Below are 72089 nucleotides of genomic sequence, written 5' to 3' on the forward strand. Positions count from 1 at the left end.
ATTCAACACAAGCAATACCCATGGCTTGAATCATGACGTTCCCATTGTAGAAAATGGACACTCGGGCATTCCAGTGCATATTTAAAGCAATTAGCAGATAGTTTACTTCCATAAGGAGTATTTCTTATTTCTTCCCATTGGTGGGGGCTGTGTGGGAAAAAGAGTGGATCGGCTTTGAAGCAGCCCTATCTCCCATAGAGATACTTTTCAGCAATCAAGGACTCGAGAAAGTCTCTCATAATGTTGTGGGTAAAATGTTTAGTGACGTATTTAGAGAGATTGGGGGTAAGACATTTTGTAAGAACAAGAGTATGACTTGGAGAGGTATTTACAGGTGGAGAACTGTCATGATTGTAGGGTATGTTATGTCTGTGACAGACAAGGTCCAGGAGTATCAGAGAATGCCCACTTCATTAGAGTTGTAGAGGTATGAGGTATGATTATTGCATGCAACATATTGTCATTATAGGCAATGTTTCTACTTAGCTTTTGGTGGGTGAAGTGGGAGCGTACTAGTGGATGTAGTAGGAAACATGTTCTGTTCCGTCTGTTGTCTGAGTTATTCTGCATATTGAGGTTGATTGTTTGTCTTTCTTCTCATTAACCAAGAAAAGGTCTGTGAATACTTTCAGGAAGCTGAACACTTAGTACATATTTTCCCATTGATTTTTTTTTTTTTCTTGAAAAAGATAAAATAAAGTAAGCACAAAATATAATAGGGTTACATTCAAACATAAGTATAAACGGTATTTAACTACATAACAAAAGAAGAAAGAAGTACCATATCATACTGCAGTCGTCTACAGATTATGCAATATTTGACTTATCTAGGATCTCGGAAAGATAGTTGGCCAAACTGAGAACAAAGCCTTCCCTTACTGGAGCCCATAGTTTTTCCAATTTTTGTCTTTTGGGATTGCAATGAATTGTAATTCAAAGCCACAGGTAAAAATAAACTCATGCAGGCCCTAGGATGAGGGGGTTTGCTCTGCAGCCATGCTCTAGCGATACTTAACCTAGCCACTGTGACTGTGTAAAAATAAATCCATGCCAGATTATGTGGAATGGAGGATGAATGGCCCAGCATAATAAGCTTTAGGTCATAATTAACTTCCCCTTGTAAGAGATTATTTAGCCAAGAAAATATTGAAACCCAAAATGAAGAGAGGGAAGGACATGTAGCAAAAATATGAGTAGTATCACCCCCTGGTGTTGAGCACCTAAAACAATCTATACGGGGTGTGGTATAAATTAAATAATGTCTTTAAAATGTGCTTTCAGTCGAGACACATTGAGTTTATCGTGAGCCAGCTGGACACTATTCCAGGTACTTCTTTCAGTCACAGGGACGACTAAATTCTTAGTCTACCTCAATGCTAGCTGTTTTATGTGTTGTATAGTGGAGCCCAAAGAGGTGAGGGTATTGTGAAAAAAGCTTATAGACGTAGTTTATGCAGCAGATAAAACTGCTCCAAAGATTAATTAGGGCCCATAGACATATCCGTAGCCTACAAGTGGGTGATAAAATCCCTGAGCTGAAGATATCTAAAAAAAGTCACTTTACAGTACTTCTTTGTGTGCGTCCTAGAAAAAGTCTGTTATCACTTCGTTTTGACTACAGGCTTGGTCGAAAGTCTCTTCTCTCTTTCCATTTGATAAGGCCCCTTGGCAGCTTGCTCTCCCACTATAGTATACCATTGCTTTCTACTAATTGAAAGCTAGTCGAAAGTCTGTTGTCTCCTTGTCTTTGTTCAGGCCTTTGTTTAGTTTCAGCCACACTGTAGTCTCTCTTTATTGCTCATCCAGTTGGGTCGTGAGGAAGAATTACATCAATGCAGCAAAATGTAGCAGCCATGGGTATGTGTTCTACCTATTAGTTCTCTGTTCCCCAACAGGAAGAGCCCTACTACATTATGTTGAACTCTGTCTCGCATTTAAATTGAGCATGAAAATGTTTATTGGAGAAAAGATAATAATAATAGGCTGTGAGTCACAGAGCATAGTGGCAGCCATACTGGCTATGAAGGAAAGTTTCCCAAGCGAAGGCAAGATACAGTTTTGTACTCTAATACAAAAGAATTGTAGTATTGATCACTTTACATAACTCTCACCAAGAATAGCTTAACACATGAGAGAGCTGGTAGATAGCCTTCATAACTAAGAGAAATGAAAACAATGTTGGCTGAGCAAAATAGTCTTCAAAATTCGCGGCCTGAGTGTCAAGGCCCGTCATGCCTTGCCTCGATGACGGGTAAGTCTGTTCAGAAGAGTTAGCAAGAGCCGAGAAACATGCCGCATACAGGTTCCTATAGACACATATTTTAAAAAGCTTAAGTCACTGATTGAAGGCATGGCTGAAAGTATCTCCTGTCTAAAGTATTCTATAGTGTTCTTGGAGCATGGCCGCAGGCCAGGTCCTCTGAATAGTATGGGAATGTGCACTTGGAAAAGGTCATCGTCATGTCATGGTCCTAGTACCTATATAGTCCAGCTATGCCGGCTATAAGGACTGGAACTATATAACTAATGTATTATTAAAACGCCCTTCTTGTCTTTCTTAAATAAACGATCAATCTTTGTAAGTATTTTGTATTCTCAATCTTGAACTAATAGGTAAGTACTTATTTTGGATTCCAGATCAAGGTCTCTGTTCACTTAATAAGTATGACTGCCTGTGAACAATTGCTTAATCTTACATCAATGCTTGCCATTAAACAAAAAAGATGAAACTATTCAACAGTATTATCAAAACATGTTTCAGGACTGATTACCAACTAGCCTTTCTCTAACAAAAATATGATTGTTTCCAAGACTTGCACCATTAGTGTTTAGTGGGATAGTGGGATGACTATCTGCCGCGCATACGTACCGTAAATAGGTGCAGCTTTATTCTAAATATTTCTGGTAATAAATGTTTATGGTAATAACTCAAAACAATTTAAAGGTTGAGAATTCTAGTTTTCTGTGTGTCTAATTTTCATTGTACATTATTTGTGATTTATGGTGAATTATATATTTGATGAAAACAATATAATTAGTTGTTCATGTTTTCAGGTTAAATTTATGAACATAAATAGAAGCCATCGGAAAGAGAAATGCCCCTTATTGCTGGGAGCAGACAAAAAGCGTTCCCTACTCTCCTACAAAGTGAAATACAGTGCAAGAAACCGTGAAAAGGCCTTCAATGCAACATTCTTTCAAAAGGCTACAGCACGGCCCAATGATCTAATATTAGTTGCATTTTTATGTTTAGGAAAATCGCAGAAAGTGTCTTTTTTAGCCTTTGTTGTTTCCATTCTTGTTATATAGATTCAGTGTCAGCGATGTAGTGGCAGCAAGCATTTTATCAAATTTTCTAAAAGTGCAGTTTTTAAACTGTAAAATCATATTTGATCTTTTGGCAGGGTTTTTTTTATTCTGCAAATGATGGAATAGCTGATACATCAGAATCCTTGTACAAAGATCAGAATTTATAGAGGAATCCTTCAGAAATGTAATGTAAATTGGAGTTACAGATCACTATGGAAAGTATATTGGTGCCGCGTGAATGACCTACTGCATGCCAGAACAGTTTGATACCAATTTTCAAAGCTGCCATGGCACAATTTCAAGTGCAACATCCTCATAAAGGCCTGACTTTTTTGGCCACTAGAACTTTGCAGGCCAGATTATTTTGAATCCACACAGTGCTAAAAGTGAATCCAAATGCAATGTGATGTTGGTTGGAAAGTCAAGATTGGATCAGATTTAGTTTGGGCTGCTTGGCAGTTAGGTATGAGACACAGTAGGAGAGACACTTACTTGGTGGCAATCAAAGAGTGCAGAAAAACACTTGAAAATATGTTGAACAACATGCAAGTGTTTGGTAATATTAAAAGTTCCACAAGTTCTCATTTGAAAAAAAGGGGCGGATACACCTGCAAGATATATTACATATAGGAGGGACTTGTTAAATGGCCCAGACAGGCATTACTTCCTTAACCAATATTTAAATATAGCAATGTGCTCATCCATGAATACCCCAGTACACAGAGAAGATAGACCCATTCAAAATACAGAGAGATTATGCTTAGCACAGTGCATATAAAGTCCATTGTATGCACTGCCAATTAGGTGAGCAGCAGTCCTCAATGTCGCGCCTCTAATTAAAAAATGCATGGTGTGCGTACACTGCAGCAAAAGCAAGTTGTATGGTAAACACTGGGAAAATACCGGTTTTAATCACTTTTTAAAGAAGGGAGATTAAATAATGACTTTAAAAGTGAGGAAAGCACTGGACTCCAAATAAGATTTTGAAGTAAGAGTATTTTACTATCTAATTTTGATACTTGGGAATCAAATGATTTCTAGGAGAGAAAATAAACAATTCTTATTCAAAATTAGCAGTATTTTTATTCAGGTACCAAATTTTAAATATAATTTTAATTGTAAACCATACGTATTTATTTTATGTAATACTTTCTTTTGTGGGTAGCTGAGAATTTACTTAAACGAAAAGCTATATATTCAGGGGCAGCAGATAACCTTTGAAAGTGGTGGGGTGAGCGGAGTGCCCCATTGGTTCCCAAATAACAAAAGCCAAAAATAAGACACCCCTTCCCTCCAGAAGCCAAAATAAAACACCCCTTACCTACAAAAGCAGATAATAAAACAACTCCTTCCTCCAAAAGCCCAAAATAATAAAGCAACAACACTAACATTTAAAATAAATAAAATAAAAGATACTTACCCACAGCTGCACATTCTCCTCGATGTTCTGTAACTACAGTCTGGTGTGAAGCTCCCCTAAACAATCCAAATGCCGCTCTCATGCTATTAACCCACATGAGAGAAGAGCCAGGATTGAATGGAGCTGGTTTGCAGAACGCTCCTTCAGGCTCTAGAGGCTTGTGCTTCTCTCCACCCACCTGTTTAAGACAGCTCGGAAAGGAGACCTTCAAAGTGTGCATGTCAAACTGGCCATTGCAAGACAGCTGACCACATGTGCACTTCAGAGTATGTAGCCAGCCACTGCTCCAGTCCTCCATGCTGCCATTCGGCAGCATAGGACACACCCTGTATGTCTCTCGGCTTGGGGGCACCGCAGCGTGCACATCACTGAAAAATAAAATGGTAATGAAATAATTTCTGTGTATCTGGTACTCGATTTTTTTCTATTTGGTGTATTTGCCTGATTATAGGAAATAAAAGAGGGCAGTGAGCCGGGAGACACACAAAGGGGGTTTAGCAGACCCACTGAATGTTTTTGCTATTGACCATGTGGTAATTATGATTTTCAGGACACAGAATAGTTCAATTTGCCCATGACAAGAACAGTGAATTTATAGTATCTTACAATATTTTATAGGAAGCAAATGTTTCTGTCAATGAGAGACAATTCAATCAAAAATGATGGCCCACATCAAACTTTTAAAACGTTTTTGCATTTTGCTTTCTTGAAAACAAAATCCAAAACTGGAATTTTGTTTTTAAAAAAGGCAAAAAGTAATGACCCTCTCACCATAGGAGTCATCTTCAATGGTGCAAGTGTCATTATTTATTTTTTACCTTCCGTCAACACCATATGTTGGACTTTTATGCTTATGTCGGGTCATCCCCAATCTTTTTGCCTCCTACCTCCTATTTTTTCTGACCTGTTGCTGTTGGCTTTTGAACTCTGAGCACTTTACCACTGCTAACCAGTGCTAAAGTGCATATGCTCTCTGTGTAAGATTGAATGTAATTGGTTTATCCATGATTGGCATATTTGATTTACAAGTAAGTCACTAGTAAAGTGCACTAGAGGTGCCAGGGCCTGGAAATTAAATGCTACTAGTGGGCCTGCAGCACTGGTTGTGCCACCCACATAAGTAGCTCGCTCTGTAATCATGTCTCAGACCTGCCACTGCAGTGTCTGTGTGTGCAGTTTTAACTGTATATTTGACTTGGCAAGTGTACCCACTTGCCAGGCCTAAACCTTCCCTTTTCTTACATGTAAGGCACCCCAAGGTAGGCCCTAGGTAGCCCCAAGGGCAGGGTACAGTGCATGGTTAAGATAGGACATATAGGGGGTCATTCCGACCCTGGCGGTCCATGACCGCCAGGGCCGGGGACCGCAGAAGCACCGCCAATAGGCTGGCGGTGCTTCCTGGGCCATTCTGACCGCGGCGGTAAAGCCGCGGTCAGAAAAGGGCAACCGGCGGTTTCCCGCCGGTTTCCCCCTGGCCCAAGGAATCCGCCATGGCGGCGCTGCTTGCAGCGCCGCCATGGGAATTCCGACCCCCTTCCCGCCATCCTGGTCCTGGCGGTAAATACCGCCAGGAACAGGATGGCGGGAACGGGTGTCGTGGGGCCCCTGGGGGCCCCTGCACTGCCCATGCCACTGGCATGGGCAGTGCAGGGGCCCCCTAACAGGGCCCCACAAAGATTTTCAGTGTCTGCTTTGCAGACACTGAAAATCGCGACGGGTGCCACTGCACCCGTCGCACCCCTTCAACTCCGCCGGCTCCATTCGGAGCCAGCTTCATTGTTGAAGGGGCTTTCCCGCTGGGCCGGTGGGCGACCTTCTGGCGGTCGCCCGCCGGCCCAGCGGGAAAGTCAGAATGACCGCCGCGGTCATTTGACCGCGGTACGGTCTTCTGGCGGTTCCCGCCAGGCGGGCGGCTTCCGCCACCCGCCGGGGTCGGAATGACCCCCATAGTGATGTGTTTTACATGTCCTGACAGTAAAATATTGCTAAATTCGTTTTTCACTGTTGCAAGGCCCGTCCCTCTCATAGGTTAATATAGGGGCTACCTTTAAATCTGATTAAAGTGTAGATTCCCTTTGAGAGCGGATGGACATGTGGAGTTTGGGGTCTCTGAGCTCGCAATTTAAAAATACATCTTTTAGTAAAGTTGATTTTAAGATTGTGTGTTTGAAAATGCCACTTTTAGAAAGTGAGCATTTTCTTGCTTATATCATTTCTGTGACTCTGCCTGTTTGTGGATTCCCTGTCTAGGTCAGTTTGACAGTTGGGCTGGTTGCACCTCACACTAGACAGTGACACAAAGGGAGCTGGGGTGTAGTCTGCATATCCTGATGAGCCATCTGTGCTAGGAGGGAGGGGAGAAGTGGTCACTTACACCTGAAAGGGCTGTGCCTGTCCTCACACAATGCAGTCTCCAACCCCCTGGTGAGTGTCTAGGGCCTGGCCTGGGCAAGGCAGGATTTCACATTCAAGAGAGACTTTGCTTTGAAGTATGCCTACTTCAAAGGAGAAATTGGGTATAAGAAGGGCACCCAAACCCACAGCCTTTAGAAACACTTCTGGAAACAAGAGGAACCTCAGCCTGGAGAAGTACTGAAGAGCTGAGGAAGAAGAGCTGCCCTGCCTGTGACTGTGCTTTGTGGAGCTATCCTGCAGTTGCGGCTTCTCCCAGAGTAAGAGGGCAAAGACTGGACTTTGTGTGCCTTCCATCTTGAGAAGAAATCTCCAAGGGCTTGATTTACAGCTTGCCTCTTGTTTGAAGTCTCAGGGACAGCAAAGAATTCTCTCTGCCAGCACCTGGAGTCTCTGGAGAGACTCCTACTGTGCCCTATGGTGCACATCCAGTTCCTGGGACCCTGAAAGGAGAAGCTGGCAGCCTAAGAGGAAGAAACCCACACACAGAGCGCTGTGCGGGAAAAAGATTGACGCGACTCCGATCTGCGGCTGTAGAAACAACACGCCGCTGGCTCCGCAGCTGAAAATCGACGCTCGCCGGAAATGCGACCGAAGAATTGACGAACGGAGCAGGAGAAACAATGCGCAGCATCGCTGACGGAGGCTGGAAGATCGCAACCCACGGCGGGGTTTTCGGATCATCGTGCAGCTGGATTTCTGACACGAACCATCGTTGTGCGTGCAAAAACAACGCAAGGCCTGCCTGGACCCGTGTGTACACCGAATCGCTGCATCGCTCTCCTGCGGAGAGAAGAACCGACGCACGCCGACTTGACAGAAGGGGGAAACGACGCAAGGTCTCGCTCATGAGTGATATTGATGCACCGCACACACTTTTTGACGCACACCCGCCCGTGCGGGGTTATTTTTGACGCGCACCAGGTAAATTTTCACGCTAGAAGCGCTAACGTGTGTTTAAAACTACTTAAAGACTCTTTTTGATTTTTTATTGATAACTTGACTTGTGTATTGTGGATTTTTGTAGTTTTAGTCTTGTTCTGTTTAGATAAATATTTCCTATTTTTCTAAACCTGTGTTGTGTCATTTTGTAGTGTTTTCATTAAGTTACTGTGTGTGTTTTGGTACAAATACTTTACACCTAGCACTCTGAAGTTAAGCCTACTGGCTCTGGCAAGCTACCAAGGGGGTAAGCAGGGGTTCGCTCAGGGTGATTCTCTTTTACCCTGACTAGAGTGAGGGTGCTTGCTTGAACAGGGGGTAACCTGACTGTCAACCAAAGACCCCATTTCTAACACCATGTTTTAAAGACAATCATTTCATTGCCATTTTATTTTTTTACGTGCGGCTTGCTGCGGGTGGTGGGGCGACACTCCCCCGACCTTGTGGAGAAACTGCAGCTGATGTTCACCTAAAAACTCCTTCAAGTTAGGTAGCAATACTAGTAGAGTTCTTTCCTGTGACACGTCACTGCTGACATTACTGACCTAGACACTTTACAAGGATACTGAGGGTGAAAGATTGGGGTCTGTGTATCTGTTACTCGATTTTTTCTATTTGGTGTATTTGCCTGATTAGAGAAACTAAAGAGGGCAGTGAGACGGGAGACACACAAAGGTGGTTTAGCAGACCAACTGAATGTTTTTGCTGTTGACCATGTGGTAATCATGATTTTCAGGACACAGAATAGTTCAATTTGCCCACGACAAGAACAGTGAATTTATAGCATCTTACAATATTTTATAAGAAGCAAATCTTCTACCATATTTCAGTTGACATGCAAAAGCATCTGACACTGCTCTGAAAAAACATATAGTTGGATCCATTCAAGGTCACAACAGCACTCTGCTCTTCATAAAACAAGGTACTACTCAATGACAAGACATAGCACACTTAACCAACACACACCCAACACCCCACAGCCAGTCTTGTTTAATGGACAGTGTGGAATCCTAACAAGACCCCACTATCAACTCGCTCAGGCACATGCTTCAAGCCAGGTAAAGCAGACACTAGTCTTTGAACTGGTAAAGACATCCAGTTACAGACACCAAACAGCACTAATCTTTACAACCCACCTACAGCTAAACATACACACCAAAGCACCAAGCTAATGGTGATCCATCGCAATCTATCAGAGAAAACACTCCAGCCTTTGGTGGATTGCTTGACAACAGGGTGTGAAAGTTGCCCAATGGAGCTCCGTAGCCACTTTAATGGCAATATAGCATTATACTCACCTCTCAGCCTAAGGCAGCACAGTTAAATACCACAAGTGTTTGTACTTCCACCACTGTAAGTTGAGTTCACTTGTCCGCAAGTTTCTTAAGCAGCTCTTCCATTGGGCACATATAAAAGTACTATAATATGCTATCCATTGAGGCAACTGCTGAGCGTGCCACATTAAACAATCACAAAGACAGACCATCACTTACTGGAGACATGTTTTCATGAACGAAGTGGAACAAACGAGGAGATAGGAAGGAGAGAAAGAAGTTAGTGAAAGAGTGCGAGAAGCTGTGTGGGCAGAGAGCTGTCAATTCTCCCCAGGAAGGAAATGCTAGCCACACACTCCCTCCTGATGCAGACTGCACAAAGCTGCCCTGTGAGCTGTACACTGTGAGGCTGTGAGGTGAGGGATGGGAGAGGCAGCCTGCACAGATGTGGGCACGGCGGGGGAGGGGCTGTCAGTGCAAACCCGGACTCTCACGGGGATTTAGGGGCGCTGCCATGCCCTCATCATTTTCTGCCACCAGAATGGAATAAACTTGATTAGGGTAAACACCTTGCCAGCAGCAGCAGAGAAGAATTGGCCTCCAAATCTACTCAGGTTTATTTAGCCTTCGGACACCTACAATTCTAACCTGTTTCAAAAACTCTTCAATGTAATCGCCGAGCATTTTCCCCTGGTATATTTCGGTAGGTTTGATCTGACAAAATTGACCAGGAGAAAATTGTGACGTGTATAACTCCTGGGAAATACCTCATGTGGAAAACTCTGCATAGGTCAGAATGTCAGTCCCTGTGGAGACAGATTTAAGCCTCAATCACCTTGGAATCGGGGCCTCAGTGAGTTTCAGCCTAGGTTCTACGTTCTTGTGGTTTGAAATGTTCTCTTTGTAAAAGTACTTAGAGTGAGGAAGAGCTGTAATAAATAAAATAAATTGTGAAAACTAAATTGAGTCACTGAGCAGGTAAAGTAAAAAAAAAAAAAAAAAAACATTCGCCAAGGAAAATAAGGTATTTAGGCCCGTATTTATACTTTTTATCGCCGCAATTGCGCCACTTTTTGACGCAAAAACATCGCACAGTTACAAAATGCAATGGTATTTTGTAAGTTTGCGCCGTTTTTGCATCAAAAAGCGGCGCAATTGCGGCGCTAAAAAAGTATAAATATGGGCCTTAATTTGAAGGAACTATTCTCAGGGGAGGAAGGAGCACAACACGCTAGGTACAATTACGTGTTTTATGAAAACTGTCAACAGTGGAAAACATGTATATTAGCCAGTGGCGGCTCCTCCATTATGGTGGGGGAAGGGCATTCGGGATGACGGTGACAAGGGGAGTGCACTGTGCACTTCCCTCAGTGCGCATGTGTGTTTGGCTGGCCAAACCCACATGCACATTGTGCTCTCTCCAGCCTAGCAATGCGTTGCCGGGCTGGATAGGGCAGGCACAGGGTCCCAGTCTGCCTGGGAGCTCCCTGGCTGGGCGCTCTCAGCCAATCCTGATGCTGCTCTGAGCAGTGTCACGATTGGCGCAGGGCATGCTGGGAGCCTGTGCCTGCCTTCTGAGGAGACGGAGGATCGGCGGCACGGTGTGCAGGTAAGTTTTTTTTCTATGTTTTTCTTTTGGGTATGAGCCATAATATGCAGATTCAGTGTTCACTGTATTGAATTTCATATATTTTGCCCTTTTCCAGTCCTTTTACCATTAACAAACTTTGACAAGGATAACCTCCCGAAATCTTTCAAAGGAATGCAGCAGGTGGCTAATAATTATCACCATTTTTATTTTGATCCTGTGGATCATGATGAGATCAAAAAATTACAGCCAGCATATTGCCTCTTTCAAACTGGCCCATCCGGCAGAACAGAGTACCAGACTGCCTGATCAGCTAGTTCAATTCTGCACAATTGAAAATCTAATCCCTGTGCAAACTCCTTTCTGGAAACAGATTAGAATTCAACCCCAGCTTGTAATCAGGGGAGTTTATGGAACAAATACTTACATATCTGCCAAGTGCCTCCATGTCATTTGTAACATCATTGATAGTCAGTCCTGGCTCTTATGCTGAAAGCAGTTGGTATACTAAACGTTTAAAGCAAAACTACGGGTCCCAGAATGCAATGTGCATTTGACTACAAAGAAATGACTGGTTGGAAGTTTCAGAGATGGAGCAGCATCACCAGGCAGCTAAGCACATACGCAAAGAAAACCCTTGATATGGAGTCTTCTGGTAACTGACAAACAGTCCGCCGAAGGACCCAAACAGAAAAGATGGCATGACCTTTTCCGCTTATGGACATTGGAAGCAGGGCTACAGGGTTCATGGACTGATGCTTCCCCTGCTAGGTGGCTGATGCACGTTAGCATGCATAGGCTCCGTCCAAATTACTTGTGCACTGAGGGAACCCCTCATTCCCTCATGCTATGAGAGAGGGAACATGTTTACGGACTCAGTGAAATTGCCTTCTCACTGACTTTCAATTGAATTTAAGGCCTCTCGGAGGCACGGAGTCAACATGGTTCAATATATGTGAAGAACTACTTAAAATCTGCGAGTAAAGCATACCCAGAGCCTGATCTAGAGTGTGGAGTATGATAATTATTCCATCAGGACATTAGACTACCATAACCTGTCACCCTCACAGAGTACCCATACTCCACGTTTAAAGATGTCCACTGGGCCTGCGGATACCTCTAGTCATTGGCAGGAACTGTCACCACAGTGGTTCCTGTCAATGAGTTAAGAGATTGAGAAACAATTCAATCAAAAATGACGGCCCCATCAAACTTTGGGGATTTTGTTTTTAAAAAAGCAAAAACTAATGACCTTCTAGGCGTCATCTTTAATGGTGCAAGAGTCATTATCTATTTTTTACCTTTCATCACCACCATGTTTTAAAGACAATATTTTGATTTTGCTTTTAATAAAGCAAAAACTAATGTCTCTCTAGGAGTCATCTTCAATGTTGAAAGTGTCATTATTATATTTTACCTTTCATCACCACCATGTTTTAAAGACAATGTTTGGATAGTGATCTGATGATGACTAGGAAAAGGTTTGAGTGAGTAGACTTGTGGGAGCATTGGCCATTTGCAGTGGGACAAGGTGTATCAGTAAGTTATGTGTTAAGCAAAACATATTTGAGTCCACAGGTGAGACTGTGTGATGACAATTTCAGAAATTCACTGAGCCACTGAGGGAGATAGACAGAAGACTCCTGCTTACCAGGCACAAATCATGAAAGTCCTGCCATGAATAGGTTTGTACAGGTGGGACATCTGAGGCCTGAGGGCTGGGATGTTAGTGCTGCACGGAGTCTAGGCATTCACGGATGCAGATGGGCTTGCCTTACCAAGAAATACCCTGTTACAAGCATCTGTACCTCTCAAGAACATAATTGTGCTCATGGTGGAATGTGGAGAATTAACAACTGTATACTTCTGCTGCAAAGACAAACAAAACTGTCCTAAACTGTTAGTAGTAATCTATTTCCATGGATTATCTGGCATGACGATGCTGTTAAGTGATGTTTTCTTAATTTGCCAGTGTATGTTAGACCACAAACATTCATGATTCATTTTGATGTGTTACTCCAACATACAATCAATCCCTGGCCACAAAAATGACTCCTAAAAATTGTCTCTGAATCAGTAATATCTAGATGTTCTTCATGAGCTGTTTTTATCAATGTGTACTTTAATGATTGGGGTGATACAAACAAACAACCCCTAAGAATAGAGGGCCGTATTATGAGTTTGGCGGCTGGGAACACTCGTCTGCCAAGTTCTAGACAGAGTGGTCGCCGCCATGCTGGTGACCTCCCCTCTGGCCCCATTAAGACTTTCTCACTGGGCTGACCGTCAGCCCAGCGGGAAAGTGTCAACAGCATTGTCCCTGGCTCATATTAGAGCCGGCTGCAATGCTGCTGCACGCAAGGGGCACCAGCACCCTCGAAATGTGCACTGTCTGCACAACAGACTGTGCTCATTTCAAGGGTGCTGGGCAGGGAGGCTCCTGCACTGCCCATACCACAAGCCTGGGCAGTTCTGGAGCCCCCCCGTGGACCCCTGTTCTCCACAAGCCTTTTCATGGCGGTGGTACCTCCATGAAAAGGCTAGTGAAGAACAAGGTTGTAATCAGCAGGGCGGCGCTGCGTTCAGCACTGCCTGGCTGATTAGAACCTGCACCCACCATCAGCCCATCGGGATCACAGATCCTGGAGAGGATGGCGGTAGGTTGTTGGGTCTGTCTGCCAACCTCGTAATTTGGTGGTCGGACCGCTGCAACCGCGGCGGTCTGACTGCCAGGACCGCCAATGTCGAAATCGAGCCCTAACTCTACGCTTACTTTGGAAGCTACTTCATGAAAACATATTAACATTCCTGACCTCCCTTTATAATTTCCTGACTGTTATGTATTCCTAACTTCAATCAACTCCTGATATTGCTTATGCCTCTGACATTCTTCCATCCAATACCCGGGTATATAACCTTAGAGTACACCTTAATGGAATCAATGCATCAACTACTCATTCATCAGGGAACATTTATTTGTCATTCTCATAGGTGAAATCACTAAATGGTAATCTTGAAAGAGAGTCTGCCCTGGCATTTACACTATTCGGAATTTACTCATTTTTAAAATCAAATTCCTTTAAGCAAGATATTACTTTAATTAATCTGGAGGAGGCCTTACCAACCCCTTTCTCCCATTAAAAAACACAAGTAGATTTTTGTCAGTGCAATATTTGATTTCTTTACCCCAGATATGTTTTCAACTGGTTGACAACCCAAACAGACACCAACACCTCTCTTTTGATTGTGTTGTAATTGACTTCTGCTCATTTTAGTATTCTAGACAGGAAAGCAATGGTCAATTCCCTCACCACTTATCCTTTGAAATAAAACTGCTCCCAATCCACTGGCACTCACATAAACAATTACTCTACATAAATACCCGCGAGCATGAGGTTTAAAAGTATCATCTTTGACAATCAACTCTTTAACTTCCTGGAAAGATCTAGTTTATTTACGCCCCACACAAATTTGTATTTTTTCCTCCATAATTTCCTTTAAAGTTTTTCTATCATATCAAAGCTGCAGAAGGAAGAAGGATAGTATTTGCTCAAACCCAGAAACCATCTCAATGTATATTTATCAAAGGTTTTAGGTACTTCGCTTATCACTTTTAATAAATATCCAGTTGGTTGAACACTTTGATCTACGATCGATTACCGAAGCAGTCCACTTCCTTGAATTTACAATTGTTCCTATGAACCATCATAAGAATGCAAAATACTAGATGTTAAATATTATTATGTTGGTCTGAACTTGGAGCAAGAAATTAAAATATTATCGTGATGTATTAAGATCCCTGTTATGTCCTTAGAATGTGTGTCCTATAACTTTGGAAAAGTGCTTGCAACCAGTGGAAGCCCAAAGGTAATCTAAGGTATTTGAATGCACCAATAGGACTTATAAAGGTAGTCATATGTTGTGGTGTTCAGTTAATTGTACCTGATGGTAGGCCACTTTTATGACAATAGCACTGAAAAATTTAGCATTCGTCTATTCTGCTAACATGTCCTGTATCTTCATCAGAGGGTGACAATCAGCATTCGGGGGAGCTCTTGATGGCAAACCCTGGTTTCAGGCAGAGGAGGTAAATGTCCAAGAGTTAAATTGGGGAGGAGTACGAAAGCAGCAACAAATGTGCTGCAATGGGTATGGACAGCCAGGATAACTGCTCCAAGGGATCCCTCCAGGAGTGAGAGAAGAGTAGTCTGTTTGTGCTGTGGTTACAGACAACAATGGTAAGTGGCCTTTTAAATTGAGCTTGTTTGTTTATTCTCTTTTTTGTCAATGTGTCCCAAATTATTTTTTAAACAAAGTGGTTGGAGTGGTTCTGTAGCGTCAGTCAGGGAAAAGTGTGTCTTTTTTTCCGGAATTTCACATGGTTAAATATCCTTCTTGTCTTTGCTGGGCGTTCCATCGTTTTTGCAGCTTATACAACGAATGAGGTTCCACCATTGTTGTATGTCTTGTAGGGGAAATGGATAGAGGAGGGGGTAGGGTAGGGTAGTATTTAGGGAACGCATCTGGCTACGAGATCCATTGAAGCACTGGAGAACTGGGGTGATGCATCCCCCTGGGTGAAGGTATAGTAGCTATATTGCTGTAGTGTTTTTGATTATTTGCAGTTTATGCAGTGGGAACAGCAGTGCACCTAGGTTCCCATCATTTGTATAGTCTAGAAACAACATGACAACAATGATAGTGTCTTATAGTTTGTGTGGATATCCTAGGTGTGGGAAGATGCCACAAGCTTTTCCAGTTGTGACTGGAGGAGAGCTGTGAAAGTTGGAAACAAGAAGATTTATATTACATCCACATACAAATAGTATGAGAAACCAAAGAGAGAGTTGATAAAATTAAGGGAGATGACAAAAGGGCCTAGGACAGAGCCTTATAAGACACCATCTGATAATGTAATGAGTGGGGATCGCTTGAACTGACAGTTGACAGAAAGTGATTGGTGAGACATCTAGAAGGAAAATCATTTGAGGGTTGACCTGGTGATATCAATGGTTATTATGGAGGATGTTAAGGCATAGTGACTGGCTGTGGGAAAAGCTGCACTTCAATTAGGGAGTGTAAGGTTCAACGAGAGATAGCTCTGGTGAGAAGATGTGATAAACTTATGCTACATGAAAGGTCTGTTTCTTTAGAGTGGTTAGCATTGAAACCAGATTGGAGGGCATTGAACAATGCAATACAATAAAACCCACTTTACTGGCATTTCAAGTCAGACACGTGTTGCAGAAGTAATCATGTGTAATAACCTAAATACTACACTCTGTCCAGTTGCTATAATTTTAGTTTACAGAGTGATTAGAAGTCCATGTGTTATGCAATGTGCGATTTTTAGTGACAAAGACATAATTCACTTCCCTAGCTGCAGTTTCTGACAGGTCTCCTAGGTTGATACTGAGGGCTTCATTCTCAAGAATCTGATGCATCGGGTCCCAAGCATCAGCTTTCTTGCGCTGCCTTACGGCCCCCTTACGATGCCATGGATGCACTGTAATTACAATACAGAAATTCTGATGCATCTGTGATGCTAAACTGACACATTGCTGGAGTAGCATCCAAAAAATAACGCTACTCCAGCAATGCAGATGGCCCCATTGAGAAAAGCCCTGCATCAGGTTTATGCCTGCTCTGAGCAGGCAGAAAAATTCTGATGCAGTGAAGTTGCAGAATGAGGAAGTGAAATGTTGTAAATTTCACTGCGTCAGTTCAATGTGGCTTTCCCCATGGGAATGCCTACCTTGGATACACTATACCTGGTGCAGATATAATGTGACGCAAGGCTTTGCAAACTGACGCATTGGGTCCAATGCGTCAGTTTGTAAATGTGGAGCAGTGTAGAGCACTGTTTGCACCACCGTCGTGTAAAAAAAAATGACGCAACTGTGGCGCAAAGGCCTTGTAAATGAGGCCCTGAGTGTTTCTTCTTCAGTCAAACAGCACATTTCTGAGTTAAGAAATAGGATAAGGCTCCTAAAACAAGACAGTACAATATTTTAGAGAAGAAAGGGAGACACTGGATGCGGTTAGAAAGAAAGGTGGGTGATATCTGGATTTCTTTAATAGTGGGAGAAACACTGGGGACTTCAAGCTTAAGAAGCAGGTAGGAAAGTGTAATGAATTATTAAATAGAGCAGCCCGGGAGGGGAAGGCAAGAGATGTAATGGCTCAAGGACATGAATGAACGGATGGAGCGTGTGTGGGATTAGCAGTCTTGACTAAGAGGAAGCCGTGTGTTTACTGCAGAAGTAAAATCTGAGGGTCTGTCAGAGTGAAATGATGTGGTCACGGGACAGCAAGAGGATGGAAATGCAGCAGAACGTGGTTTAGGAAAAGCTTGTTTTATTGCAGTGAATTTGCAAATTAATTAGGAAGCAAAGTCCACTGTTTAGAGAATAATGTGTTATGGTTGTTTCTGAGGGATAGAAATTTGTTTATGTTCTATGCTGGTCTTTGTGGGTGGGGTTGAAGTAAGGTAATGAGGTTTTGTTAGCAGACAGATTTGGCATTATCTCGGGCCGACGATAATACTTGCAGGGCTCTTTGTATTCTTGTAGTTGTTCAGTGGTTTTATTATTGTGCTGTTGGCGATGGCACAGGCACATCATTGTTTACTGGAAGCGAATGTGAGGCGTGATCCGGGGATGTGGGCATAAAGCTGTGGGAAGGGCAGGACAAAAAATAAAATAGAGTTAAAAGCCAGCCTCAGGATATGGCTTAACTGATCAGATGGTGAAGTAGGTTACGGAAGTGTGAAGTAGTCATAAACCTGGTGGGTGTGGTTGAATCTGTGAAAACTTCCTTTTAGACAAATGGGAGGGTGCAGGCGGGGGATGATGGATGGGACACTGGTGAGATTTGCATGATGGCCTGAATGAGAGGTAAGTCTGTGTCTCAGTCTGTTTGATGCCAGTATTAGGTCCAAGGGTTTACCCTGGTAGTACCTGGGTGTGGTGTACTTGCTAATCAGTGAGGCCTTCTGGGGAAGATGGAAGAATAAAGCGTACTAAAGGTGTTTATTGAGGTTTAAATTCGAATTTCAAAGAATGATGAGTGGAGGGCTGGCCTAGCAGTTAGAGGCCTATGGGGCAAATTTAGGTGCGTATACTTCATCGCAACGGCAACAGAATATACACACCGCTAACATGAAGATCCACCCTTATGATTTTGATGCAGGCATATATTCGGTTTGGCTACGGCGGTGACTACTCTGTCACTACCATAGCCAAACCTTTCTGATGGCCCGAGGGAGTAAGGGATGCTGGAAAAATGGCGAAATGTTCGCCCCCCCAAACTGGAGAAGCGAAAATTTAAAAAATAAAAGAAGCAAAATGGAGTACAAGTAAGTGGTGAAGACGGGGAGTATCTTACATGCTAAATTAAAAAAAAACACATATGATTTCAATACATAAAGATAATAAAAAAGGACAGTTCAAAACGAATAACCCACAATTAATTAAAACATAATAAAGTAGGATCACAATGTTAATTGCTTCAAATCTAAAAATATAAGTGATTAAAGATCTTGATAAAATTACTTGAAACTAGTTATCTTTATGCTTTAGACCATAGTCGTCTACCGCGGTTGGCCACATCACATAATGTGCAATGACTTTGATTTGAATGGCAGTGGTTTGATCTCCAGGTTAGTTGCTTCCAAGTACGTACAGGGTTTTCTGGAAGTTGCTATTAGTACTTTGAAGACGCTTGAATGACACCCCAACCAATGACTCCACTTTTCCACTTTTGTGTGGACACATAGATTTAAAATTGTTGTGTCTCTCTTTTCCTAAGTTGTTGCTCCTTCACTTCAGGGTGGAATGTACTGACGCCTCTACCATGGTGTCCGTGGGCCATGGTGAATTACGCCACCCCTGCTCCAAGTAGATGACACTGTGATTAGCATTTGGGTACTATTTGGGTAAAATCAAGGTGCTGGTCTCCGATCTCATCTGAGTGAACTAGTATTTTCTAATGGCTTCAAGGGTTGGTCTGCAGTCATTTCTGGGTAGACTCCATATCTGGCATTACTGCTGGCTCAACAGCACCTCTGTGGGCTGGACTTTTTTCACTACAGACTCTATATACTATATATTACTGTGACTTAGGAGAATCTGCAGTGTTTGGCGTTCTGTTGGTCGTGTCTCTTCTTCATACACTATATTACAGGAGGACTAAGAGTGCTTCCAAGGGTTGAGCTTCAGATGCTCCGAAATAGACTCTATACACTGTATTACTGGTGGGTCAATAGAACCACCATGAGCCAGGCGCCTGATGCTCCTGGGTGGACTTAATATACCATGTTTGGGTTACCAGTGCCTACATGGGTTGGGCTTGTGTCACTCCAGATTTGACCTCCATTAAACCTAAATCAGTGGGAGCTCCGTTTCTGACCAGGAACGCAAGCCTTGGATCATCCTATGACAAGAAATTAGGATCATTATTCTCCACATCCACTTTGGAATAGCAATGGAGACTTGACTGCTGGCTGGCTGACTCTGGGCTAAACTGACTCCCTTACTACAAGTCAAAATGAAGCCATCCTTCACACTTCTGTCACATTGTGCTCCATGCATATGACTCTGCTACATGTGCTTGCTCAAGACTGGAGCACACTTGTTCAACCCCTGCATGAGCACCAAAACAGTCTACTTATTGGTGATACTTCTACCAAATGTCTGTGACAATGCACAACAAGCGGAGTATCCACTTACAATATCAACAAGAAAGCGTTTTGGGGTGTGGAAAAGCCTTATAGAAATGCTACAGTACAGTTGGGTGCTCCACAGGCAAAAAGAAAGATTGTTTTAGGATGAAGGAAAATTTAACAAGAGGTGTGTTTGATGTTTAATCTTGGAGGATAGATGAGTTTTCTAATTGTAGATTTAACTGTTTGAGGGTGCATAGAAAGATGAGGCGAGGGAAGGTGGAGATGGGGTTCCAAGACAATATGTGGGAGTGTGTAGTGTGACCGGACATAAAGGCCTGAAGTTTGACCAAAAACAGCACCTTATGGCCAAGCCCCACCAGAGTATTCACATGGTGCCAGCACTGCAACATACGCATGCATCTTAAATGTTATTAATGCCTCTAAGCCAAAATAGCACACATTATGCCAGTACAATAGCACAAAAATTCAGCCAGCAAAATATCAAATAGAGACAACCGTCCTCAGAGCACAGACAGACAAGCAAAAACAGAGATCAAGCAGCCAGTCAGCATATAAGCATGAACTAGCATGCAGCAATTTAACACACACAGACAGCCACTACAATAGCACACACAGGAAAACTGCACCAGAAAACACAAATGAAACAGAATACACAGCCAGCCAACACCAGGGGATGCAAATGCAGTCCGGGCCTGGCATAGTCTCCAGGTCACCAGGATGTTTAAGGTGTCTCAAAGAGCTGCTTTTTTGCTTTTATTAAATATGCCCTAGGGCAACTATGCCAAGAGCACACCCGTTCTTCGGGGAGGGCAGGTGACTGAAGAGTAAATCCAGGGCAGTAGCTGCAGAGTTAGTGGGGCAGGGTAAGAACCCCGAATTGACAGTATCAGCCAGCACATTGCTTACTGCAGTGCAGAAGCAGTTGAGTATGCTGAGAGGGTGGGTGGGGTGTGGGATAGCTCCATTTATAGCTGAGTGCAAGGAACTCTGTCTGGAGAACTGGTAATACTGGTTTCTGCATCACTTAGGTCTGCTTAGTGATCTGGGCTCCAGGTGTTAGTGCAGATGCAGTGAGTTCGTCTGAGGGAACGGGCATCATCCCTGGCAATGCAGGCCAGCTGCTGGTTGACCCTTTATTACCATTCTCTCATCTGATAATGAAGAACCATGACTTCATCTACATACCTTCCTGCTCTCCACGAGCACAGTCATTACATACTTTAGGACCATGCCTGGCATACATGAGCTCTCTATGCACATTTGAGCATCATTTCTGGCACTTATGGGCCACCCAAACACACGTGAGCAGCATTCCAGGCTAATATGAGCTCCCTGGGCACTCTGGGAAGCCGTGTATGCTTGTTCATCACATCTAGCACATATTCAAAACAAAGCACACTTGAGCATCGGCCATGTGAGATATAGCCAGTACTTCCAAAGAGACAAAGTCCCTTTGTGATCAAGAATTAGGCTATAGTAACAATCATAGGTTTGAAATCAAAACATTGTAATAATATAAAAAATTATAGATGGTAACACTTCGGTGAGATTACCACTATGACTCTCCTCTAAGCCATGGCATTCTGCATCACATGCACATATTTAGATTCGTCCTGATGATGTTCCTACTATTCGCAAAGGATCGAAACGTTTGTTGACATGGCATGCAGACCCAATCTTGCATGCAAACTAAGGAAAATGCCCCGGTCTGTACTATAGTTACTTGGATTGCGAGACACTGATTGCACTTGTATGTCATGTGCATGGCTTTGTTTGCTTGATCACACGGCCACATCACTTTTGCCTCACTCCCCCCTGCGCTGGATACTAATGAAAAATGTATTTATAATTTCGGATATTAACACATTGTTTTGATTTCTAACCTAATATTGTTACTAAAGTCTCATTCTTGATAACATAGGGACCCCTGTCCCTTTTGAACACTATTCACCCCAGGTCCCTATGTAACCTACTCCCCTCCCCCCCCCCACACACACACTTAGTCGCTTCTTGAAACAGAACACGAGCAGTTCTGACATACTGGAGCAGCATCACTAGACAATTGAGCAACACTGACATATTTCAATAGCTCGACAATATACAGACAATTATTGACAGCATACCGGCACGCGATGGCATTGATTGGGATAATAGGTTTATGGTGAAATATTCGGACAGATATTATGGGAGGGTAGTGGGACTGCACGCAGGTCTGCTGTGTGACTTTTCACCGGCCCTGCTGGGCTGTCGGCGACAGAAGCCTGTTCGAAAACACCCCTGCTCGGCGAGCAGGATATAGTACTCCATCTGACTGTATTAGAGACCCTGGTTCATAATGAGACGTTTTTACAAAATCTGTCTAAAAACGTGTCTTGTTGAAAGGCACACTCTGGCGCATAAAACATCTTGAAGGGGCAACATCCCTCGAAATGGCCGAGCTTGGTTTGGGTAAAAGGAAGGGCTCGTCGCTGGGGCAACACTCGCGAGGCTGTGCTATGCATTAAATTCCCATCATGGCTTCTGTGAATGAAAGATCCCCCTCAGCCAAGCAAGGATGAGGAAGGATGCGGCTTCACCGTGAGCTCCGGTCCAGAGTAGCACCGGCACACCCAGGAGCAGGTCTGGAGGAGGAGTAAGGCGACCCCAACACCTGCTCCCGCCCCTAGCCTTCTGTGGGGCAGAGGCCGGTGGAGGAGCTTGCCTGTGGGCCTGTGACTGGAGTTGGGGTCTAGTGAATGGGTGGTACTGGTTGAGGGAGGGGGCTGTGCCTTGTGGAAGGGCTGAGGCCGGATGAGAAGGGAGCCCGTGGCACAGGAGGGGCAGTGCCAAGGGAGGGGCTCCAGAGAGGGCTCGGCTCTCACCATAGGCTGAGAAGCCTCGCTGAGGATGGCACGTCACAGGGGGCGGGGCTTCTGTGCGCCAGCTGAGGAGGTGACAGCTCTCGGCAGACTGCAGAGGAGGCTGGGGGAAGGACACGGTGAGGAGGCGCGAGGGGCCGTAGCAGAGACTGCAGAGGAGGAGGAGGAGGCGAAGAGCCCAGAGCACAGACTGCAGATGAAGGCCCCAGGCTGGAGGTGACCGCCGACTGCACAGAAGGAGGTGAGTCTCACCAGAGACTGCTCACCGGAGCTCTCGGCGCGGGCAGGCGGTGACCGCTCAGAGCTGACACCACGGCAGGAGTGGGGAGCGCGGGGACCTGATGTTGAGGTAATGGGTGTGAATAGAAGACCCCCACCCACGGAGAGGAACCTGTGAGCCCCAGAAAAGGCTCATTGTTTTTTATGTCAGTGAAAAATCCTCCTTTCACCGCGCGATATACCAGAGAAGAGGCGTTGTGAAAGGAGGTAGAGCCACATACCATCAGGCCGGAGCATCCTCGGTGCGGCCGTGAATCCGACAGGGAGGTGTGCTCCAGAGGGAGGCAGAGGCTTGTCAGTGGCCTGCCCTACATGCCGGCAGGTGTGGGGGCAACCGGAGGGAGGGGGTGTGATTCCATTTATCATTGCGGGACCTGCAAGGGCATTGTTTCGGGTCGCATCTGCAGGGGCAGTGAGCTGCAAGCGGCGGGATGTGGGTGGGAGAAAGCGAAGATGGGGTTGGAATAGCCGCTTTACATCTGCAGTGAGGAGATCTTCAGTGGAGCTGGCATCCTCTCCCACTGCACTAGCCCAGGATTGAATTATGGGCTTCTACCATTCGCCATTTCAGGAGCCATGCATTATTCCTTGGGGCCTAACTTCATTCACCTCTGCGGCAGTGAGAAAGGTCCTCTGGGATTGCCACTTTCTTTCCCTAGTCGAAAGCGTGGAATGTAAGATGGTCTGCCTCCATCCATCCCTCCAGGGACTCTGAAGTATGCAGTGGTCTGCTTCCATCCATCCTTGCAGCAAGAGTGAGTTATTCGCATGGACCTGTCTGTGTCCATCCTCACAGGAACAGAGAGGTGGGTCTGCCTCCATCCAGCCACACACGGGCATCGAGGTATGCAGGTGGGCCGGCCTCCATCCAGCCATCCATGAGCAGGCGGGCATGTCTCCTTCAACCCATCCCTCAATGAAAAGAGAGGTATGGAGGTGGGACCTGATTGACTCCACCTGCCGCCAACCCAAACCCCCAATGATCAGTAAGGTGTGTAGTGGTCTGTTTCCATACATCTTTGCAGCAACAGTGATGTAGCCAAATAGACTTGGGTGCACCCATCCCCGCGGGAACAGTGAGGTATGAGAGCGGCCTGTTTCTATCCAGCTCTGTTGAAGCTGTGATGTTTTCCTGTGGATGTGATGCAGTTTAGCACCCGCGCGCGACGCAAACATCCCTGTCAGCACACAGTAGGACAGTCCCGAGGCACATAGCCCCATGACACTGAAGCCCCAAACCTCAGGGAATCAGAAGACTGCCAGGGAAGCCGAGCCAGCCCCCTTCCGATCGCCACCCATCCGAAGGTACCTCCTGCATCCCAGCGCCTTTCACATAACCTCTGCCTGCCCTGCACCGGCCTCTCAAACCCTCTGGCGCTGTGCCCGAGCAGGCTTCCAGGAGCCGCAGCAGTGTGCAGTAACAGCATGCACACGCCGTACCTGAGTGCACGAAACCTGCTCACTGCTGGTAAACAATGCAAGCATCCTCTCCGTCTCTTATTGTGCTACGACTGAAGGGGGCGGGGGCAGGAAGGCAGATTACACGGTGGTTGGTCGGGGGACGGGACGCGAGTTCCTTTGTATTAAATAAAACTATATTCTGTCGGTAAAGGCGCGTGGTCTCTACTGGGCTGTTGTCTTTGATTCCACCATTTTGTTTAATTGCTTAGATGCTGTTGACTTTACAAAATATTTCATAATCCCTGCATTCGCCCTCGGCCTGACACTTCCCCACGGCCGCTCACCCTTTCTACCCACCCCCTACTCTATATTCAGAGAGCCCCCTAAAACAGAACATTACATGTCAACCTAAAAAGTCACACAGGAGGACAGCATGTCAGTCTGAAGGACGCAGTGTGCCGGGCTGTGCACCTGACGTGGTCAGCCTTAGATATTGCAACATGCCATGCTCGGATGTGTCAAATAATGAATCAGGGCAGCGACGGTGACTGCGTGCTTACTGCAGGGGAACGCGCTTGCCTTAATATGTTCACCTGGAGCCACAATGCGTCCTTCCAGAGATGAAGCTGTCCAAGTTGACGTCTCCGTAGGCGTGTGCACGTGTCTCCTCGATGGCACGACGGTGCCCTCATAGGCGGTCTCCTCCTTTTCATCCTCGGTATAGCCCCAAAGCCCTGCAGGTGCAACCCGGCCTGTTCTGTGTCTGGGCAGCCGGTGGAGACGCGCCAAGGCCTTTGACTTATCAGTGGGGGTAACTTCGGGCTGAGGCTTAAGGGGCAGAAGGTAGGCCTCGTGCGGCTCCCTGACCGAACCCCATTCTTTGATAGTAGCCCCTTGGTTGCCATGCCAGTTAAAGGCTCAACGTTTAACGATGCCCCGCAGCCCCCTCCCCCCTCCTCCCCCCACACACACACAACAACCCCCTCCATTCAGAATAGGAGGAAGTCCAGTCTTATATCTCACAGTTATTCGTAGACCGTGGGCTGAATTAAGCCCCTTGCAGTTTGGGCCGGCGCAGAGGGCCCCCCACCCTGCTCCCTGTTGCACTGTAGGGGCTGCATGGGGCCTGCATTACGCCCCTGGTGTCTGCATGGTGCCCTATAAACAACATAACACGCCGATCAATCGCGAGCCGGCACGGGCGCGTGGGGGATCTGCAAGGCAGGTAGTGCTTGGAGGGCAGAGTCAGCCACGTTTCAGACTAAAGCCTAAAATAAGCAACAGCCGTCTTTCTAGAGCCCTGGTCTGTTTCCATTTCTCTGATAGGTCAGCATCCCATTTCTGTTCTCCCCACCTCTCAGCTTTCTGATGACAAAGGGAACTGCAGCACCTTTCTGTGCCGAGCTGGGATATCCTGATAGCGAACAGCACTGGCGAATCTTAAATATCAACACACCGAGCAAATGTGATAATGATGACACCGCTTCGAAACGGCAGACGCGCGCTTTAAAGCGCTATATAAAACATGTGAACGGTTATTTGGAGTGTGGTCTAATCTCATATTATCTAAAGATTCAAGTTATTAATACCATTACTGTGTTTTATATGACTCTGCTAGTTATTCGCTAGCAAGCGGCACTGGCACAACGGGTCTGTTTTCAGCTCTCTGACAGACCCGTGAGCCTTTGCCCCCTCCTCTTTGTGACCAGGTCTGTTAGCTTTCTGGTCATACCGGGTCTTGGGCACCATTGCTTCATACAGAGTATGCCCTTTTGATGTCAAACAGCACAAGGGCACCATGCATCTATTCAGTTATCTATACATTCGGGGTATTTTAGAGTGCTGGACCTGTTACCCTAGCTCCTTTCAGGGCGCTTCTGCACAAAAATGTCCCAATGTGTTTTTGAATGCGGCAATGCGGAGGTACCCGGGGCGAAGCGCTTCTCGCTGCGTTGGACGTGGGTAGGCTCAGCGTTGGGCTGGGGTGAGTCTTAGCTGACTACTCTCCGTGGGAATCATGGACGTGGCTCTGGCCGTGATCCAGGATGCTTCGTGAGCATAGCGTCTGCTGCTCGGCCACCGTGGTGGCGAGCTTCTAGACACCTCAAGAACGTGCTGACGAAGGAGGGGGTGTGGCAGCAGGACACGTGTCAGCTCTCATGCCAATAGCTCGCCTGGAGTAGGGGTGAAGGGGGCACTGCTGCTGCTGTGACGTCCCGAATCGTTGCGGTGGAGGGCTTGCTTGATCAGTTTTTGGAACCTTTTGCAACGCAGGTAGTTTGGTTAATTGACGTCAAAGCAGCTGCTGCCCCTCGCTTGCCACATGTTGTCAGACGTCATGAGGACAGAAGAGGTCTTAAACACCTCTCTTAACACTTTCGCTCCACGTCCCCTCCCACCTTCGCCTCGGAGAAGCAAATATGAGGCCCTGGCGCTGATAAGGGTGGAACAAAGAGTCAACCATGTGATGTTATTAAGAGTCAAAGGGTATATGATGTTATTTCCGCTCCCACTGGTATGTTAGTGAGTCGTCACCGCGGTCTAGTTCAGAGACAGCATACCAGCATGTAGGGCCTTGGACTTCCAGGGTCTGTCCCCTGTGTCTGTGAGGTCTCATATTTGGTTGGTGGAGTGCCCTCGCTGCTTGATTGTGGTTTTCTGGTCAGATGTTAACGTGGACAGGTTTTTGTGTGTATTTTGGGTCCATTGCCCAACATGCTTTCTGAGTGGCCAAAATACTTTGAAATTGATTGTGGATTGCACCACCAGCCAATGACGTGCTACGAAAGCCAGGTTTGCATACATTTGCGATTAGTATTGGCAAAATTAAGAGATCTGGGTTTAATGCATTAACGCATATTAGACGAGGCTCAGGAGCAGACAGAGAGGACTATCTATAGGTGTGAAGTACTCCCTTTTTCAGTTCAGTGCAAGCACTCAATTAAAGGCATAGAGATACTTTCAAACAGCCAATAGTAATAGGTGAGAGTTGAATATTCTCAGAAACAGACGTGAACATCAGTGAGCTAGGCCCAGGGCTTTTAGGTTTAGGGTGCCACAAAATAAGCTCAACTAACCCACTGCCTTTATTTATTTTTTATTCTACGCTCTCATTGTTTGTTAATTTTCCCTATAAATCTCCCCACCTTCTTCATTTGTCTCCCTCCTTTTCCATTTTCATTTCACCCCCATCACTTTTGCCCCTCTGACATACCCTTAGTACTTGCATACTGATTCAGGTGTTGGGGAGAAGGGGGGAATTTATGGCCACAGACCAGTCATTACTAAGGTAATCACCCAAGACCTGACAAAAGCAGCTCTGTTGCGTAGTGTCATAGCAAGTTCTATCATATACATCACTTAGAAATCGCATTAAGTGTAAAGGCGGGGTGGGGAAAATTGAGAATGTTGTTAGAAAGTGCGTTAAAGTTGTTTTTGCCAAGGGTGCTATTTGAGCAAAGACTGGCTCTGAATATTCAACTGTGCTAAGCCAGACCAGGATTGATAACGTCTCAAGACAATGGCTGACAGAGGTTGCTTGAAGAAAGCCAGTGCTTGAAAAGGGCAGAACCAAAGCTCACTCTGTGTATCGGGGAAGCACCAGGTCTGATTCATACTGCACTGTAAAAACCAACACCTAAAAACACTTTATGTGCATCTTTTACACTTCTAACTACAAATACACTGCTGCATTGGAAAACCAGTATTTTTCTGATAGTGAACAGCACAGGAGCAGCATTTATGACTGTAGATGTATCACATTTCTGGCTGTCACCAGATTTTGGGCTCCATCCCCTAATATACAGTAGCTTTCAGATGGTGAACAGCATCAGAGCAGCATATTTCTATCTATAATAGTTGTCTGTCTGATAATAAACAGCACATGAACACCAAACCATGCCTTCATAGAAAGCTGTCAAGTGTCTGATACCAGATAGCCCAGCACAGCCGACTTTCACAAAGACCTTTTAGCTTTTAGCAGTAAACATAATTGAGGCAGCATGGCTTTTTCAATAACAACTGTATCACATGTCTGATACTAAAAAGCGCGGGGTCTTTATGTAGATGTGCCAGGTGTCTAATTTCGAACAGCACACAAGCACTGCTCTTAAGTGGTCATTTAAGGGCCTGATTAACAGTGACCAAACGGATCTATTCTCTTTGTGATGTAAAACTGCACAAGGGCATTGTGCTGTGGAGATGACGTAGCAGCCTGATTCCTGCAGCACAGAAGCTGCTCACTCAGTCAGATCGCCGCTCTCAGCATGTCTTCTTAGAAGATGGCCGCTGCACCCTTGTTCAGAGATTGCACCAAGACTCAACACCTTTACAACGACAGCAGTGCGATGTCTGGGAAGTGTTCAGCCCACACGTGCAATTGTGTACCCGGCTAGAATACTTCTGATCATGAGAAGTTTATTACCATTTATTGTGGTCACTGCGGTTCCCTGGTTCATTCTCAGCTAATTCCAGGTCTAAAGATCACAAGCATGGACATTGCCTCAAACGCTTCGTGGGAAAATACGGATCCGATCCAGAACTGTTCTGGCTCCGTTTCGTGGTGGCTCTGGCTGGAGGTGGCTCGCGCTGTTTCAAAGCAGTGACCTGTATTTCCTGTCGTGAGTCACAAAGAGTAATAAGAGAGCCCCATTTCCTCTTCTCGGGGGCTTGATGGAGTTTCCCCTTGAAAAATAGAATATAGTAGAAATTGTGTATTTTACAGGATAGGCTTCAACAAAATCGGTTAAAAGGCAATGGGTGTCTGTGGCCAATATGAAGGAGAAATCCTGAAACGTTCAAATGTTTCTAACCTTACTGTCCCAACAAATGTTTTTGGGTGTCCTCCCAAAAGAAACGCTTGAAACGATGACAGAATGTGTGCATATTAGAACAAATGTATTTCAGCCAAAAAGTCCCAGGCTGTTCAAAATAACAGCAAAATATAAAGAAAAAAAGGGTAACTCTTTCCCACCTTCCACTTATTTTCCTTTTCTCATTAATATATTAAAGGCTACGCAAAGCTCACCAGCCCTGGCATTAGCTCCAGATCTAAGCCTCATGTTAGACATCAGATACATTCTCTGTGTTATATGAAACTTACATGCTGAGGCCTCTGCCTGCCCATCTAACCATCTACTCAGTCACCCATCCATCCATCCATCCATCCATCCATCCATCCATCCAACTGTTACACTATTGGATGTTTTTACTTCACAAAATGAAAGGCAGTGCTATAAAAACCCACATTTCACATAGAACTTGGAAGTATGGGAAATATTACATGGTTTGATGTGAATATTTAAGTCTTCACTGTAAATACTGATTTGTTCATGACAATGACAGTCCCTAGACCACTCTGCATAGCCTTTCCATTACCAGGGCCTCCGGGATGATTTGGCAAGACCGAAATTATGTGGCAAGGTTATATGAATTATGTAGCAAAAAGGGAAATTATATGGCTCATTTTCTAGCATTAGGTCCATCCACTTCGGATAGAACCAACATTTTTTGTAAACTCTGTAAATTATGCAAATTATGCAGCAAATTTAGTAAATCCATAATTATGTAGTTAACACCACAGCCCTGGAAACTGATAAATCCACTGTCACTCACCATTGCCCAATTATTAACAGTTTATTAATGAAAGGAAAACCTAAACATTCCAGTTCCAATCAGTGCCCGTTGATAGCTACACTTTGAAGAAAACAGCATCTTGAACCTAAATATCTCAAAATAAACACATAAAATGTAAAAAAAAAAATACATAATGGGTAACCCGTGTAATATGGTCCTACATTACCATTCGGGGTTCTGATGACATTTACAAAGCACTTTGCCTGCGGTCTCGTGTTTTATGATGCCACCAGAGCCCCTTGATGGCAATGTTGGATCATATTACTCATAAATGCTAATAATCACGTCATAAAAGCTGCCTTCATATATTAAGAAAAGGTCTCCACATGAGTAATGCACTAATCTCTACATCACTAAGCACCTACTAGCACAATAAATGTGTGCAATAACGTCAGCACTACATGTTCTCCTAGCATGATCGAACACTCACATATCAGCAATAAGTACATATATTTTCGAAATGCACTCGTTTTGTCCCAAAACCAGATCTACTCTTTTTTATGAAACAGCATAGAATTTGTCCCCAAATATCAGCTCAGGATTTTCAGTGAATATACTAATTTGCCCAGAACCTCACACTGTTATTTATTGAAAATACACGTTTTGCTCTTGTGCTCATATACCTGTCTGATGTCCATCATGTGCCTCGGATTGGCACATCAGCCACCAGATATTGCCACCAGAGGTGAATACCTTTGATTACACGAGTGAATTAGTTGCAGAATTTGTTAGCTGTACATTACCTGCAACAGAAAACCTTGCCACCCCTGCCAGTTACTTGCCATGGATGTGCACAGTTTGCTAAAGATTCGGGTCAGACATCAGGGATATCCATCAGGATCCAGAGAGGTCTGTCAGGTTCCTGACTACCCAGAAAGACTCTGTTTTCACGGTGCTTCCTGAACAGCGCTGCATTACTGGGGGGTCTGGCCCCCTTGGGTGGGGTCGACAGGCAGCATTCTACAGTAAGCATCGCTGAGTGACTTTCATTGGCCCAGGAGGCGGCTCCTTGGGGGCATTTCTCATGCGGAGATCTGCTGTGGTCTGGTGCAATCAGTGAGGTGAAGTGCAGTTCAAATCACCGGTATGTGAAAACTTCAGCTTTTGGTGGCATATTGTTTGTCTTATAGAGGCTACATCTGGATCTGCTTTCTATTTATGGGAACTCATAATGTTTTGTTAACTTTGATAAAGAATAGAAAAAGCAAGCGTAAAGACACGAGCATCTGTATTTCAGATGGGTCTGCTGGTATCGGAATGCTCAACGTCGGTAGCTAAAGTTGACTGTATGCTTTGTATATGTTCATTAGCGTTTCCAGAGCATGGAACTAGACTTAAAAAATCAGTCACACCGTCTTGAAAATCAGTAGCAGTCCTTATTTTGTGCCGGTGGTTGCAGGTGGTAAGCACCAGAACATATCTACGAGCACCGGAACATACTTTTCATTTTCAGACTTTGAGGCAAACTCAGAGACAAATGCAATAAGGGCAGAAAAAAAGGGAAGAGAAAGATAAAATAGTGACAGAGAGCAAGAACGGATAAAAAAAACCTTTGCGACTGAGAAAAAGAGAAAGGAAGTGTAGGGTGGTAGAAGAAAGAGGTTTGAGGTGGAATCATGATTCGATAACCCTAGTTTACGGAAACCCAGCTGTTCGGCAGCGATGTGCCCCTAAGAAAAACTTTGGGACCCTGCATGTACGTACTGTACACATTTAAAGCTGAACTGCCGGTAAAACTATGCATACCTGTCACAGAGAGACATAGTACTTCATTGGACTCCCCACTACACCCTTTGATATTAAACCTCTTAGAACCTCAGACACAATTGACAAGTCTTAGCAGTTTTGTAGAATAGTATTCAATTTCATCTCTAGAACGAAGCAGTGAAGCATTTCTGATTGCTTTCAGACACAGTTATATCTATGTGTAGTATTTGGATAGCATGACCCTGTAATGGTGGTGTCTTGATCCTCGTTATGGAAATGCTGCTTTGCCATCTTGCCAGTCATTGCTAACAACAAATGCTTTAACTGGTGTTGCATCATCGTCCTTTCATTTCAGTATCCTTGAGTATGTGTCGAGAAGGGGTACACTGCTAGGACTTCAGCAGGGGAGCTTGCTGATGCTTTGCTCAAGAACCCTGTTGGTACAGGGACTATGGCTACTCCTTGAGCTGCCCTTGGATTCCCACGCCTGCAGGGAGTCCATGGGTAAGGGCACACGATTTAGCTGCTGCTTGTACCTATCATCCATAGAGTTACATGGATCAGGCTCCTGTGAACACATGGATGCAACTCCTTATCTGATGGACTGCCTGGGCTCAGTCTATCTGAACTTCACTCAGCAGCAGACTCAGTGGCACACACAATCCCCCACGAAAGCCACCATGCCTGTACGTTCAGAACAAGCATATAACCTGTGCACCCCAATTCCTTCCTGTCACCATGGTGTGAACTGGGTTCAGGTCACCTTCCAAGTATCCCATTTGGAGAGTACATAACCTACTCCTATATAACTCTACGTCAGGCCAGTGTTACCTGTTCTGCAGGTGACGAAAGGTTTCTGAGATGCTGGAAAGCTATTTTATACCTGCACTCCATGTGATATGAGGCAAGTGCTAGAGATCACTTCCAGAAGTGGACACAGTAGACCAGAGATGGCCTGCAGAACTGCAAACATGCAAAAGATGATGAGAGGAATGCGTTCAATCAATCTAACCACTGGCAATCGCTTGGGAGAGCATTTCAACCCATTGTTGTTTTGCCCACAATTTCACCTCAGTTTGGACCCAGCCATATGCAAATCAGTCTTGACCACCCTGCTCCAGTAGGAATAGTCCAGTACAAATTGTCAGGCCAGATCATCCCTGAACCAAAACACAAGCAACCCAAGACTTTTTTTGCACTCACTGGGGTTCGTCGGTCAGGTGTGGAGTCGTTCCATTGGCACAGTGAGCATAGGGCCCACATCTTGGCCTCCTGTTGCCACTTAGGGCAGTGCATCAAACACAAAAGGGGGTGGGAGGAATGCTTGAAATAAGTTTAACCTCTGGTAGTCCCTCAGGGTAGCATTCCAATCGATAATTCTCTTGCCCACCATGCCCTTTCAGTTTGGAGGCAACCATATGCAAATCAGGCTTGATCTTGCTCTGTTATGAACAGCCCAGCTTGAACTGCCAGGCTCTCACTGAGCTGGCCGTAATATGCCTGTAGTGCTGGTCGCAAAACTGCAGATAAGGCCCCCAGAACTAGACACACCACTGCAAAGGAGGGCTTCTGAAATTAACACAACACTGTAGGAGTAGCCTTTATAGTGAAGAGTACAATGACAGTCATAACACAACCTCTGCTGGTAGTAGGTCTCCTTTTGCACCCAACATTCCTTTCGCCCTGCACGTAGCCTTACTACTTACCATCTTTGAGGTTGCTTTCGATAATGAGAACTCACAGATGCTCATAGACAAGGGTAAAATGCACCCCTGATCATGCTGAAACTGTTCAGTGTAGGCGAGAGAAGCTTGCCCTTCTGCTGATGGTGCTATATTTGTTCCAACCCTGTGAGGGATCTTGTACATATACTTTCTTTGCTAACACTGTGTAATTTTTGTGTGTGAAGCTTACAATAGTTTTTGTATGTGAAGCTTACCTTGTTACTAAAGAGGATACTCTTTGCTAGGGCACCTTGCATTCCAATTCACTCTGTGCTTTGCCTTTTCAGAGTGGGGGTGGTGCCTTTTCTGTAATTGTTTATTGTATGTGAGTGCAACTTGTACTGTCAATCCACAGGCTGTGATGTGGTGTGGAAGCTTGCACTGCTTGTGTTTGTACATGCATTGAATCTTGCATTGCTGATTCCAATGTGTCCTTGGTCTGTGTGTTTGTGTGTGTGTGTGTGTGTGTTCAGTGGTTATTTTGACAATTCTATGAGCTTTCTGCTCTTGCCTGGGTGGGGTTAATTCTTGGCGTTTGGGTTGGGACTGATGGCAGGCTAGTGAGGATGCATCCAGTACGTTCCAGCATCAGTGGCTCATACAGGAAAAGTTGCTTTGCAGAAAATGGCATACAAACCTGACATTTTCAATGCATAGTTAGTTAGGAACTATCTCCTGAGAAGGCCTGTACCTCTGAGTTATTCATTCATATGGGGCTGTTGGTGTAAATAATATAACAGACAACACAAATTTATGTGTCATGAGAAGTCTGAAATTACAAACATTTCTGTCCACCTGGCCAGTATTAATCTGTGTGCTTTCTGGTCAAGCATATAAGCAGATTCACCTATTTTACACTACAGCCTACCAGATTGCACAGATGTCTGGTTTTCTAAAGACATCATGGGGACTTTCAGAAAGTTGACATAGGAATATAGGAATGCATTCTGCTAGCTGATTACAATTGACTTGGTGGTTTGTATCTCACATTTTCTGGCTTTCTATTTGCTGGCTTTATATTCTTTAGGCTCTCCAGGTTCAATTTGTCTCTCTGTTGCCTAAACTGTGTTTACTGTATTCTTTCACAAACTCCTTTTCAGTAAACAGCCCTTTAAATCTTGTTTTTATCTTGTCACATTGCTGTGCATTCAAAGACCAAGGTCAAACATCAGGTGCTGTCTTCCGAGGGCGCTTGCTTACTTTTCTTTCTCTGACTTCAAAGTGAGAGGATTTACATGACAATCTTGCTGGATACTGGGGGTAGGAAAGGGTTTTTTCTAGCACACAACACTTAAATGGACTGTGTAAGTATTTCAGAATATACCATAATTAGGAACACAAATAAAGTACATTTTTTGTTATTTCTGAAGTGTGTTGGAAATAAATACTTTAGTATGATCCAAACAAATCATATCACTAGGTGATGCAATTTCCACACATTTTCCTTTGTATACTATATAGTTTTATTAGTAAAACTGCATGTCTGCGCAAATGTAATGCTCATTTCAATTGAAAATGTATTGCTTGCAATGGCAGTGAACCACCATACCATGCATACACTACACCACACCACTATAGTCTACTCAATCAATCAATCAATCAGTTAATCAATTAAGGGATTTGTACAGCATGACAAATCACACATGAGGGTCTCAAGGCAATAGAGTTTCTAGCTGCTTCATGGTGGACTGTAAATTTGAACAGCCAGGTCTTCAGTCCTTTCCTGAATTGCTGGATCGATGAGGCTATCCTGAGGATCAGGGTAAGGTTGTTCTAACGATCGTCCTCTGCTGTTGCTTCAGCAGATCGGGGGTGGGGTGTCTGTGAGGAGAAGGAGGCAGAATGTACGTGTCTGGCTGGTTGGTGGGAGGTCATGTGTTTGTTGATGTATGCCGGCACTTCCTTGTGCAGGGCTTTCTATGCGTGGGTCAACATCTTGTGCTGACATCCCTTCTGGATCTGGAGCCAGTGTAGCTTGTTGAGGTGGGGTGTGATGTGGGTTCACCTGGGGAGGCCTAGGACGAGTCTGGCTGCTGAGTTTTGTATTGTCTGTAGTCTCTTCAGGAGGCCTGCAGTGATTCCTACGTAGAGTGTGTTCCCAAAGCCTAGCCTGCTGATGATGACGGCCGGTGTGACGGTGCGTCTGGTGTTGAGTGGCAGCCACCTCAAGGTCTTGCGGAGCAGGCAAAGGGTGTGGAAACAGGTGGATGAGACCGCGTTTACCTGTTTCTTCAAGGATAGCTTGCTGTCCAAGATAATAGCGCGGTTTTGGGCGTGTTTTGACAAGGTGGGGGAAGGGCCAAGTTCAGCAGGCCACCGTGTTTCTTTCCACAGTGAAGTGTTGTTCCCAAAGATGAGGACTTCCGTCTTGTCCTTGTTGAGCTTGAGAAGGTTGTTCTTCATCTAGTTGGTGGCGTTCATCATACATCTGTGGATGTTGGCTCTGGTGGTGGAGGGGTCTTCTGACAGTGGGAGGATGAGCTGGGTGTTGTCAGCGTAGGAGATGATGTTCCGTCCATGCGATCTGATGGTGTTGGACAGGGGGGTCATATATGTGTTGAAGAGAGTGGTGCTGAGGGACGATCCTTAGGGGATGGCATAGATGATCTTCTTGGGTTCAGAGGTGAGCAGTGGGAGATGGATTTTCTGGATTCTCCCTATGAGGTCTGAGGTGATCCATTTGAGGGCATTTCCCTGGATTCCGATTTGATGGAGTCTGTTGACCAGGATATGGTGGGAGATGGTGTTAAAAGCAGCTGATAGGTCCAGGAGGATGAGGGCAGCCATTTTACCAAGGTCCAGGTGGGCTCTGATGGCATCAATAGCTGTGATCAGGGCTGTCTCGCTGCTGTGGCTAGCTTAGAATCCAAATTCAGAGGGTCCAGCAAGTTGTACTGTTTCAGGTGTTGGGTGAGTTGCTGGTTGATAGTCTTTATGAGGACCGTTGCTGGAAAGGGGAGCAGGGAGATGGGCCAGTGGTTCTTTGGTTCTGCTGGGTCGGATGATGTTTTTTTCTACTCTGCATCACTCCACACCACTGCACTGTACTCTGCACCACTACACTTTACATCACTCCACACCACTGCACTCTGCTCTACTCTATGCCACTGCATTCAATGCCACTTCACGTTATGCCTCTCTGCTCTACCTCGTACCACTCTTCTCTGTGCCAATGCAGTCTTCGCCACTCTACTCTACTCCACTGCACTCTTCACCACTGCACTCTATACATCTCCAGCCTAGGCCACAACAATCTACTCTGCACAACTCAACCCTACGCCACTGTACTCTACTCTACTTTGCAACACTGCACTCTGTGCCACTTCACTTTGTGCCAATACACTGTACACCAACACACTTTACTCTGTAACACTCAACTCTATGTCCCTGCACTCCATGCCAATCCACTGTAAGCCACTCGTATCTACTCTGCACCACTGCACTCTATGTCACTGTACTTGGCACCACTTTACCCTATGCCACTCTACGCAACTACACTCTACCTTACATCACTCCACTCTATGCCACTGAACTCTACTCTGAAACATTCTACTCTACACCATTGCACTGTACACCACTCTACTCCACTCTGCTCCACTCCATGCCCCTGCACTGTACACCACTCCACTCTTAACCACTGCACTCTGTGCCAATGCACTCTACACAACTGCACTCTATGCCACTGCACTCTACTCTACATCACTGTACTCTACGCCACTGCTTGCTACAGCACTCTACTCCACTCTACACCACTGCACTCTGACACTGTACTCTGCAACACTGCACTCTTTGCCACTGAACTCTATGCCACTCTACTCTTCAGTACTCCACTCTATGCTACTCCACTTTGGTCCAGTGCACTGTATGCCACTGCACTCTATGGCTGTATACTCTACATCACTCTATGCAACTTTACTATGCACTACTCTGAGCCACTGCACTCTATGCCACTCAACTCTACTTTGCACTCTACACCACAGCACTTTGCCATTCGACTCTACTCTGCAGCACTGCCCTCTGCATCACTGAACTCTACACCACTGCACTCGACCCCACTGTACTCTATGCCACTGCACAGTATGCCACTCTACTCTGTGCCACTCAATACTGCGCCCCTTTAATCTTTGCCACTCTACTCTGCACCACTCCACTTTGTGCCACTGCATTCTGCACCACTGTACTCAGCACCACTGCACTGTATTATGCAGCACTCTAATCTAGGCCACTGCATTCTATAACATTTTACTGTATGCCGCTGAATCCAGTGCCACTGCACTCAATGCCACTGCACTCTACACCACTATCCTCGGCAACACTCTATGCCAAAGCACTCTACACCAGTCCACTCTATTCTATGCCGCTCTGGTGTATCTCTCTACATCTCTTTACATGACTCCACACTATGCCACTCCAATACATGACCCTCTCTGCTACCCGACTCTACAACACTCTACTCCACTCTTCGCCATTTCATTCTACAACACTCCACATGACTCTCCTCTAGGCCACTAACTAATAGCAGCCGTGATGGTGTACAACATGACTAAAACACCCTGGCGAAGCCGATAGCTCTTGCAGAAGCGAGACCTATTGGCTTTGCCAATGCTTGTTATTGTTTGGCTTGACAGTGTAGCTATCGCCAGACAATTATGTGCGCATCCTTAGAAAAGGGCTTTCATTCCTACCACATGTGTGAAGCCAGAAGTACTCTTTTACTGGACAGAAAGTTGTGTGCTTCCCCTCAAAAAAGTGCTTGCCATCCACACAGCTGTGATCACTTTGTTTTTTTATCCAGCTGTCTGAGCTTGAACTTTCAGGTGTACTCACCTGACATTGTAATGCTATTAAAGTGTCTTAGATAACTAGATCATTTATGGTGTTTTCTCTAGCAGCAGCACAGATGGGGGTAAGGCAGTCATTAACCTATATGATGTTTAGGTCTGACTTGAAAGTGCAACTTCACATGACTGTCTAACCTACACCAATATTATTCTACAGTTCTTTGCTTCCATACAAATACATATCCATCTCCATGCTATCTACTTGTAATACTTCAAATGACCATACACCTTTTCTTTAAAGGTAGACCAATTGGCCTTTCCATTGGTTGTTTTCTGAGCTAGAGCCCTGAATCACTTTCCGCTTTCACTTCAAAGTCAAGACCTGTATAGTGCAGTGTCCCACAAATATCTACCCTTACTCCTTTGCTGTTTAAGTTTAATGTGTACTTGCATCCCCACCACCAGGGGGGCCTGTTTATATATGTATATCATTGATATGTAGACTACCTTAACCATCTCCTGCCTACTTTGTTGGGTGAATTGTAAATATTGCATAGCCTGTGTGTTTTATACAGTCAGACACACAGTACTGTATGTAGTACATGAGTTGTACAACTGTACAATGCAAACCAGAAAGACAATAAACACTTTGCTATGCCATGTGCATTGTGCTAGGGGAGACACTGTGAGCACATTGAAATATTTGAATTATGTGCAAAGGATAGGTGGGTGCACACATACTGTAAACACACTGGTATTTTTCATGTGCTTAGCACAACTAGACACACTGCCTGACTCTCAAACAGTGCTCTGTGAATGCTGATTGTGGGCTCTTACACACAGCGCCTGTGCTGTTTGTGTTATGTGTGTAAGTCTTGATACACAATGGAGGGATTGCCATCTATATCGTATGCCTGCCATAACCAGGTACACAGAAACTGCGCACACCAAACTACTCGTAAGATGTGCACAGAGTAGTAAGATGTGTAAGCATACTACAACTAGAGGGCTTTTTGTATCACTGGATTGACACCGCTAGACTGTAAAGAAAGGTCTATTTGCATCAAATGTTTAGTGCAGGCAGACAGAAATACAGACAGGCTTGCATGCCTTATCAGGTTGAGGAAAGATTGTTCATTCGCCAGTCTCATGAAACTGTAACTGAAGGGGCAGAGGCTTCACCAAGAATCTTTTTATAGTCTGGCTTGTCAGTGCAGCTGTTGCCAGACATTTATGTGAGTATCACCAGTAGTGGGACATTGGCTCCACTCAAATGTTGGGAGCTATGAGTACATGTTTTGATTGGGCAGAAGTTGGGTCCTTCCACACAAATGTGCTTACCCTCCTCACAGCTGTGATCATTTTGTTTATTTATCCAGCTGCCTGAGCTTGAACTTTTAGGGGCACATTCATGCCATTGCAATGCTATGGAAAAGTTTTAGCTAAATAGATAATGTATGTCGTTTCTCTCTGAGAGCAGCACAGATGGGAGGAGGTCAGTTATTAATGTACATGGATTGTTAAGTATGGCTTCACAGTGCTTTCTTAAGCCGGACCTATTGGCATTGCCAATCTTTGTTTAACATATTTTCCCTCACAAAAGGCAACAGTAACGGGCAATCTGGTTCACAGAAGATCCCAACTTTACTGAATCGGTCAGGAAGTAGGCTGCCCGGTTCTATAACACCACCTACCCATAGACAATGAAAGTTGTCTGCTTGTATTGTAAAACTAGTGGTATCATTAAAGACCCAGAGGGTATTTAAAAGAATGTTAGGAACACCTGCGTTTCAGAAATGTATTTTACATAAGTAAACAGGGGGTCTTATTTGCTTTGTCATACGAGGGGGGACAATAGTGATTAATGGTTTCAGGATTTCAGTCTTTCTTGGAGACGGGGCTGGCACAAAGAATATTTATCAAGGCAGGTTTTGTAAAACTGCTGCATAGCTGCTCCTTGTATTCCATCTAGTGTAGAATGTTCTCATTTTCTTGAATTATTTTAGTAGCCATCATCCATTAGCCCAACCCCATTTCCAATATGTAAGTCTGAGTCTGGGCAGAAGATTGAGGCACAGGGATAGTCAGATCTATTGCCTTGTGGAATAGCTTCAAATTCATTCTGCAGCATTTAAAATGGGTGCCATTCACTCTGATTGGCTGTAATAAGGGCAAAGGCATCAGCGTAGAACATTCTAGGCTCCATTCTAGCTCAAAAGGAAAACCAACAATCTATGAACCAGAAAGTACCCTACAATCGCTTTCTTTATTTGTCAAGGATGGCAATCTTAAACTTGATCCAGGATTCGACTGTAGGCTTCAGGTATGGGTTTGGTCTTACACTGTTATCTGTGCAAGACATCTGTCATGCGACCAAGGCCACCATTCTTTTGTTTTATGCAATTCAGTTTCTGCAGTAGCAGCTCGCATAAAGGCAAGTCATACAAGCTTACTTAAAGACAAGCTCAGAAAAAGAGACATTGCTTGTCTTGGCAGCTGCCGGCTAACAACACGTTTAGATGGAATTTCGAAGATTGCCCACATGATGTGTGCGTAGAATAAAAGATGTTCTCAATTGAGTGGTCTTATTACATATTTACATGCTCACTGTCAGTCTAGGTTGATCATTAGTATTTGCTTTTCCATAGGCCCAATGAGAAAGGAGTCAGTTTGTCTTTTTCCATGGGTGCGTATAGTGCACATGACATATAACCCAATTGCCCTGTGAGGTGAATGGAAACAGTCATGTTTTCTGTGCTGTCTGATAGGCTATGTGGTTGACTGAATTTATAGTCTAAGCAAGGAGCATGCTCAAGAGTTTTGTATCCTTGAACCAGAAGGTTGTTACCCCAATTCTGGCTCTGCTGTAAACTGAAATTTAATTCTGATATGTGTCTTTGATTAAAAACCGGCTAGGGTGTTATTATTGAAATTTCCTCTTGTTCTATTCCATGTAAATTGCAATGGGTGATTGAGATGACTATGAAGGAAATTCTCCTTGCACTGTACTTATGTGGTCTTGTATTTGCACACATAGGGGGAGACTTGCTGCCTTGTTTTAAATACATTGCAATCTGTGAAGGAATATTTGGATGATCCGAGGTGGGGAACACCTGGGTATACTAGGCAAGATTGCATGAGAGAGATGATGCACCGATAAGCGAGGGAAGCCTGGAAAGATTTCTCCATTGGGTTTTCATTTGATTCAAGGTATTCTTTGTTAATATGTTGGTATAGGGCAGAGTTACATTTTTAAATTCCATCTAAATATTTTACTGTGGGTTCTTGAGATTGTGGTGTGGGAAGTTCCGTGGGCCAAAACAATGTTCTCTTTTGATGAGCCAATGATCTGAAGGTGAGGATTTCTATCTTTCTGCTACCCAGTTGCAGATGGTTTCTGGTCATCTAAATATGGTGGTGGGGAGGCAGAATCCGAGTGCTGTTGCAGCCAGAAAAGGGTTCCATTCTCAGAAGACTTGGATTGTCGTCTGCCGAGTTGTATCAGCTTGGGCCTTAGGATTTCTTAAAATAAGGCAGTGGCCTACGGTAGACGTGAGTTGTGATATCACAGTGCTGGTTGCCAGATGCTGCAGACTGAAATAAGCAGCTCCACTGGGGCAATCCCTTTCTCCTGAACTCTCTCCTGAGTAATTCATAATCCCGAACTCTTCATCATTGTTTGTTTAGTACATTGCAGTTTTTCAGAATATTTGTGTGATACTATTCAAAATCATAATACTGACTTACCTTAAGCCTCTTAAAATATTTTTGCAGCAAATTACATCATACAAATTGGCATGATCACAAATTTCATATTTATTTTCTATACATTATAATTGGCAAATGTCCTGCAATAGAAGGCAGGAGGTCAAGTATTGGAAGGGGACGGCTTAGGGAACGTTATGATGATGTGAGTGTGTACAATACGGAGTAAATTACTCCAAGTCTATGTTAAATGGTTATTGTGAGTCACCTCAGAACATGACATTACCAGGAAAATAGCTACCAGCTTTGTTCCCCTTTATTTCAAAGAAACTCTTATGTTGCTCACTTACCAGTATTACACACATTTGGTCTTTTGCAGTTGCTTTATGCACGACACAGAGGACACGAGGTATGGAAGTAAACAATAAATTATTTATTGAGAAAACAGGACGGCAAATAAAAAGCTTGAAAAAGGGTGCTAAACAAGTTTGAATCGGATAATCTGTAAATTGAACAGCAGAATAACTTAAAGGGCCATCCTGTACGAGAGAGTACACAAGTATATAGAGTGTTAAAAGAAAAACCGCTGAAACAAGAAAAACGCTAAGCGAGGAAGAAGGATAAAGCGGCAAATTAGAAGTACGCAAGACATTGATACAAAATATATGTCTGTATGGTGGAGAAAAAGCGTGAATGTGGAATTTCATTCTAAGATCGATTTAGCACAAGTTGGGAAAGAAGACAAAGTTGAGTCTGTTGGCCCAGTGGATTTGTACATCCATTGTAGGAGTCTATATTTGATCACACTGTCACAGGTTCGAATCCAGGTAGATCCACTCATCCCTTTATCTGCCCAAGGCAAAAACACCCCTATTGCCCAGGTGCATGCATAAACCTCGTTTATTATTACAGCCTTTTCTCTGGCACTTTTCAGGAAATATTTTGGACTTATGACTCTTCACCAAACCCGGTTTTGGAAGCTGTATACTCGCAGAACCCCAAGGAATATTCTTACGTGCAATACTTGCTTCATCGGGAACTATAGCAATTGCTCATTTTTGCAGGAAAAACTGTGACACAATTATGCGGTTTCAACTACAAACTGTCTTTTTTCTCTATTTGGGAAATATTTTTACACTGGAGAAATATTTTCCCTACGTCCCCCTCAGTTTTGTGTGGGTTTGCTCCCCATTCTCTCAATCAAGCAATCAATCTGAAGTTTATAGTGCAGCTAATCTTCCGCAAGGGTATCCAGGCACAGAGAGCACTTCTGCACGGAGCTAGTCAAACAACCAGGTCTTGAATCCTTTCCTGAATTCCAGCAGAGAAGATGAGGTCCACAGGTGAAGTGGAAGCCCGTTCTAAGGACTTCGCAGAGAGGTAGGAGAAGGAGTGTCCTCTGCTGTTGCTATGGCGGATGCAGGGAATATGAGCAAGGCAGAGGGAAACAGAGCGCAGGTGTCTGGATGGACGGTGGAAGTTCAGTTGGTGGTTGATGTCCCCTGTTCTCTGGTTGTGAAAGGCTTTGAAGGTGTGGATCAATGTCTTGAACTGTCATCTCTTCTGAACGCGGAGCCAGTGGAGCTTCTTGATGTGGGGGGGGGGTGATATGGGTCCGTTTCGAGAGGTCTATGATGAGTCTGGCTGCTGCGTTCTGTATAGTTTGCACTTTTTTGAGGAGGTGCGATGTGATTCCTACATAGAGTGTGTTGCTGTAGTCTAGTTGTCAGGTGACAGGGCTTGTGTGGCGGTGTGTCTGGTGTCAAAGGGGAGCCGCTTGAAAATCTTGTGGAGCATGCAGAGGCGGAGGAACCATGTGGAGGTACACATGTATTTCTGTACTTTATTAGAGCAAATCAATTAGTTTATTTATGATGGCAAGCTTTCTGTAAAATGTTGGTGAATACTTATAGACATATGGGTTTTTAAGTGTTCACAAACTTTTGGCAAATGCCACCACAGGAAGGCTCACAAGCTTATCCTTGGTAGGAAATTCGTTCACATGTAAATTCCACTATAATAGGAGATTGTACATGTCAGCAAATCTCATTAGCAAGGGCACAGAGCCAGGATTCCATTATTTTGGAACCAGGGATGTAGCTATCTATTTGTAAATGCTTGAATGTGCAAATCTTTATTGGACTTAGGGTCACAGGCATCTTTATAAATTGAGGCCTAACTTGGGTTCTTACGGTTACACCACTCTGGGTCATGCTGCTGGCACGAAAGAAAAGTCTCGAGTTTTAGCGTAAATTTTAGTGACATTCAAAACAGCCTGCAACTCCTTAGGATGAATGCTGCGTCTGCAGTGCCCTAGTGCCTCCTGTGTAGCTCTAGTGCAAGCACCAGGCAAAATAATTTTGCACTTAAGGCATCCCACTTCATCAAGCAGTTAGGGCGAGTTGGGGGCTATTTGTTTTTATTGGGAGAGCTCTTGTGGTAGCACCATAAGACAGCGGACTATAGAGACTTTAATGAAGCACTTGTCCTTTATTTGTGCAACGTGTCCATCTGCTGGACACTGCAACACAGAAACCCTGTAAAAGGGGGCCTTTCACACAATCTGTATTGCATGTGATTCCACGTTCACCAGCTCGGGCACCATTCACATTTCGGGGTTCTGGAATTGTGCCCAGCAGGGCTCAGAGACTAAGGAGAAGTTACAAGCTGCGGATCTGCATCTCTGGGATACTCAAATACATCTTGTGTGTCTTTTGGTTCTCAGTGATGAGAAGGCCCACTCTGGTCCTAGTCACAAAGCTTGATTCAGTGCAATTTTCACCCCAACAAAGCACTGCTGAGAAGCACTTAAGTACTAATGCATATAATGATTTTTATTTTTATTTTATTCACACACACACACACACTCTCTCTCTCGCTCTCTCTCTCTCTCTCCTCCTGGATGGTCAGGATGGTATGTGTAGAATATCAGATACAAGGCCATGTTGGCACCGTGTACCCCCATCATATATAACCCAAGCATCACTAAAATCAGGCAGGAGACATATTTATCTCCAGCAGCGTTTTAAATGGGAAAAATAACTGCAGGTACTAAAAAAAAAAGCTGTGGAAATTTGGGTGGGCTTAGGTTCAGTTTGGGCGGGGCTAAGGGGCAGTCTTAAGTGTAGGCTTTTAATAGGCTCGAGATCAAAGGTTGGTAAATTGTGTACCATCAATACTGGGTAAAAGTAACATCTGTTATTAACAGTGCTTAGATGAGGATGAAAGGTTAATTTAATTTCATTGGAGTTGACTTTGTTTACTACATCATGTAAACAAATACATCATAATGTGCCCAATTAAAAAGTAACTTTTGGCAAAGGATAGTAGTGATATTCTCACCTTTGTTTCTCTCCTCTCATGCGCTTGCCTGACCCTTTTCCTCTTCTGCAATCTCTCTCATTTCCATTATCAGCTCTGTGCGTAGCGTGTGTCTATTTCCATTTTGTCCTTCACTCCCAAGCATGTGACCTCTGGTTTGTCTCTCATCTTTCACCTTTCATGTACCCCTGTCTCATCTTCCATCCATGGCTACGTCTGCTTTTCCGGCTCACCGTTCTCTCCGTGTCTCACCCTTTCACCTTCCCCTCCCAAGTTCTCCTTTCTCTCTCATACCTCTGTAACCTAGAGCACTCTCCCCTGGGTCTTACTGTCCAGTGTGCATATTACCTCCTCCTGCATCGCTCTTTCTCCCCCAGTAAGCCATCCCTCTTCTGTCTCTGGCCCTGTGTCTTATCAGGACCTCCTGGAATAGATAGGAAGGGGTAGCATTCATTTCCCCTTTCCCTTGTCCATCCTGCTCTGTGAAATACAATTCATGAAGCACTGGTCTCAGTTCCACAGCACTGGAATGATAAGGTGGAATTTCCCCAGAGACGCATCGCACCCAGCACAACAGAGCGTGCACTCATTAGGTACCATCGAGTGACATATGAGCAAGTGCCTGCCATCTCCAGAGTGGGGTACAGACCTTTACTCCCAACCGCACAATGCTGGCTGCAGTAAGGCAGAGAGGCTTGAAATCGCAAATGGTCCTTTAGCGAGTTGTATTGCATGGGGCATCTCTCACATCTAGGAGGCTGCATGCACCCCTACCCTCTAAGTCCCAAGCCTCTGCCCACATTCCTCAGCTCGGCCATTTTGGTTCAAGGTGATTCACTTCCTTCTTTAAACGTTTTATGTTAATTAAGATGCTTTAGACTGGTACACCCTTGTACTGTAACAAGCATTCCCCATGATAAAAGTGACAATGTCCCCAGTGGCCAACCACCACCAGCCAACTCCACTGGGCCTCCTTCCCTTGACCTGCCCCTCCGCTTCCATACCTTTCTGGCTTGTTGTCTGCAGGGTGCTGATGCAGGGCTTGCAGAGCTGGGCTTGCAGGCTGCTGAGTGCACTGGCAGCTTTTTGTTACGGGTGGGCACTTGACACATACTCACATCACACCTGCACGCAGACATAATACTGCTGTACTCATGCAGAGCATTCAGTCCCTTTGATACCTTTACATTTTACAAACAAGTGCATTCCGGCTGGTGGAGAACGCTCCCTTGTGCCCCATGGCGCCGCACCTGCATCTACTGTCTTCGTCACACCGATCTCAAGTCAGCCTGGTCACAGGAAGGTGCATTATCACTTCAGAAGGGGAAGTTTATACTTTTTTATACTTTTTTAGCGCCGCATTTGCGCCGCTTTTTGACACAAAAACGCGCAAACTTACTAGATACAATTGTATTTTGTAAGTTTGCGCCGTTTTTGCGTCAAAAAGCGGCGCTAATGCGGCGCTAAAAAAAGTACACATAAGGGCTTTAAACTACAATTGCATTTGCAAGTTTGCACCTCTTTTGCGTCAAAAAATGACGCAAATGCGGCGGTAAAAAAAGTGTAAATATGGGCCTAAGTGGCACGAGGGGCATAGTGTGATGGACAGCGCAGCACCTAATTAAACCCTGTCCTGTTAATCACAGCGTGACGTAGGCCCTCCCAATCCGTGTCGCATTCTGGGAAAATTCAAAGACGCTCTATAGTCTTCAGCAGCCACTCTGCACAAGGCTACTTCAAACTATCAGTGCGCTTACAAGCTCCTCTGAAGCAGAGTGCCACCTGCCCTGCCATGGTGGAGATACATAATCTGAGCCTGGCGTGCCGTCCATCAGGGTATCGGTACTCCGCAAGGCTAAAGAGAAGTTCCGGTACTGATGGCAGGAAAATTCGGAAATGAGTACCAGCCCATTTAAACCGCTGATCTGCAGCGGAGCAAACTATGATGTCTTGAGCAGCGCGAGCGTAGGGCTCTAATGCAAGCCCCTGCAGTCCATGCAGTGGAACACGGCCTCCACACTCCAGGAGGCCTCTTTTCAGCCCTGGCCTATGAGTATCTCCGAGATATGGAAGTCTGAGGAGCCTCGCTGCCTTCAGAGGGTGCCCCATCATTTGTGTTATGCTACTGAGCGGGTGATGTAGGCCTGGGCACGATGTCTCTCTGCAGCCCTGCACACGTGGGCCTCAGGAGGTGTGTGTGGTGGGGGGTGGGGAGGGGGGGGGGGGGCAGCATTTGTTTACAGTGTGACTGGGAAGGAGAACTTCAGCATTGAAGGTATAAAGCACAAAACAGCTTTGGACATACGTTTACCATTAGTAATGAGGAATGTGATCACTTGAAGTGATACGACTGTACACCAGCCCTACGGCCACTAATGCTGCGCCCAGCTGCACATTATCCCACTAAGGTTAATTGCCAGCCTGCCCCTGTGGCTGCCTGAACAACCTTTCTACTTCTTTTTAAACCCTTGCTAGCCCGGTGCCAGAAGTTAAGGTCGGGAATTAAGGTCTCATCCACAAACCCCAGATCCGCCGACTCACACGGTTTTACCAAGCGTCGCAGGATATCAGCTCTCTACAACCTTCACCCAATTTAAAGCTAATTTTATACAGTGAGCACCCGGTCAGCTGGAAACCCCTCCTCAGAGTGGGTTTCCAGTCTGTGTGAACAAGCTCTGCACTTCCAGAATTCATTACATTTTTATGAACTTTCCTGGCGCACAAACCCTAGGTGGCTTTAGAAACCTTTTGTGCTTTTGGTCAGGGTAGGAGTGGCCATTAATTCTCCATGTCCCCAACACCCCCGCCCCCACCAGTGCCGCTCCTTGGCAGCTCAGGCTGTGACTGCCTGAAAGCCTTGCTCCACCCCATGCTTTGCCCCCTTTGAAGTCCTGTCACCTCTCTCTCACGGGACAAATGTCTTTAAGTTGACAGGTCTGCAACCCCTGTCAGTACCATCTCTACAGGAAAGGCTTCAGCAAGTAAGGAAGCATCACAATGGATAAGGTACTGGTGAAGTGATAACTCTCGCAAGATCCCTTTTTTTCTGACATTGACAGAAGGGGGGATTAAAATAAGCCTATCTTACTCTGATTCAGGCTAAAGGGAATGTTGAATTAGGTTTAACATTAATTTTATGTGGTTAATGAAGAGTATTCAAGAAGGCCGGATATCACCCTGCTGTAGGCGGAGGGAAGTTTTATAATAGGCCTAGCTTACCATGGTGCAGGCTGAATGGTGTATTAAAATGGGCCCAAACTTCCCCTGAGTTAGGGAGGCATTTAAATAACCCTGCCCTTACTCCAAAGCAGGCAGCAAACTATATTGTAAAAGGTCTTGATTTAGTCTATACGTCCTAAAGCTGTTCGGAAGTGGGCGTTATTATACACACGTATAACAGCATAAAACAAATGTTGTTTTGTCCACGAGCGTTTCTTTATTCATTTATAGTTAACTGGAGTTTTGTATTTCATTTCACCTTATGGCCACTTTATAACACTAGGCAACACACAGCATTGTCAAAGCATAATTAAAAGTGTTAGTACATTTTGTCGGACCTTCTTCTTGTTGGCAGTTGTGAATTATCCGCATTTATAATGCTCCTCACAAATTTCTCAATCAGTGTGTAGGCAGTAAAAACTTAGGCAGATTATTTCAGAGTTCAGTTCAAATTTGTATCACATCCTCAAATTTTCCATCTTGAATTCTTCTATGTTATATATTTTTATAAAATAACTGTACCCCACTGTGTTTGCTCATGCATGGTGCTAGGGTGTGGGCTTTCTTTATTTAATTGCAAATGCTGACTTTTATTGGATGTCAACAGTTGGGTTGGACTTGTGAATGGTAACTTCCTATTGGGTTCAAGGGGCAGCCATGTGGCATGCCCTTGTTTTCACTGTCTCCAAATAATGCGATCTTAAGTTGGTCAAAGGCATCCACGACCTCTTCTGCCTCAGGTGTATCTTGAATTAAAAATGGCTGTATTTTCAGTTGAGGCTCACAGCGTTCCACAGTCTTAGACGTTGCACTCCAAGAGATATGTTCCCCTGTTTCAACTGCTCGAATTTTGATTGGCTAATTGAGTTGAGAGTTTTCCTATCCGGGTAGTCTGTTTGAATTGTTGTGTGGCCCCAACATAGTCTAGGTCTCCACTTAGTCTTGTAGGCTTGTAGATGGTGCAAAATTCTGAATTTAATCCTGGCCTTCTCTGGGAGCCAGGGAAGTGTTTTAAGGGCAGCTTCAATGGAGTCTTGCTGTTGTAGACTGATGCCTAATCTGGCAGCTTTGTTTTGAACAAATTGAAATCTGTTTATACTTTCACAATAGAATAAGTGCCAAGAATACCAGTAACTACGGGGATCGGGAAAATCCAGCCTTTAACCAGTTTCGCTCTGAGGGCCACTAAGAAATAAAGAATTACTGGAGACCAATAATTCCAAGTCTGATTCCATGGTAATTCCCCATTTTAGCCGGACTTTCACCTGGAGTTTTCGGCTGCTGAAAGCAATAAAATCTCTAGGAAAAAATAAGAGATCTCATAATTCCGATGATGCTAGACCTGTTGGATTTATGTGGCAACTCATAACGAGTGTCTAAGACTTTAGTTGTGGAGTAATTTGATTGAAATTAGGCAATTTCCGTTCTGCTTTGAACTGTGCTGGATTAGATAAAAAGATTATGTTTACTTTTCGTTTCCTTCCGAATGCACTGCTAGTGCCTGTGCACTGTGTGCGTCTGGGTTAGTGGATATCTGCCCTGAGAAACATGCCCTCTCTGCCAGCCATCGCTAGGCATGTGCTCATGCCAGATAACACTCTTAGCCGTGGGCAGCAGCAGGGACACCGGTAGGTGGGCGGATCTTAGGAGACAAAGGACAGGCATTGGCAAAGCGCAAAACAGCATATCGTACAATGCACTGTTTTACATGGATGTTTCAGGGATGCATTAGACTGCTCTAGTTCCATTAACACCGCCCCGGGAGCGCCAAGGTATAGCTCCCGCCACCAATGGTTTACCTTTAGATACACCTAGAACTTGTTTTTCTACCCCGGTGTCATGGGCCATGAGTCATTTGGCAGGAAGTGTGTAGGACTCTAAGGGTAAGGTTAATACACAGCTCCCTGTCATCAGAAACACCATGTTCATGTAAAGCCTTTCCTTCGGGAAATGTTATCCAGTTGATTAATTTGAGGTGAATCTGGACTGTGATTCCCAGAATGTATTGGGTTGTTCAATAAAAACCCAAAGTTTAGAAAAGAGTTACACCTTCTTCATAAAACAGGAAGCCATTTCAGGGCAAAGTGTGATCGGGACAAGGTTGATCAACCCTGTAAAGTCATCAGTAGTCAAGGCGTGGGTTATGTCAGATTTCCAAACTGTGGTATTTCAGTGCACAGGCTCCAGGAAAGGAAAGGGAAGATGGGAATAGAGGGTTCGTTTGAAATCAGCTCATTTAGAAATCTTTGCTTCTTTTTACAGACGTACGATAAAGTTCATGGGTTGAAATAACAACATTTCAAAGGCCTATGAAGCACAGAAGGCAGTCAGAGCTGGGGATATTAAGGGCAAAACTTGGTGCATGACGTAAATATGCACCTTGCAGCACAAAGTTTATGCTGGTACAACTGGAGAGGCACTCGGGGCATATGGCTGAGCTTCAGATCCAGACAGGGCTAGACTGTCTCTTTTCATTCATTCATCCATCCTCTGACTGACTGCTTCTCTGCTCTCTCCCATCCCGCTCTCAATTCTCTCCGTCCTCTTTCTTCCCCTTACCTTCCACTCTCTTTCCCTCACCTCTCACCTCTCTCTGGTCCGCCCCTCCCTCAGTATCCCCGACAGATAGTGGCAGAGACGGCCTAAAACCAACCTCCAATGGTCCAGGCCCCACCCCCGCCCCCGATACCCAAAACCACCATGAGATTAATGCCGGCCAAGTGTTGATTCCGTTTTTTTTATTTTCGTTTGGAGCACAGCAATAGCCTTTTCTAGCCTGTCTGTGTTGCAATATAAATATTTACTAAAAAAAAAAAAAGTGTGTTCGCATATGTGAGAAAACACAATTAAGCTTTTATTTCTATTTTTTTGCAGAATTTTTCATCTAATGTTGGAACACTCGAGGGAACCGCACTGACCCCAGGAGAGATTGGAACTTGGAACGTTGTGTGACTTCAAACCGCCAACTTCTCTGCCCGGAAGCCCACTCTGCCCATCCAAGAAAGTCTGAGGGAATTCATGAGGCGCGCCCGCGCCGCCGTGCTCGCGTGCATCACCTCACAGGACCGGAAGGGCCGGCTGCGGATGTGCCCTGGGTGCGGGGCTCTCAGGCTCGCTGGTATCCGACCTGCATGTGGGAGGACGGACGAAGTCAGCAGGAAGGAATGTGCACACAGATTCTTCTTCCGCATTGGGATCTTCACATAAACCATACATCTAAGCCCTGAGAGAAGCACGCGCACAAAGGTGTTCACAGACCTTGAAGTCCTGCCCTGTCTGTCTTCGGTATCAGTCGGACTGCATTGGTTGCATTCCGTCCTTGCATCATGTTGGCAAGCATAAACCATTATTCACTGCCGCCTCCCACCTAGGACGAGGCAATCTAGGAGCCAGGTGGCGTCTACCTTGCATACCCTTCACCCTTAGTCATATCAAAGCGAGTGGCCAAGAATATGCAGGGATCGTAATATTACTGTTTGCTGCGGACCGTTTTAAAAACAACCTTCTGATGACTTATCAATAAGGTTCTGGCATCTGATGTACACGGAACCATATACCGGCTTTGTTTGCAAGACATTACCAACAGTGATTTCTTGGTTTTTCATTTCGACCATTCTATCCTTGTGAGCAAAACTTGGTAGAGAAAATGCCGAACTCATTGGAGTGGATTTAGAATTTTTTTAGCAGCATCTTTGAACTCTGTAAGCTGAGACTTGTAAAATTTTGAAATATGGGTATCTGCTTTTATTCGCTCTTCCAGCATTCCTTTCCTGTCGATAATCAATTTCAGACTAGCTGTGGGGTGACACTGCTGTAGCCTCATGCAGGCGGCCCTTGGAGAAAACAGAGTTGCGGACAGTAACAGTAATGTAAAAACAATCCTTATGTCGTGTCTGAAAGGGCAGCAGGTCATCATCAAAATGGAAGCCATGAAGATCATCCAGGCGGAGAAGTTTTCTGAGTGCCAGAGCTCACAGCCGCGGTACGCACCACCACCACGAAGGGAACCGCCATTGGTCGCCAAGCGCGCCTGGCCATCAGAATCAGAGATTATTGTCAACCAGGCTTGCGGAGACATCCCTGTCCTAGAAAACAGCCAGAGCTCCCTCGGTCTCACCAGAACACCGCCTCCACCACGCCGGGAGAAAATCTATCCAGGCCACAGAAAAACCAGCTCAGAGATCTGCTTCCACCGCAAGACACCATCAGACGAAGTCATAGTCAATCAGTACGTTCTACATCCATCGACTCCTTGTGAGCCTCTGGAGTGCCCAACATGTGGGCACATGTACAACTTCACCAACAAGCGGCCAAGGATTCTGTCTTGCCTTCACTCAGTCTGCGAGGAGTGCCTGCAGATCCTGTATGAGTCTTGCCCCAAATACAAGTTCATCTCATGCCCTACCTGTAAGAGGGAGACAGTCTTGTTCACAGATTATGGCTTGGCTGCCTTGGCTGTGAACACAAGTATACTCAACAGACTGCCAACGGACTCCCTGTCAGCCAACCCTGTCCAGTGGAGCAGTGACACCGACCGGAGCTGCTACCAGACCTTCCGCCAGTATTGTGGAGCAGCATGCACCTGCCATGTCCGAAATCCACTCTCTTCCTGCAACATTATGTAGCTCTCCCCATAACAGAAGCCCCACTGGACTGGGCTGATTCGTCATGTCCTTCTCTCCAGCAGTAAAGAGTGGAACTGGAAGCCAATAAGTATCTTAGGGGTGGCTTGGCAAGTCAATCTTGCTCTTCACTTCAAGGCCTTTCACCAGACCACAGTTCCAAGTCCATCCTGTCAAGCAAATGCCATTCTGCTTTAGTGTGTGGGTGTGGCTGTTACCTGTTTCCTAGCTGCTATGCTCAGCTGTCTAGTCCTGTTTGTCTTCTGGTGCCATGCTGCTACTTGTTGTCTTCTCGATGATGTTTGTGAAGACCACAAACTTCTGCATTTGTGTTTTTTGTTCCTCTTCCCCACTGAGCAATGTATGAATGAAGCAGCTTGTATGGAACCACCTGAACAATGAATGTGCCATGGCAGGGGCGTATCCTTTTACTGGAAGATCCCACCACGCCTCCATTGGACATTACCAAGCTCAGCCTAGACAGGTGTAGGACTGGTTTTTGGTGCAGGTTGGAGCTTAGTGGTTTTGCTTTGGTCTAACTGGGCTGCACATATGTGAAAGTGAATCGGCAGGACCTCCACATTCTCCGCTAAGTCCATCAAGCAAATTTTATTGCCAAAGCTTTCTTTCAGTAACTAAGTGGAATGCATAAGAAAGAAAAAAGTTGACTTATTTATATTATTATCATCTGCCACATGGATATAAAAAGGACAATATATCCCCCTTTTTGGAAGTCAGCCCAGGCCCGTAATGGGAAGCCAGACTTATTTCCTCATTCTCGAGGAGCCATTTTGCATCCAATGTGCCTGAGCTTCTGAATTTATTTTTGTAATTAATTTAATATCTTGGTGAATCTTATTTCTCTGTGCACATGTCTGTTTATTTGCCAGCGGTTGGCTTTTTGTGCCACATAAGTGGCTTTGTAAGGTCTTTTCCTTAGAGGCTTTTGTGTTAGTTTGCTGCTTTAAAGTCTCATGTTCACACCAAGGCAGGCCATGGCGAGTTTTGCAATTCTTTCTACTCCGGGCCCTGGACTCTGAGAAAGGGGATTTACAAAATTGGGTGGAATTATGATCTTTTATGTAGGCAATTGTATGTGGCCATTAATTACTTTCAACATCTTCATATTCGTACAAAGAGCACTCAGGTGTCAGCCCATGGATTTTTTATTTAAAAATTACTCATTCTCTTCCCCATTAGTCCATCTCTGGGGTCCTGACTATCCTACGTTTTAGCTTGGAACCTGTCCCCACGAGTCCATCTCTGGGCTTCTTGACTATCCTAGATTTTAGCCAATAACCTGTTTCCAATGAGCCCATCTTTTGGCCTCCAGATCTTCCTACATATTACCTGTTTAGGATAACCGAAAACCGTGATCTTCATTTATTTATTTTTTAATGTTAAATATGGTTCTACAGTGTTGCTAGGTCATTCTAGTTGTGCCCAGTGTATGGAGAGCTGCTGATGTACATATCCTGGGCATGCTGTGCTCGATGTCGTCTGGTGAAGATGTTGAACAACAACTGCCTACACTAATCCATGGTAGAGGTGTGCAATGTTGGTCTTGAATATTTATGAAGCCACGCCAGCTTTTAGGATAACCATTGACTATGTAAATGCTTTCCATTTAGATTAATTATGTGTAAATCTATCTTGTGGATAGCCCAAAAAATTGACATGGCTTCTTGTGGATCAGTGTTGGATGCCCTTGAGTCGGTGCTCAGTTTCCTTTTCTTCAAACGGGCACATGCCCAGTACACTGGAAGATATCTTTACATTGAAGGATGAAGCATTAAATGACAGCATGTTGATCGGAGACACAATTCCACTTTCATGCAAGCGTGGCCAAGCCCACTTGTCATAATAACAATGATGATTGGCCTCATATCACCAGTCAATGACTCTCAACCAGCGATTGATCCATCAGAGAGGATCCTAAGCTAATAGAAGTACCTGACATTTTATTTTTTTATTTCCAGAGAACGTATGCCATCCTCCTCCCCATGGAGTCGTGATTCAGTGAGTAAGAATGTATGAAAATGGGATGCTCTGTTGTCAAAGTTGTCTTTGTGGCTGGTATTTTATGGCTAGTGCCATCACTCATGTTCTGATTGGCTCTCTCCTGTGTGCAAGGTAATAATAACTTAGCTCAATTGACTTTGAGCTTTTTAAGAAGAATACAATCTTATCTACCTGCAGCTCACTCCATACAAGAGACAGTGGGGGACATTACTCTGAGTTCCTCCTCCTAGCCTTCATTAACTTGAAAAGGCATACCATTCGGTGTTATTATCTCTATACATTATCAAATCATGCATGCCAACAATTTCTAACTGGAATGTGGGAGATTTTCCTAACGAAATTGAGGGAATGCATTTTCCTCATTGACATGCATTGAATCAAAGGCTATTTCTGGCGGTCGACAGCTAAAATAAAGAACTTTTTTGCTTCAAAATCGGGAGTCTCCCCCCTGAGTCGAGTCTGTTGACATGCATGCTCAATGTATAGTATTTAGATAGATAAATAAGAACCCCATGATAAGCATTAATTAGCACCGTCCTGTGCTGCCTCTGCAGGGTCTTAGCTTTTTAAAAAAAAAAGTTTTGGGCAAGGTTGAAGTAGAGTCTGAATATCGTGCTGTGTTGTTCTCTTCACTGCCTGGGTCTTGCAGAGTGGTGTCCTCGTGCCTTCTAAAACATAGAGTCCTCTCCCTCTTACAGCAGGGTATGGGTGAAGCTATGATGATGTAGGCAATGCCCAGAAGCAACAGAGGGTCACCGTTGCACAATATATTTTTTATGGAATGTAATGATGATCCAGTGCTTGCAGATCTTTTACACATAGTACTGGAAATCTTTGGCAGCTAACATGACGTTACCCCACTATGGGTCCTGGGGATGTTGATATTCTGTTTCAACCTTACAAGGCTGAAGAAAAACTCCAGCTGACAGTCCTGGTAACTGCTGTCATGTAAAAGAAATTGCTTCTGCAGTCCATGGTTGTGAGAGCTCCGGAAAGATAATGCCTCTTGGAAACTAGCTTCAACCATAAGCCTTGTTTTACTGTCATTCCGTATATCTTTATAAAGGAAAAATCCAACCATGGATGTTTTTTGTAAATGCATAGCGGCGCACTCCTGCAACCACTTCAAGAGGAGCCAGTGACCTCTTTAAAAGCATTGCCCATGATACTGTGTGTCATATTGTTTAAGGACGGCTTTTGTAAAATTACATCTCGGACCATTCTTTCAGTGTCCCTGTCCCCTTTAATAAATTGCATTTCACTTGCAGGGAGTGCTAAGCATCAGTAGCAATCACTGTACTGGTTATATTAAGAGAATCGTTCCCTAGTATGAGGGTCATCTTCAGCCCATAGCACTCAACAACCTTGGGATTGTAGGCCCGTTCTTCTACTTGGAAAAGCCAAATATCCATTGTACCATGCCATTGCCTGGCATTTCCCAGGAGTCCTAACCCATCTAAATGAGACTCTCCTCTTGGTTGGTTCTACAATGGGTAGAGGCACCAGCGTGCCATGACTGAGTCTTCTCAGAGTTATGTTACTTGGAATTGCAACATAAAATGGGTGGTAAGTGCCATCTAAGGTTAGAAAACTGCTCATTATCCATAGCTAACAACTATTATAAGGCAAAGTTGAGAAGAACTTTGAAAACCTAAAGAAGCTTATTTATGTGACAGGAAGCCTTTTGCTAACTATGGAAAGGTCTCGCCTCCACCAATACCATCCTCCCTTAATGAGCATGTCCACAGATCTAATTGCAGGACGTTTAAAAGAAGTGTATACCTCTGGATTAAGGGGACAGAAGAAGTGACAATAGTCAATGTATTCAAACATACTATGGATTCGTTGTTCTTCTTAATTCCTCTTCAAGATCACAAAATAATGAACATGAAGGCCAAAGTTGTTTAAAGAAAAGTGTCACATTCATCTTGTGATATAATTAGTTTTGCTATTGCAAAGTATTTTTTTGATCATGTGGCTGATTGACTCATAGATGTTTCCCCAATTCTTTATTGAAGACAAAGATTTGCAATCCAGAATAGAAACATGGTCTACTGAGCTCAACACACCCATATTATATAGACCAATACAAAGGTCCAATTTGAGTGTGCTCTAACTGAACGTTTTACCATGGTGTAGAAAAGGTGCCCTGCATCAAGAGCTTAGTGTGATGTGTGCATCAACAAGTGCTGTCACCATGGATCTCCTGAATGCACCCCAGCCTTACTTTGGAAGGGGTGGTCCCAGAGAGTCTCTGGATCACCAGCATACTCTCATGAAATTTTATTGCACCTCTCTGCCCACCCCTCACGACGAATTGCAAAATTTCACATACCTTGTGGTAGCTGGCATTCATTGCCCCTTCGACTTGGAATTCCTTCCTTTCCAATAGTGAACACTTCAGTGAAAATGAAGAAACACTAAGTTCCAAATGTTCAGGTGAAGACTGCACGCCTGGTTGTTCATTGTTAGAGAAAGGACTGTGCAACCGGCTGCATCCCTTTTTGTTCTATACAGTTGTAGACTGGAATATGGTGATCTCCCACCACAATTTATGTAGTATGACCCTCTCCATCTGGGTGCGTCTAACTTCAAACATGACAGAATTCTGCAATTATCAAATAAATGTCTATGTTTACACATTATTTTCTGTTGATATGAATGATCACTTTCCCCAAGAGCTATGTGCATCTGGGTCTATATGCATCAACCTATGCAGGGCACTTTAGTTTTCACATAAGCCAGGACTTTTGAACAAACATTTCAATATCCAGGAACAGTGCATTTTCTGGAAGAAGTGCATGCTAGCTCTCACCCTTCCCTGCACATGACCACAGTGAGTGGAAAAAAACGTTCCCCCATATTTATACTTTTTGACACAAACCAGGGCCGGTTTGCGTAATTTTTTTTACAGCCGGCTAACGCCATTCCCACGTGCCATGCGGGCGTCTTATTTAAGGAATGACGTTAGCCGGCGCTGCGGACTGGTCTGAGTAAAAAAAAATGAATCAAACCAGGCAGTGCCGGCGCAGGGGAAAATGGGGGTTGTGCGTCAAAAAATGGTGCAAGTCAGGTCTGAGGCAAAAATCAGGCCTCAAACCGGACTTGCGCCATTTTTTGACGCACAACCCCCATTGAAATGTCTCCTGTTTTAGCAAAGACAGGAGTCATGCCCCCCTGCCCAATTGCCATGCCCAGGGGACTTCTGTCCCCTGGGCATGGTCATTGGGCACAGTGGCATGTAGGGGGGCCCAAATTAGGCCCCCCTATGCCACTTTAAAAAAATTAAAACATATACTTACCTCAACTTACCTGTACTGACCTGGGATGGGTCCCCCCATCCATAGGTGTCCTCCAGGGGTGGGCGAGGGTGGCAGGGGGTGTCCCTGGGGGCAGAAAAGGGCACCTCCGGACTCCTTCTGAGCCCACAGGTCCCTTAACTCCTGCCCTGACCCAGGCGTTAAAAAACAGCGCACATCAGGCTGTGCGACATTTTTAAAGGCCCACCCCCTCCTGTGTGTCAAAATGACGCTGGAGTATAAATAAGGCACACAGGCCTTAAAGTCATTTTTTGGGCGGGAACGCCTACCTTGCATATCAGTAACACAAGGCAGTCTCCTGCTTCCAAAAAATGACGCACACAGTGGAGTCGGGCGTCAGAGTTTAAATATGGGGCAAGGTTTGCACTGAATGTGAGTCAAACTTTTTGCTGCACATTTGGCGCAAACAGAGTATAAATATGCCCATTTCTTTTTTTCGTTTGGCTCCTCTCCAGAAAAACATGGACAAGTGCTTGTTAGATCTTAATCTTTCCCCTTTCCCCTCCTCCTCTCCCAAACCACAGATAGACACCCACGCAAACAGACAGGCCTTTTTAGAAATTGTGGAACACTGTTGCAAGCCATCTCTTAAAGTCTGTATGACTGGGACAGAGTCAGTTACATATTAGCATGATGGGAAATGTTTCTATGCGGCAGTCTGTAATGATACGTTGCTCTATCCGTGTAGTTAAGTCTGCCTCACAGTAAAACTGATGTCAGTGGCACAGTAGATCTTGCACAAAACCAGACTTGCACATGAGGAAGGAGGGCAGAAGACATCCTTGGAGAACAGAGCCTCTTATTTTCAGGCAGCTTTGCTGATTCTTTGTGAAACGGGTTGTGAAAATACCAATGTTTTATACCTGGCCTTGTTCGGTTTCCCAAATAAAGACTATATTGGATCTATGAGTGTCTGGTGTTCTCCAAATCATTTTGAGTGATAATTCATCAAAAAGACCATGACCAGTTAAGGAAGGATGCCTTAGGACACACAGCCCAATGAAATGTGCACTCAGAACACAGTCATACCATGGGCATCCATCAGTAACCACAGTTTTTCTTTCACATGCACATCTCTTTGTGGCCTCAAAGACACTGTTGGCCTTTATTGGTATTGTTTCTATGAATATCCCTATTTAGTATTTGGATTTCATTAAAAAAGCATGGCATATCTTTTCTAACTAGGCTTGGATGACACCAAGAATTAACTTCTCCCCTTCAAGAATGGTCAACTCCATCTCACTGAAAAGTCTGAAAAAACAATACACTGCGTTAGTGATTGTGAATCATGAGGTTGATAGGTAACCTTAGTGAAGAAATTGTGCCACTTTTCATAATTAATGCCTTTGAAGAAATGCTAACCAACCCTACTGTTTTAGGTGGTACGCAACTGCTTTTCAGCAAAACCGCAGCCTGTATCATTATTAGGGTCCTCCTACTGCATAATGGAAACTATGGATTTAACTTTTCTAAACGCCCCAGAGCGGGAAGAAACTTACTAGTAACCTTTTGAAGGCTGTGTTATATCTTTAAATACAGCCTTACAGCAGGTACTGCACCTTTATCACAGTGCGCAACAATCATGCGTTGTGTCATTTATTTTTCATCGAGGTCAAAAGCCAAATGGCCATTTGCTGTAATCTGGGTGCCATGCCATTTGCTACTATTTCCTTTGATGTCATCATTTGGCCAATGTTCTATGACATAAGTTCTGGTGATATCAACATTATTCTAATGTGTGGTTTTGAAGCTTTATGTCTTTGGTTACATAATATTGGAAAGTATGTGAGCAGGATGTCACCAATTCAAGCTGCTTGGGAGTATATGGCAAGTGTTAGGTCAGAAACTATTAGTCTAGACATAGGGGGTTATTACAACATTGGAGGAGGTGTTAATCCGTCCCAAAAGTGACGGTAAAGTGACGGATATACCACCAGCCGTATTACGAGTCCATTATATCCTATGGAACTCGTAATACGGCTGGTGGTATATCCGTCACATTTGGGACGGATTAACACCTCCTCCAATGTTGTAATAACCCCCATAGACTCTATCTGGTGCTGGATTTAAAAGAGGGGTGGTTTTCCTTGGTATTTCAATTACACACCTATGTACATTTTAAGGGGCAGATTTAAGAGCCCTTAGTGCCACCTTAGCGCCCCCATATCGTCATTTTTTTGATGATGAGGCGGAGCTACAGTGGCATTTTACCAGCACCATATTTCCAAAGTGGCGCAATGCATGCTTTGTTCCACTTTGTAAGCCCATGCGCCACATTATGCCTGCGCCAGGCATTGTGTATGCAAGGGGGGCATTTCCCCATTAGGAGGGCCAGAAAATTGTGCAAGGAAATCAAGAGATTTCCTTGGGCCACTTTTTTTGTAACTTTTTACACCTGTTCAGAGCAGGCGTTAAAAGGGGGCTTCCATTATTTATAATGGGCCCAAAATGTTGCCACTATTCCTTCAGAGTACATCAATAGCGTAAAAAAATTCCACTATTGCCCCTTACCCTGTGCCATGGTCCTCCATATTTTAAATACGGCGCACACATGGTGGCAGTAGTGGGGTTCTAAGGGGCTCAAGGAAAGTGGCGCTGCACTGGGTGCAGCACTGCTTTTCTTAAATCTGCCCCTAAATCTATTAATAACCGAAGAATCTACACGTACCTGAGGCAGAATATCAGCCCCTTCCGTAGATTTCACAGAGTTTAAATTAATACTTCTAGATTTGAGGCTTCAAATGTACCTTGAACTGTGAGATGTCCATATTTTTTCTCTTCAACGTCTCCAACCGTACCTCCCTTAAGGGCCTGTTCTCAGATTTGAACTCCCACAAATCTCAATTGCAACTATACTTTATAGGCCAGATTTAAAGAAAAGTGGCGCAGCGTGGTGCTGCAACAAAATGGGGCAGTGCCGCATCACTTTAAAATGCAGGGATGCGCCGTATTTAAGGGAATACGGCGCACCCCTGGGTTTCCCCCTGCGCTGGTGCTAGATTTAGCTGCCAACGCAGGCATCCTTGCACCATCGTGCAAGGATGTCTGTGTTTTGGGGGTTGTGATTGTTTATGTGCGGGAAGGTGCCCCTTCCTGCACATAAACAATCACTAATGACGTTATGTGCATTTTGCAGCACACACAGAAGTGCCAAAACGTAATTTTCAAATGATTGTTTATGTGCAAGAAGGGACACCTTCCCGCACATAAACAATCATTCCTGGCACTTTGCTTTTTCTATGCGTGTGGCAGAAGGGAGAACGCATAGAAAAAGCAAAAAACGAGGAGGTATAAAAGTATTCCTCCTCGTTGTGCCGCTGGGGTGGCGTTAGATTTTGGCACTGCTTCAGGTTTTACGAAATTTCATAAATCTGAGGCAGCGTCAAAATGCAATGGGTGTTGCTGTGGCACGCCCAAAGCAACACCCATTGCACACCACCGTGAAAATACGGCGCTGTGCTTAGAGTCACAGGAGCGCCACAAAAAATTTACACTCCTGTGGCGCTAGGGGCCTATAAATACGGCCCCATGTTTTTATAGGAAATCCTGCCCAGCATCTCCCTCAAATATTGAATCCCATTTCTTTACGTGGAAGTCAGTTACTCCCCAGAAAGTTATGTTTAGGCCTCCAGATATGCGAATTAATCTGTGGAATGCGAAGGAAGGTATTGTATGATTTACTCTCCAGTAAATGTTTATAAAAACTCTGACTTCCCCTGCATGTCTTCCCTGTGCAGACGGAAGAGGCAACAGAATTATGGTGCCGGAATGGTTGCAGGGCTATATTTTATTGTTTTGGACGTTCAAAACATTTTACCCGTTTGGCAAGTTTTCATATGTTTTCTATCCAAACCGTTATTACACGTGGATATCGCCACGTGGACAGATATTCATACATCGTCAAATCATATGTTTCTGGACAAGATCCACGGTACTTAGCACTGCCTCTGATCCACTAAGCTATAAAAGACAAAAAATAGAAAGAAACCAGCTGGGACATAGACGTGCTGTACAAATGAAATAATATCATCCACTTCAGGCATCCAGGTATTGTAGAGACAAATACGAGCTGCACTATGGCCTGTGGCTAAACAATGGTCAGTAGTAATAATAGTCGTTAGTAGTATTATTGCTGAGCACACAACCCTAACTGGTAGCATGTAATATGCGTGTGTTGTGGCACTTAACCTAAAGAGAAACCCATGTTGCGAACGGCATATACCTCTCAAGATAAAAGAGTATTTCTGTAGCGTGGCAAGAGCAAAATCCTGCTACTGGACAAAACCTCTCCAATGATTTTGAAGGAAAATGTTAAACTAGACCTAGAACACATCAAATAGTCATGGGCAAACCCCCAACCGCCAGAACGAAACATCCTTGCAGCAACAACAAGAATGAGGACCAACCCATGCCATTACATACACATATGCACCAAACAGACCTAAACACATACAATGAGCATGAACTACAGTGCTAACAGCCAGAGTGAGAGACAAACTCCATCTTTTTGACTTCAACTTGTGCTTCTGGCTCTCCAGAAAATGGCCCCTACAAGATAAAAGGGACTTGAGAGCTTTGGAACTGCTCCTACTAATTTGTCTGATGATGTTTACCCTGATGCAATGCCAAAATATTCAGAAGGGGAGTTCCCCTTTTTAGGTCGAGCACAGCGGCATGCAAGCACTGCTTTTCCAATGTGTTGTTATCTATTTGGGCCTTTAACCATGCCCTCCTCACGCCCATCACTATTGCTCTTTCATGGGCTTGCCCTTCAAAAAATCCTTTGTTATCATTGGTAAATTCTTTACATTTTTTCTCCTTGGGACGGTGTGGTTACCGCGTTGGACATCGACCCTGTTACATGGCTAATTGCACTTTTGCTGATACGTTTGACTGCAAGCAAACTTCTTTTTCCTTTTGTATGTCTCCTTCACGCTCATGTCGTGGTGCTTTAAATCGGCTCACTTATGTGAAGCTATTTTACCTTTCACTTTCAAAGTATGTGCCAAGAAAAGTCCAATTCGGAGTGCACAACGCTAATAGCTCTAACTACAGCAAATTAGGCAGCATGCAAGCACTGTCTCTCGACATGTTGTAATCATCATCTGTGGGCTTTTACCCTGTCCATTTCACGCCCATCACTTTCATTCGTTCCTCGGCCTGCCTTTCAAAATTCCCTTGATTTTGTAAGTTAATGCTTTACGTTTGTTCCGCTTTGAGCCTTCTTTGTTACAGCCTTGTAGACTGACCCTATTGCATGGATTATTGCACGATCGGCCATATACCTTAGTGTGGCACACTACTTTTTTCATTTGCCTCTCTGCTTCACGATCCGTGGCTGTATGTTGTTTCTACCTATTCCTTATTTTTTGGCATGCCGTCGTTTCTTTGTGGTGTCTGTGCCCAAAGTTTTCAAGCTGGAGGGCAGTTCTTTTTTATTTATTTATTTGTTTTTTGAAGTTTCATATAGCATGAACACGATCAGAAGAGCACTTTACATGAGTACCACTTAGGTATGTGAAGTTTTATATAGCGCAAACTTGATCGGGGAAGCACTTTACATGAGTATCACTTATATACATGTTTAGCAGTTGAAAAATATACTAACTGCCGCATTTAAGACAGAAAAAACACAGAAATCTTCAACACGACTCTCCCGGTTCAGCGGGAGAGCCGATACTACAATATCCACTGCACTCGGGAAAGCCTTTGTGCAGCATTTCTTTTTCAAAACATTATGGCCCATAACTCAGCCTGTGGTGGTTCTATGACAATAGGACCACTACCAAAACATTCAGCATGACACACTGTTTCTGTCTAGATCATTTCTGGGTCCCCACACTAGGTTGGAAGGGCCCCAAAATAGTAACCTCTTCCACCATGCCGTGTCTTTTGAAGCTTTCATTGCTGGAACTTATGTTTTACGGCTGGGAGTATGTTGTGTTTTTAAGGGCCTTGTTTGTAATATTATTGAGTTAGGCCTGAAAATGTGTAAGATACTACACCCTCTGGGGGCTAAATATAAGCTTACAGTGCCTTACTTTCTGTTGTTCTCTTTTCATGTGGTTATGCTTTCTAGGGGCTGACTATATGGTTATATGACCATGTTTCTTATAAATGCTATTTTTATTGTGGTGTCCTCTAGGGCTGTTCGGAACATTGCATTCACGATACTACAGTATTCGCTGCACTCAGAAACTCACCCGTAATGCTTTGCAGGGCATTCCTTTTACAAACCATTTTTGTCCATAACTCACTGTTTGGTGGTCCTAGGACAATTGGGCCACCATCAAAACAGTCAGCACGATGTGCTCTTTCTGTCTAGGTTGTCTCTGGGGCCCCACACTAGGCTAGGGGATCCCAAAATGATAATGTAACAAATATAATAAATAATGGCAATATTTTCATGTTTTTGCTGAAGATAGAGGAAGAAATTAAATGAAAGTGCCTTAGTTATATGTAGGGCCACCGGAATTATGTGGCAGGGAGGACCAATTTATGCAGAAGGGTTGGCCAATTAATGTGGCAAGAAAATTCCAGTTTTGCATTTACAGCGCCAATAGCTCTAACTCAAGCACATGCACGACCTATTGCATTGCAAATGCTTATTTTATTCTGGAACTTGAATTTGGTTGAGGCTAGTCTCCCCTGAATCCCCTTTCTGCTCTTTTCTAAAAAGACCTCTGGGATCGTTAAAAAAAAGTCAGTAGTCCTAATTACTTTTTTTTTTTTTTTACAAAGATTTTCTTTATTTGTTCCTCCACCCTTTACCAATCCCTTGGCTTCTAACTTGGGCTCTCTGTCCAATCAATATCTCATGATAGTACTTGTTGGATACACAACCTCTTCAGCTTTCCACTCCCTCCTTCCTCTGTAATGCCGTTGGTCTTCTGGATCTATATGTCCTCATCGTCTGTTTTGGCACACAAGGCTCATCTAATGGGAACTTTTAGTTAGAGAACGGTAGGACAATGTGCCATGTGCATCCTGGAATCTCATGTGCCTCTCGGGCTTCCTTCAACCAAGAAGCAGTATTTGCTCCAAACACTTTTCATTCTTTTACTCTTTCTGACCACTATTTCAGTGAATTCCAGCTGCCCTTTGCATCGACCCAGTAGGCAGGTTTGAAAGTTTGACCATTGAAGGAGCCTGACCTGTTGCACATTTTTGCCGTATTAAGACTTCCTATAGAGTGGATTGTTCCTCTTCAGTCATAAGTGTTTTCATGGAGTTGACATCTGCATCGCTTTACTTGGAATACACTAGAAAATAGAGTCTGTTTAAAGTTACTTGAAATTTTGTTGTGAAATGAACCGATGATATAGATTGTTGCACTCCTGTAACTTACTTGTTATATATATGTTCTATCTATCTATCTATCTATCTATCTATCTATCTATCTATCTATCTATCTATCTATCTATCTATCTATCTATCTATCTATCTATCTATCTAATCTGTCTATCTACCTACCTACTTATCTCTGTCATACATAAAGCAAAATCGTTACCCCCCCCTTTCCTTACCACCACAGTTCCAAGAACTACCAAGGGCTGCTAGTGATACATTTATGATCACTAGTTAAGGTTGAGATTCCATTTGTGACAATCTATGTACTGCACACCTTCAGTTATGAGGGGGTACACTGATCCTGTACAAATGCCTTCTCTGCACCAATAAATGTGTGCTTCATTTCTTTCCTTCGTTCACCTGCTCAATCAATATCCTCCTTCCAGCCGTACCACCTTTACTCATACCGGTACTGAAGAAGCAACAGTGTTATGGATATTTCGCAGTCCTGATATCTCTGGATCCATGGACTTGAACTACTGTGCATTTTCATGAAATGCCTTTTTGGACTTTGACTCTCAAGGTTCAAACAGCCAGGCTTTACTCTTGAAGGGTGACATAGGTACAGGAACCCAGTTATGCCGAACAAATGGAAAACAAACAATAATTTGAAAGTTCAGCCAGTGGCATGCCACCTTAACAAAAGAACAACACAAATATGTACACAAAGGTGAAACACTAGAGTAAAATCCAATACTTTGATATTAAAGATATTGTGTGTGTGTGTGTGCGCACACATGCATCCATTGAGGTCCTGTCATTCTGTATGCAATTCCTGCAGATATATCATCAAAATGGGGTCACTTTTCAGGATTAACATAATGAATGCCCCTCACAAGTTGCTTTTTCACAGCACATATGAGACCTTTCAGGACTTTCTCAATCCAGGGCCACCATGATTTATATGAACAGAAAGGACATCAGTAGGAATGGTGTCAGAGTCACCACCCTTATATGGGTAGCCGGTCTGACACCATTTCCAGAGACATCCCTTTCGCATGTTCTTTGAAAGAGGATGTGGAGGACAGAGATGGGCATGCTGTGCATCCAGGATTTCAGCTGATATCTCCATACTGCTCACCATTATAGGATGCCATGCCTTGCATTGGTGTCTGCTGAAGCACAAGATGGAGGTTTGGTATGGCCAGGAGCTGTTATGCTGAAGGATCAAACATGTAAACAAGCGGGTAGATCTAAGCATGGAAGGATGTCTAAAAGCACACATGGAGACCTACCAATACCAAGCCAACCATCATCGAAACAGTAGCCCCCAGTAAAGTGCCATTGGTTTCACTCAGGGGTGTAGATTCTTTACAGTGGAGTGATAGGGGTTCAGTCTCTAGGAGTCAGTCCTGTATTGCAACTTTTACTTACAGGGAAGGATTTATCTTGGAAGACTTATGTGCATCCTAAATGGACAGAAAAGCTCTAGTCATAACATATTGTTGTACATCAGTATTGGAGATGTGTTTTTCTGTTGTGTAATGTCACTGGTGACGTAATTCCCGATGGTTTCCAGCCTGGCATTAAAGATGATGATATTTTGAAAGCATGGAACAAATACTTGGTTATGAGATGATCCTACACTGGCATGCCCAATGTATCATGCCTGGCACTGATGATGTGAAAGTAGATGCAGTCCGTTGTGACACTGATGATGTCACTGGAGTTTGTCGAGCCCTAGTGGGTCCTGAGTTACATATCATTCACATTACACGTTCTACTTTAATGTCGACCTGCACACTGGTTTCCAGTGTCATGGCGGCCTGTTTGTGAATTCTACCCACAGACGCCCTCGTACTTGAGCTTTCCTTGTTTAGGGTGTGCGGATCCTGTTTTGCAGAGAGCCTTCAAAAGCCACCGCATCGCTTCTGTTATTGTTTTTGTTTGGTGGCATTGCCGAAATGGCCGCATTCTTACATAATGTCTGGAAAGGCAATTGCGGCCTTCCTTCCGGCCTTTTGTTTTTGAGACTGTGCTGGAGTGATTAGGAGCTCCTTCTTGCTTGCTGCCAACTCAGCTGCATTCTTAGGTGTCAGGCGGCCTTTCACCTGAGAATGCTGCTAGGCCAGAGCAGCGCAGATGTCTCCTAAGAATGCTGCTAGGCCGGAGCCGGGCTGATAATGCTGCTAAGCCATAGCAGCGCCGAGGTCTCCTAAGAATGCTGCTAGGCCAGAGCAGGGCTGATAATGCTGCTAAGCCAGAGCAGCGCCGAGGTCTCCTAAGAATGCTGCTGGGCCGGAGCAGGGCTGATAATGCTGCTAAGCCAGAGCAGCGCTGATGTCTCCTAAGAATGCTGCTAGGCCACTGCAGCGCTGAGGTCTCCTAAGAATGCTGCTAGGCCAGAGCAGGGCTCATAATGCTGCTAAGCCAGAGCACCGCTGAGGTCTCCTAAGAATGCTGCTAGGCCAGAGCAGCGCAGATGTCTCCTAAGAATGCTGCTAGGCCACAGCATGGCTGATAATGCTGCTAAGCCAGAGCAGCGCCGAGGTCTCCTAAGAATGCTGCTAGGCCACAGCAGCGCTGAGGTCTCCTAAGAATGCTGCTAGGCCACAGCAGGGCTCATAATGCTGCTAAGCCAGAGCAGCGCTGAGGTCTCCTAAGAATGTTAACAGGCCTGTCGCCTGACATGACTCCTAAGAATGCAGCTTTGTCAGTGTGCCTGCTATCAGGGCTGGCTTTGGCGCTGGTGGCTCCCAGTGCAACATGCTTGTTGGCACCCCTGAATGACATCCTCCGCCACAGATTCCCTCTCTTCCACCCTTTAACAGTGCCCTCCAGTCTCCATAGTCATTCTCTCAGATCATTCTCTCAGATGCATTTAATTTGTTTTATAGTGCCACATATGCTATTGTAGGTTGTCAGAGTACTTTACATTACACACACATTACACAGGTGCAATCATCATGATACATGCGTAAATCAGTGTATGAGAAATGTTACATAAGGCACAGGACTAAAAGGTTTAGGAGTCACATGTCATTCATACTGGTAGGCAACAGTTTTCTTTAATAATAAAAATGGATTTATACTCAAATGAACCCTTTTCACAACATTAGTTTAATGAAAGACTGGGAAAAAATCTTAACGCTCTAATCAGTACCTTGCAATTTGCATGCAGCTCTTTGATTACAGTTAATTGCTTAGTCTTCTATATTAGGATTGTAACTTATAAATTGCAAGCAACAAAAGAACAAAATGACAAAAGGACAAAATGACAAAATAAGTAACCCACTGACCTATTCACATTATATGTATTTGTGACCGGCATGTAGACATTCTTTGCAGCAGGCATATTAACCCTCTGTGCTAGCGCTGCCTTATGATGAGTCAAAACGTCCACTAGACAAAACTCGATCTCTCTTCAGGAAATACATTAATGAACAAAGTCATCTTGAAATTTTCATTGTTTCCTATAACTGCTGGAGGCAAGGAACACAGCAGCAGGTGCTTTTAAAACCACACCATACTTGCAAACACAGCACCCCAAACCCGAAATCTGCACCCGGTGCATTGGCACCGGATGCACCGCACTAGAGCCAGCCCTGCCTGCTATGCTGTTAGGCCTGAGGTCAGGTGGCACCAAACTAAAGCTGGTCAATAAAGTAATAGAGATGTTTCAAGAAGGCCTTTAATCCTAAAAGGCCGGTAGGACTGGGAATGGGTCACTGGCATGTTAAGTTTGGGTTCCAGTCTACACTATATTGTAGCATTTCTATAGTGATTACTATACCTACATGAGGCACTGAAGCACTTATCCACACCGATAGCATTCTACACCATGTGGGTGTTTGGCTGGAAGTGTGTCGTCTTTGCTTTGTACCTATGTGGGTGTGTTTCTATGACGTTCATCATTTTCGCCATGGTGCGGTCATCATGCTATGGGATGCCTAGCATAATGGTGTGATGAAAGAGGAAATGAAGAGAAAGATGTGCATCTTTAGGTCTGAAGTTAGCCAAGACCTTTTGATTTTGCTAAATTGTACATATAATATACTTAATTATAGAGACTTTCAGTAACCCCTTTTCAATGCCGGTGCCCAAAGCTCTGCTGAAAAGCCCATGGCCAGAGCTATTAATTTCAGGGCGCTGAATATCAAGGCTATATTGTTTTCCAACCACCCCCTTCTGCTGTACTCTTACAGGTTCTTTGTTCCTCTGTGACTCTTTCTCTGTCTTCCTCCTCCTTTCCCCTTTGTGTGTTTTTCTCACTTGCTCCTGGGAAATGTCTAATCAGGAAACATAAGTGTGGGTCACCCACAGGCAACCACTGCCTCATATTAAGAGCTCCCCTATTTTTATCCAATGGATCGTTGTTGTGTCATTCACATTTTTCTTTTGCCCACTACAAAAATAGGGCGGTGGGGCAGCCCACTACAGACATTGCTAACTTCATTGAGTAAAACTGTAAACTGTAAACTTCGTGCTTGTATAGCGCACTACTCACCCGTTAGGGTCTCAAGGCGCTGTACACATACCGCTGTGGAAGCCCTCCTGGCTTTTCCCTGTGAGGTGCCCACTCCTGGGCAACCCCAGGGTGAAGCCAGGCATCCAAGCGCTGTCAGGGACGTTGTGGAGATTAAGCAAGCTATTGCCCAGAGTTACAGCGTGGTACCCATTAATTAGATTAGGCACTGAGGCAAGAATTATCTGGTCCAAGGGAATTGAGCCCAAGACCCGCCGAGGCGGGAATTGAACCCTGGTCCCGGGCCAGATTGAGTGATGGCATTCTGCACTTTGACAAGGAACATATCCACACACAAATTAGTTACAGGGACTATAAGGTAAAGTGCGCTTTTGAGACACATAAAGTATTTTTGCTTTTAGCTAATGTGCTTTTTAGGTTGAGCGTGCAAGTGCTCTGGCCCATTGTGATTTATCTGTGGGCCTTCACCACGCCCACCACTACCACTCGTTCATGGGCTTGCCTTTCAAAAATCCTTTCTTATCATTGGTAAAAGACTTATGTTTGTCCCTCCTTGGGGAAGGTTTGTTACCGCCTTGGCCATTGACCCTTTTACATGGATAATTGCATGTTTGCCGATACCTTTGACTGTGTGCGAACCTCTTTTTCCTTTTGTGTCTCTGCTTCTCGCTCATGCTCATGGCGGCTGTGGTGCTTTGAATTGGCTTGCTTATGTCAACTGTTTTACTTTGCATTTTCAGATTATGTGGCAAGAAAAGTCCATTTAGGAATTTACAACACTAATAGTTCTAACTCGAGCAAATGCGAGACCCATTGCATTTCAAATGCTTGTTTAATATTGGTATGGGCCTGGCAGCCTCCTCAAAAACAAAGTTTTACAAAAATATGAAAATACAAAACAAACATTGACAAACCAAAAGGGTGGCAGCCAATGCTAGAACTACTAGCGTTGACAAGCCCAGTTAAGTCTGAGGTTAGCCAAGACCCTTTAGTTTTATTAAAATTATATCTATACTGTACCTAATTTTAGGGGCTTTCAGCAGCTCTCTTGACCCATCTGTCTATTATTCTGTCATTAACATTTTTTCCACCCACTGCAAGATACAGCAAAAGGCAAAGGGGCATCCCTCTTTAGCCTCTGGATAACTTCACTGTGAGTGATGGCACCCTGCCCTTTCATGAGGAGCTCATCCACACACAAGTTATTTCCCTTCTGTGTCAGGAACGACAACAGTAATGTTTACTTTTTGAGGCGAAATAAATATTTTTGCTTTTAGACAATATTTTGTTTTTTCAACAGGTCCGACAGCTTCTTCTACAGTAAAGTTTTGCAAAAATCACGACAAACCAAAACAAGCACTGACAAAGCCAAAAAGCTGTAAGCCAGTGCCAGTTCTATTGGCTTTGCCAATGCTTGTCATAATTTTTGGTATACTGGCAGCACGTATTTGCTCTGCAGGTACCTTTGTTATGTTAGTAATTTTTATTTGTGTTTTGAATCCCAATTCATATGCTGGGTGTTCAGGAGGTCATCCACTCTGTGGGCTATGGATCTGGGTGAGTTAACAGGTGAGGAGAAGGAGTGAGTAGAAATCGGAATCATAGATCTGCCTGGATAGACAGAATTACAGTTCTCTTTTATATGATTTTCATTAGTCGTCAATCAAGGAGATTTGCCAAGATGCACTCTATTATAAAAGTTCTTTTGTCATGCTTCTGTGTTGGTGTTCAGGGTAGATGACTATTTGGGACTTCCAGTCGTCCAGTGACCAACACTTTGATGCAGATCTCTCCATTCTTCACAAACCTGTCTGGCTGGTATTAGGTGGTTAGTTGGGTGGGGTAAATAGTCGGTATCTGTACCCTCCAATTGCCACAGGTCTCACAGCCCTTTCAGACATTACATGCCCGTCCTGTTGAAGATGAAGGATCAGATTAAGTTTAGGAGGACCGTCATAAAGACTAGCATTACTGACTTCCAACTTGTTGTTAGAGGTAAAGTGGGCTGATCTGGTGCTGCTGGTTCCTGAATACCAAACTGAAGTCCCGTGGTGACTGTCTTGTGCCTGGGAGCTGGAGGTGAGCTGTA

The 72089-nt window shown here is 44.4% G+C and overlaps 1 protein-coding gene across 2 annotated transcripts; it reads left to right on the forward strand.

The window, feature by feature from the left end:
* Window positions 1–22536: 22536 nt before the first annotated feature.
* RNF208 (ring finger protein 208) lies at window positions 22537–59133 on the forward strand. 2 transcript variants are annotated; one of them, XM_069241335.1, is made up of 2 exons: window positions 22537–22730; window positions 51135–59133. In XM_069241335.1, exon 2 carries the CDS (start codon window positions 52082–52084, stop codon window positions 52883–52885), a length of 804 nt encoding a protein of 267 aa, XP_069097436.1. In that variant the 5' UTR covers window positions 22537–22730; window positions 51135–52081; the 3' UTR covers window positions 52886–59133. The 2 variants fall into 2 exon arrangements, with proteins under 2 accessions (XP_069097436.1, XP_069097437.1); XM_069241336.1 differs by having other exon boundaries at window positions 22552–22838.
* The last annotated feature ends 12956 nt before the right edge of the window (window positions 59134–72089 follow it).

This window comes from Pleurodeles waltl, chromosome 6, assembly GCF_031143425.1.
Source record: "Pleurodeles waltl isolate 20211129_DDA chromosome 6, aPleWal1.hap1.20221129, whole genome shotgun sequence".
NCBI classification, from domain to species: Eukaryota; Metazoa; Chordata; class Amphibia; order Caudata; family Salamandridae; genus Pleurodeles; species Pleurodeles waltl.

What these genes read in the sequence shown, in the direction of transcription:
- RNF208 (XM_069241335.1), top strand. Translation starts at nt 52,082, where the DNA reads ATGCAGGCGGCCCTTGGAGAAAACAGAGTTGCGGACAGTAACAGTAAT.